General features: G+C 37.3%; 3 protein-coding genes across 4 annotated transcripts; 2 read left to right on the top strand and 1 right to left on the bottom strand.

The window, feature by feature from the left end:
• Positions 1-1,310: 1,310 nt before the first annotated feature.
• si:dkey-183c6.7 (urea transporter 2) lies at positions 1,311-16,711 on the top strand. Of its 2 annotated transcripts, XM_055051173.1 has the most exons (8): positions 1,311-1,587; positions 1,933-2,122; positions 2,558-2,686; positions 3,089-3,278; positions 6,415-6,562; positions 15,630-15,764; positions 16,223-16,272; positions 16,412-16,679. In XM_055051173.1, the coding sequence occupies exons 1-8, from the start codon at positions 1,461-1,463 to the stop codon at positions 16,592-16,594; spliced, it is 1,152 nt and encodes a 383-aa protein (XP_054907148.1). In that variant the 5' UTR covers positions 1,311-1,460; the 3' UTR covers positions 16,595-16,679. The 2 variants fall into 2 exon arrangements, with proteins under 2 accessions (XP_054907148.1, XP_054907147.1); XM_055051172.1 differs by having other exon boundaries at positions 16,223-16,711.
• Positions 16,712-17,758: 1,047 nt separating this feature from the next.
• Positions 17,759-36,491, bottom strand: si:dkey-183c6.8 (protein O-GlcNAcase). Its single transcript, XM_055051171.1, has 17 exons — positions 36,283-36,491; positions 33,437-33,488; positions 31,817-31,914; positions 31,527-31,657; positions 31,270-31,441; positions 31,098-31,196; positions 27,912-28,181; positions 26,870-26,956; positions 26,282-26,748; positions 26,025-26,199; positions 25,105-25,161; positions 24,537-24,622; positions 24,253-24,357; positions 23,642-23,733; positions 23,122-23,311; positions 21,953-22,112; positions 17,759-21,279 (listed from the first exon to the last, which is right to left on the bottom strand). Exons 1-17 carry the CDS (start codon positions 36,320-36,322, stop codon positions 21,143-21,145), a joined length of 2,418 nt encoding a protein of 805 aa, XP_054907146.1. The 5' UTR covers positions 36,323-36,491; the 3' UTR covers positions 17,759-21,142.
• Positions 36,492-38,954: 2,463 nt separating this feature from the next.
• On the top strand, positions 38,955-71,663 carry LOC129373197 (tenascin-X-like). The gene is made up of 28 exons (XM_055050971.1): positions 38,955-38,988; positions 39,699-39,869; positions 40,011-40,241; positions 40,460-40,559; positions 40,658-40,896; positions 41,442-41,699; positions 41,903-42,160; positions 44,696-44,953; positions 45,139-45,206; positions 45,261-45,396; positions 46,067-46,324; positions 46,487-46,569; positions 47,052-47,187; positions 47,859-47,935; positions 48,497-48,536; positions 49,547-49,804; positions 49,990-50,247; positions 50,812-51,069; positions 52,080-52,337; positions 52,928-53,185; positions 53,348-53,605; positions 63,431-63,688; positions 68,912-69,169; positions 69,354-69,614; positions 69,761-70,018; positions 70,235-70,492; positions 71,328-71,585; positions 71,650-71,663. Exons 1-28 carry the CDS (start codon positions 38,955-38,957, stop codon positions 71,661-71,663), a joined length of 5,460 nt encoding a protein of 1,819 aa, XP_054906946.1.
• The last annotated feature ends 426 nt before the right edge of the window (positions 71,664-72,089 follow it).

Here is a 72,089-nt window from a genome sequence, read left to right as displayed (position 1 = left end):
CACAGACTCTGAGATGTCTCAGGGAGAATATATAGCCAGAGGGAAGGAGGGCATGTTTACCGAGGCAAATAAAACATAAACGAAACGGGGCAAAACAGAAGAGCGATTAGCTGTCAGAGCATTTTGGAATGTCACAAAGGTTTCCATCAATAAAGACAAGGTTTTTAGATCCTGACTCTGATGGAGGGATTGTACCTGACATGCTGTTATTGTCTTTACTTTCTTCACTTTGGCTTTTCATAGCAGTTCATCTCAGATAAAAATAGTGTGCCCTTTAGCTATTCAATCCCCTGATAGGGACGTGCAAAAAGGCCTAAAATAAATGTACCTTTTTTTGCAAAAGGATTATCTCACAAAGACAAAATAGAAAAATCCAACTTTGTGATCAGCATCACAAAGTATTTCTAAAGAAATTACCTTTTTTAAAGAAATAATTAGTAAGCCAGGTCAAATATCAGAAATTTTCTGATATTTTCTTGTTTTTTTCCTTGAATTTGTTTAGCCTACATCAGGTTGTGAGGCAATCAAGGCAGGATAAGAAGATCCATAAGGCTCATTGTCAGAGAATGTTTTCTCACCATTTGGGTGGAAACACAAACATCTAAACTGCAAGAAGAATTATATATCACTTCACAAAACTCAACTAATCTCAAATGGATTTCTGCAAGATTAGAATTCGCTGTCCAGTGTCCTCAATACTCACCAGATCCCAATCTAAGTCAGCAAACTGGGGGATGTGGTTGAGCAGGGGGTTTGCATCATGGATGTGCAGCTGAAAAACCTGCAGCATCTGCTCAATGCTTTCATGGCAATACAGACTAAAATGTTAGAGGAATGCTCTGAAACCTTGAAAACTACAAAACTATGCTTGTTGACACCAGTTTTGCCTTGTGCTAGCTAGAAAGAAGAAGGTACAAAAAATTCATGCCCGACTCTGTCAGTATTATTTCCGTTTAAGCAGCAAAGATACCCGTGTTAAAGATTAAGACTTCAGCCGCTAATGGGTTTTATGAATGAAAGGAAGACAAACATTCATCAACATGGTGCAATAAAAGGTGGATGAGTAGCTCAAATGGACAAACAGCAGGTGAGGAACTGTCTCTGTGGGCCTGAAGCAGAAGAGAGAGCAAACAGGGTGACTGTGAAATACAACATCAGGGCAGGAACAGGCTTTGGGACTAATGCTACTTTCTGTGATCATGCACACAGCTGACAGTGTTGAACTTTGTTCAACTCTGGCACATGAGGCTGGGTGAATACATCACCCACTGGTTTATAAGTCACTCCTTCGCGGAGAGAGAAGAGGCAGAGGAGGAAGAGAAGCGATGAAGCAGAAGGAAGAAGAGAAAGACAGAGCAGAAGAACAAAAACAGGATGGAGGAGAACATATAGGAGAAGGTTTTCTGGATTAGGAGAACATTTATCTATTGTTTGGAGTTGGGAGGCCCTGCAGCTGTAAAATGTGGATAGAAACCAAAACAGAGGTAGAGGAGGCCAGCAGGAGTCGGGCCAGCTTCAGTCGGCGAGTGCTGGATGGTCTGATGTTGTGCACAGGAGAGATGGAGCACTTGGATAAGTATATCCAGGGTAGGGAAAGAAAAAGCAAATTTGGACTTTTGTGCTACTTTGAAAAACATTATTCACCAAGTTTTAGAATAATGATGAAACTTGTGTGCAAAACTTGAGTAACCTCGGCTAGAAATGCTTACGGTGCTAGTAAAATATGCAGATATAATCACAGCAGAACTCCCACAGCGAGGACGCCTGCACTCTGCGTCTAACACAACATATCATTAAAATCCTTTTCCAGTCACTTTACTTAACATCCTGAACTAACAAGAAAACAACACAACAGAGGAATAAGTTTGTCAGCGGCAGTTTGCCCTTTTTGTTACAACACGTTTGAATATTTGTCTTTTGTTTTCTGACCAGAAAAGTGGTTAGTGCTGCAGCTGGCTGTGTGGGGGCTGAGAGGGGTGGCCAGAGTGATTCTGGCCAACAACCCACTGAGCGGCGCTCTGATCCTGGCTGCCCTGTACTGGGCTTCCCCCTGGCAGGGCCTGCTGGGAACTCTGGGTGTACTGGCCTCAACGCTCACAGCTGTGATCATTGGACAGGACAGGTGGAGTTTACACTGCTATAGCGATCCAAACTCACATGAAAACGGCTTATGGTGATTTGAAAATTATTGCAAGGAATCAGTGGTTCAGGTCAATATGTTTGGTAAAGTTCATTGAATTATGTCTGAATGTAGTTTTAAGTTCATGCTTTTTATCTTAAAGCTGTACTACAATTTATGCCTCCCACTGTGAAATATGCTAATGGCTATCCTTGTTCTCCAGCTTCAAAAACAAACCCTTCTCACCGGGATGTCAAGGTGTTTAGAAATGAGAGGCAGAACACATTTACCTTCACTCTGAAGTTGCTGCTCATTAAAACAGAGAAGTTTGTTTTATGAGGATCCATAAAGAGTTGACCATAATTATGTGTAATGAGTTCCTAAATGATCATTTTTCATTAAGCCACGTTGCACTTGAGCTCCTGTGTTTGTGTGCAGTGACGACGTGGCAGGAGGTCTTCACGGCTTCAACGGCATGTTGGTGGCTCTTCTGATGGGAGTGTTCAGCTCAGCTGGAGACTGGTACTGGTGGCTGCTGCTGCCTGTCTGTCTGGCCTCAGCTACATGGTATGAATCTCATATATGGTGTTTGTGCAGAAGCCCAGAGTGGTAGACGGGGTCGCCCCAAAACGAGCCCCAAAACGATAAAAATCAATAACAATTTAAAGCATAGAGGGTGGGATCTGTCATTTTTGCAAAGACTGAAAAAGCATCAGTGACTGTGTTTTAAATTTATTTATTGTGTTTACTTTTAACTAATCTTCTACGTTTATTAAGTATGATTGTATATATTTGAAACATTCTTTTCGGGCAAAATGTTTTCCATCCAGAGAACACACCCCACTGATATACTTCTTCTTTACTTCAATAAATACAAGTTAGCAGACATTTTCAGCATATTGCTTTTTAAAGTGTTTTTATTCATTTTAAAAGCTTATAGTTCTTTCCATTCTTCTTTCATTTTCCCAGTGTCTTTCTGTTCAGTGGGCTCACAACGTTACTGGACCACTGGGACTTGCCTGCTGCCGTGTTTCCCTTCAACACCATTATCGTCCTTTACCTCCTGTGCACTGGAACGAACAACCCTTATTTTCCTCACAACCCAGTAATACCCCCAGGGGCAGTAGATCCTAATGACACAGCGCTTATAGCAGTCGAGGTGAGGACAAAACCAACCAGTATGGACTGCATGTCCACCCAGTTTACGTTCAAAAATAACAAAAATGTTCAAGACAATCTTTAGAAAGGGGAACATAAAAATACAACCCGACAGCACCACACATTTGTAAAAAGACTAAAGGCATTTGTGAGCAATTAATTTTTTTTTTCTCAATTGATAGTCACGAATATTGAAGTGAAGCACGTTATGTGGTACCTGGTATATATATATATATTTTTTTTGAAAGGCGAGGTCTTCATCAGTTTACAGAAAAAAAAAATGTTTTATGCAACGTAAATGTGCAACAGCAGAGCACGTCTACTGAGCCGCAGTCTTCCAAACTCTGTATCCTTAACAAACACTGACTGAAAGCCAGCATGAACTCAGAGACAAAATATAACCAAAGCTTTGACTCTACTTGGTCAAAAAGATCAGTTTCCCTGGCTTAACACCATGGAAACGCTTTGAATTTAAAAACATAATTTTTATGCTCTAACTTTTAGATTAAGAGCTACCTTTTTGCAAAATTGGCATATTGATCTTTTGACCCTCTTGATTTGTTTGGCCCTCCGTCATCGGATGCAGAACAGAATGAAAATACCTCCTGAAAAGTGTTTTTTATTTGTTAGAGTAACAGCAGTTTGAGCGTTAGTGGTTGTTTTAATAATAATATACTTCTATAATTCATATTTATTTACATATTACAAACACAACACTTGTACTTGTGAATTAAAATTAGAAGATATTACTCAAATTTGTTTGAGTCGTCATCTTCAAGCTTTTCAAGGATTTCTCTAAAGTCACGTGTCTCAATCATAATGTCAGAGAAGTGATCGAACAGTTTTAAACACTTTTTCAAAACGTATTTCTCTGCAACAGCCTCAACGAGTGGAATAGAAATCCTGAGTTAATACGCATTCTTTTATAAAGATGCAAACCTCTGTCAGCTGAAAAGGTCAAAACTGGATTCTGTTTGAACTTTTCATCTTAAGGTGAATGCTTTCCTGGAGCAAGAAGATGTTGAGAAAAAAAAATAAGTGAACTGCCATCATTGATTGTTTTTAATATGAGATATTTTGCTTCGACGTTACAAGTGGTAGAGTAGTTTACCCCAAACAGATCTGAGATGCTCCAGTTTGTCTGAGTGATCTTGTTGTGAGCACAGTTTCAAATTTAAGTTTGTGTTGCAGTGACGCTTCGTCTCAAGCTTTTTTCTTCTTAATTCAGACTCTAATTGACAAGGTTTCTTGCTAAATCAACAACCTTCCAGTAACAGATACCTGTAGGGAAACTCTTATGTTTATGTTCAACAAAGAGAAATTCAACAACTGGAGGCATCAAACAAATCTGGAAACTACTGGGCAATAAACTTTAACCAGGAAGGATGAAGATCAGGTAAATGAAAACCTAGGATGGTTGCATACTATAAGACTTATAAAGAACATGTATTAATGTGTAACTAAAAGTTGTGTCAGGGAATGAATGGAAAGATGGACAGAGGCAGAAAATATAACAATGCCAATGTAACAAGAAAATATGCAAATTTAAACAAAGCCGAACCACAAAACACAAAAAGAAAAAAACAGAGAAACCATAAATCCCAACAAAAAATCCGTCAAATAACAAATACTGACCTGAACAAAACTGAACTGGAACAACACGACTGAACGCCTCCAGACGTGACTGATAAGTAACTGAGGCAGATCTGATTTCTGAACTGCAATCATAACTGAAGCTCTTGGTTCAAAGATATATTCATCATTAACAGTAATATTTAACATGTTGTTTAAATTAGAGTTTTAGTGTGATAACATCCCAGTTTTCAGGTCTATTTACATGTCAAAGTTTTACTTTGTTCAGTTTCAATAGCAAAAATTGGAGATGTAAGGATTATCCCCGACATGACCAAATGGAAAATACAGTTCTAGTGTCAACTTTCAAAAGAAGAGGTTACTTTTGTAATTTATCTATTTAGAGAGTTTCTACCAAAAGTTCCCTCCTTGTTGGTTTGCCCTTGAGAATATAATTAAGCCGATTTGTAAGTAAGCCTTTAAGTATGAAGCTGTTTTGTTTTGGGAGGAGGATGAACTGTTTGTCTCTGAAGGATGATCTCTAAACTGACGCTGAACTTCGATGCTGAAAAAAATCCTCTCAACTCCACTTGGTGTCCTGAATATCGAAATTTAAACGTGATGTTACTAACAAGCATCACACTAAACCACTTTCCACAAGTTTCAGCTCCAACTTCTCAGATTTTCTTATCTCTTTTTTTCCTTAATGAGTTATTATTCATTTAGCCCTTATCTTCACCAAACTCATTTTAATTTGTTTCATTTGCAAGTCTTTGAGGGCAGATGAGGCATTCCTTCCCATTTAAATATTTCTTATTTCTTGTTAAAAACTAAAATCTTTCTCTTACTTCTTTGATTCTGTTGTCTTTTGCAGTGATGCCATTTTGTTTTTCACATCTTTATCCATTTCTTCAAATGATTTCTCCCTCTTTCCTCATAAAGTAGCTTAATTTATGCTGTAAATTCCCAAACACGTTGAAGTCATAGATTTCCTTTATGGCTCTGGTAAAAAAGACCAATATTTCTCATTTTCCTCTGTTCTGTTCCTCTCTTCCATTCGTTTCATTCCAGCCATCTTCCAGCTCTCCTCCGGTTCTCTCTCTCCCGAGATGGGTTTGGGGGGGGGAGGTGACGTCTGTCCTATTTATATTTAATGCTCTCAGATTCAGTCGCTCTGCTGAGGAAAGCGCTCAGCCTGCTCAGACAGAGTATTAAATCTTACAGGCATATAGATGCGTGCACACACATGCAAGCAAAAGCAGTAGTGAGGCTGCCGTGTAATCAAAGACCATTTATGACTTGTAAATATCAGCGACGTGCAGGTGCAGCCTTCGCGTCACCATGGCAACTCTCCAGCGCTGAGTGACTGCTGGGAAGGCGCCATTTATCATTAAAGGTGCTTAAGCAGGAAGAGGTGGAGGGGAGTAAAGACGATTTACAAAAGAAAAGAGCAGCAGCATATTTGTGTGTGTTTTTTTATAAAAGTCTGTTTTAAAGTTTTCTCATAATGCCAGTTTTAGTCCCCATTTCACTGAGTTTTCCCTAAAATCTTTACACCTGCCCAGGTGATTCGTGGCATTCCTCTCGGTGTGGGTCAGATCTACGCTACCGGGGCCCTTGGACCCTCTCTCCTCATCCTCGGGGCCGTTGTTCTCTACTCCCCGCTGCTGGGCGTCCACGCTGTGCTGGGATCAGCAGTGGGAACATTGGCCGGTCAGTCCTGCTTCGTCTTTGTCATCCATCAATACCAGAATAACCAATATTATGCACAAACAGTACAGACATCAAGCATGTGCAGCTCTGGAAAAATTCAAGAAACCACTTAAAACCATCAGTTTCTCTGATTTTATGTTTTATAGGTAAATGTTTGAGTAAAATTAACATTGTTCTTCTATTCTATGAACTATTGACAACATGTCTCCGAAATTCCAAGCAAAAATTTAGTAATTATTTGCAGAAAATGAGAAATGGTCAAAATGACAAAAGATATACAGTGCTTTCAGACTACAAATGATGCAAAGAAAAATAAGTTCATATTCATTCAGAAACAACAATACTAATGTTTGAACTCAAGAAGAGTTCAGAAATCAATGTTTGGTAGAAAAACCAGAAGGTTCTCAAAAGGGTTCAGTGCGGTGGGCCTTTCATTTTTACCAGAGCTATATATCAACTTTAGAGAAGGTAAAATAAAAGAAAACCATGTATGTGTGAGGATTTGGTTTTTCCTCTGTGTTAATTTAGTTCCTGTGTCGCCACCCATCAATCCACATAATTCATAACAGAACATACATTCATTTGTACATAAAGCCAATTATGGAAGGGGAGGATTAGACAGATTGGGACTTTGTTTGGTGTATTGCAGGAGTTACTGTTGTTTGACAATTTGAATAAAAGCTAAACTGAAAAGCTTAAAAGTTTTATAAGTCTGTCTGCATTCTGCATAGTCATTATGACCAAAAGAATTTGATCCTAAATTCAATTTCACATTGAAAGCTCAGATGGTTTTGCTGGGATTAGGAGGTTTTCTGAGAGACTCACTGGGAGGAAACCCCACGGCAGGGCCAGATTTTACTGGAGGAACTGTTTACCCCTTCTGTCAATGAGTTGGAAAGGATGACAGTCCAGAGAAACGTCTGGGTTTCCCTCTTGGATCTGTTGTCCTCATGTGGATGCAGTGTTAACTTAGTGGGGTTGAGTCACATCACACTAAAAGCAGCTAATAAACAGTTTGTTTAGTCTGCCTGGTCTAGATACACTTAATTATTTATGTTAGATTCAGTCAAAAGCTTACATTCTGAGTGTAGTTAAAGTGCAAGTTCCTTTAGCTTTTTAAGTAACTCCCAAATTAGACACAGCTTTTATTGGGATGTTTAGATCAAATTTGAAATATTGCAGTTGGGAGTGTGTGGCTGAAACTGATCAGATTCTTCATCCCATTCCTTTTTATGATTCTCCTTCTCTTTGTTATGCAGCTTCTTAAGGCTTGTTTTAGAAATAGGCTGTTGAGTTTATTTTTGACATCTGAGATGTTCCTAAAATTAAAATAAGGTGATTTCATGACGTTGACTTGAAACACAAGAATCAGCAAACATTGGGTCACAGTTGTGACACGACAGCAAGACACTGAAGTTCTGTAGCTACAGAGTTTTCTGCTTGTGACTGTCTGATGGTATAAGCTAAGCTGAGACTTTTTAAGTTAATTTTATCTTCTGGTTTTGTTGGGATGCCGCTCAGTGTTTGATTGTTTCAGAGAACCTTCTGTTTATGTCCGGTTACTATTTTCTTAGTAAGCACATTTGCAAAGTGAAAGCAATTTCATTGTTGCTGTTTGCTTTAGATCCAAACTGAAACACTTGACTTATTTTTGCCTGTTTTACCTTTATTTCTGACTGAAACTGACCTGTTTGTTCCTCTATAGTTGTCTGAAAATAGTTATTGTACTTGTTCATATTTTGTGTTTTATAGCTGAAACTTTAACCAAGTCATTTTAATTAGTAATGACCACAGCACTAAGCGTTTTATTTTATATTGATTTGCTTTTATTCCCTTCTGTGTCAAACTACTTTTTAAGAAAAGTTCATATTTCTTATTTTATATTAGTGGGAATTATGAGGTAGAACTATTCTTGTGACCGACGGTGCAAACCAAGTATTTACATCCAGATGAGGCTTTAAAATTAAAAAATGCAGTGTAGCTGAATAACTAGCTTGCTCATATTCACTATGTGCTGCTTTGCTAAAACATTTCTCCTTTCAACATAAAATATGAGCACAGCAGAAATCGCCTCGTACAAATCAAACCAAAAAGAAGGCTAAAATTTCCATATTTGATAATGAAAAAATCTCCTGCAGGCATTTTTTTATTGATTAATCAGGACCTTAAACAGATTGTAGGATCAGCTTTCTGCAAGGCATAGAATAGTTTAATAAGATTAAAGTCATCTAGGACTTATGAAACCTTTTGGCAACTACACACATTATCTGTACAGAAATATAATTAAAGCTGCTGTGATATAAGAGGCAGGAAAAGTCTTCGTTGCACTTATATTCTGTATCTACATGCATTTACAAATGTCTACGTTTTTATGCGTTTACATTAAATATTCGTATAAGACATGATAAATGATGTAATTCGAGCCATGTTGCCACTGGCCACTAAAACTTCAGCACTGAGTCCTAAAATACTTTGACAAGCTGTGAGTCATACTGCAAAAAAAATAAAAATTAAAAAATAAAAGGAAAAATACAGAAGAGTGGGAGTGAGTTTGTGCACAAATATGCGATCAGCAAACCTGGGGACATTAGACTTCTAACAGTGGTTCGCATGCAAACACATTTCTGTAATAAGCACCAAGAAAGTCATTAAAGAGATTTGACCCTAATGAGGTTGTGTGGGCATCAGAAAGAAAGTAGATGAAGCAGAGCAGTCTGCCTTATTATGGCAGTTTAATGCATGGCAACTAAATGCCTCTAAAGGTCTCTCTCTTGTTGCACATTATTTCTTCCATGCTTCATTATTTCTGACTTTCTCACAGGTTTGAAGTCTGGTTCCATTTTTCCCCATTGGTGTTCATGTGTTTAGTGGAGGATTAAAGAGCTCAGGTCATTCACAGCATTTATTGATGGACAAAAAGTGAAGTTAAAGTGTTTAAAAGTAAAGATTTAATCAGAGACACATCTTTTACTCACATCTGTGCAGGAAAATTTTGAAATACAATATAAATGACATCAAAACCAACATCTGATGTGTCCATATTAGTGAGTTTTCAGACTCAGTCTTGTGACTTTTTGTAAATTTACTTTTAATCTGACAAAAGACACTCATCATTTGAAATTTCTAATAGTTTTTGACTCAGAAATGATTATGTCCATGAACATGTTAGGTAAACAAACTGCTCCAAACACCAACAAGCCTCTGACACTGAATTTGTCCAAAAATAGCATCTTCTGATTTCATTACTGTGTCTTGTGGAACCTGCTTTTTATTTTGAGAAGCGCATGAACTAATTTTAGTTTGTCCATGAATTATTTCCACTCATTTGATTTTTAACATCTAAGTCAATATGTCAGAAAGAAAAAGTCCTTTTTATGTAAATATGCTGTATTTTCATAATTGGGTTTGAGTCCTACTTATGACAGATTTTTCAATCAGTACTTGAATTAATAAATCAAACTTTTTATGTTCTTTATTAATTGCCTAATTAAGATGATTTTGTTTTGCCTGAAAAAAATACAATAAAATCTTTTATTTTCTCTTTACATTTAGATTTAGATTGTCCTTTTTCTTTCATCTTTTTTCATAGTTCGCAGTGTGACATAGGTCTGCGATCTTACGTTTAAACCCAATTCTACTGCTTGACAGCTCACATGAAAGGAACAGAAAGATTTCACCGTCAGGAGACAGAAACTCATATGTCACAGGCAGATTAATTACAGGTCAAAGGGTTTCAAATATGGGAACAAAAAGATACGGAATAAACCGCAGGCAGGGAGAGATCAGCCGGAGAAAAGACAGCAATGCTTGAGAATTCAGAACGCGGCAGAAGATGAATACACAACACTTGAACAGAGGCGAAAATTTGTTTTTCTGTGCTTTACATCTCACTTCTTTGACACTTCAAAGAATTTTCTCTGTTTTACATTTTTCCTTTTACTTTTAAGTTTCCATCAAGTTTTACCTTTTATTATCCTGTCATCTTAGTGTCCTTGTCACTGACTTTAGTCTGCTGTTGAATAAATTATCTTCCACCAAATACTTGGTGAATGTCTGTCTGTGATTTCCTGAACATTTGATGTGCATCCAAACATGAAGGAATGAAGAGAGTTTATGAAACATCTTCTCCTGTTATGTTTACAAATTATGCGTATGCTATATGATATGCCACTATTTTTTATATTGTGTGTGTCGTTACTTTTTCCACAAAGTTTGGTCTGGATACAATTTGAAAGTCACCACACATCAAATTAATTCAAATCATCATTTGAAAAATATTTTGTGGAATTATGCTCAACAAAAATCCAAAAACTGATAAAAAGAATTCTTTAAGAAGCCAAATATTTGTCACATTGTATATATCGGAATTATTTGGCTTCAAAGTCAGAGGTTGTCATTAAACCTAGGTAGTTGTACAAAGACAATAATAACCACAATTCTCTTGGCAGTGACACCTGGGAGCCAATTAGGCAACTTATATAAGTAGCACTTTTCTAATAAAGGTTTTGTGTAAAAGCAAGAGAGGAAAAAACAGTGTTAGTACCTCTGAGCTCAAAGGAAAGAGACAAGCATTAAACTCAACAGGGACAGAGTTCGAGGCCATATTTAGAGCTGCCACTCAAACACGGTGGTGTATGCTGTTCCCACAAGGGGTTTCCAGAGGACAAGAGCAGGGGCCGAATGTAGGCCATAGCCTGCACCTCACCTGCTACGACCACTTAATAGGAAAACAAGCAACCAAATGTGTTGTGTTGGGACTAGAATCTGAAAGAGGAGAAATGATGAGAGCTGGATTTCAGATTAAGATTTTCTCCATTTCTGGCAAGACATGGGGATGTTCAGCAGCTGCACTGGTAATTAATGGAGGAAAGTCAAATTAATATCATGTTTGAATTATATTAATTTGTTGGTAAGCTGGCACGCTTGTGGACAAAACAAATGTCTTCTATGATGGGCTTTGTGAAATATATTTATTCATTTAATCCTATACTGTTAGGCGTTCCCGCATTCTTTCGTCGCAATAAACAACTTAACAGTTTAAACTTCAACTCAACTGAATGGTACACAAGAATAACGATGTCAAAGTGAAATAAGTAAATAAATATCAAAACAGGTTTTGCATCAGATGTTAAAGCCCTGACCTTAACCCTGTTGAAATTTCTTTGACTCTTCTTTCAAGCAGTTACGTGCCAGGAAACAGAAATAACCAAGATGCATATACAAATATTCACTTTCCAGAAAAGCAATACAAACAACTGAATAAACAAAAAGGGTCAACAGACTGTTTCCTCTCAGCAGCCCTGGATATGTACATCTGTGATTTATTTTAGTTGTTTATTTTGATCCCGTTACACTGTCCTCTAGTCAGTGGATGGAGACAGGTGGAGTGAAAGTGAATAAAAAAGAAAAGAGTAGACATTGGCATTTGATACGATTGAAGCAGTCTGACTCATCCTGTACAACAAACACACAAATACACACCTAATAACAGTCAAAACTGTGAAAATTACAGCATCCTTTGCAGCTCTCTTCCCATATTTCTCCATAATGATGCCATTTTGCTGGTTTGGAATATAAACAAGAGCAAGAATTGAAGGGGTCAAACAGTGAATGGAAAGCAAATGATGAGGATTAAGACAGGACTGCAGAGGAGTCTGGATGTGAAGAAATGAACAAACAGCTGTAGGAGAGCTTATCATGGCAGAGTGGACCTAGCAGACATCACGAGGAGGCAACACGGGGGTGTGGTCTGTCTGCTTCTGAACATGACTGCTAAACTGCAGCTCCTATTACCGCTTAATGAGTAAATCGATCACAGTGCTGGTTGAATGTTGTTTTCTATCACAGGGCAGCTACCAAACTCCATATTTCTCTGAAAAATCCTGCAGCTTCCACACAGGCAGGATGTGAAGTAGTCCCGACTATTTTTCTCCCTTATCTGTCCTCAGCATGCCTGGCTGGGCATTTCAGAGTTGTAATGGCTTTTAAAAGGCTTTTTCATCACACAAGATTTACAACTGGAAACACCAATGAGTATATAATTAAAAAAAGAGAAAGCTACCAACAGAGGAAACATAGTGGTCGGGGTATTAAATGGTCCTTCCTTTAGATAGTCTGACAGTTTGAATTATTTATGATCTCATGGTTACTCAGGAGGTTAAAAATGCAGTTCCTGCAGGCAGCAAGCAGCGGCTAGAGACGTGAGAAGCATGAAGCCAAAATTTAAAATGTTTTTCATTAACTCAAAAAAGAAAGAAAGAAACAAACAAACAAACTAAAAACAGCCAGCATCTTGATAGGCAGATTGTGTCCATTACCTTTTACAATACATTGGTTTTGTCTGGGAGAGCCAACATAAAACCAATCATCAACAACTTCTATCTCAGAACTTTTATGTCCACCATAAAACTAAAACTTAAAGGATTTTTCCCCCCTTCTGTGGCTCAAAGACTCTCAGATCAGCAGCCTCCTTTAAAATCCAGCTAAAAACTTATCTTTTTAAATCTGCTTTTGTTTAAATTTGCTTTGTTGAAGCGCTTCATTTTGATCTATAAACTTAGTTACAAGGATATTCTGAGTCAGCTGGAGTTTAATTTGTAGATGAGCCTCTGTTCTGGTGTTCAGCTGAAATATATCAGTAATAATTGGAGAGGCGGTTAGTGACATTTCTCACATTCATCGTCCTCACTTGATAAATCTTAATGACTGCAGCGTTTGGTTGACATTTCCACGGTGCCGTGATGAGATTCCTGTTTGTTGCTAACAACACTGTGATGGATCGCCATGAAAGTTAGTACTGGCATGTATAACCCCTCAGGATGTGGCCGTTTTATTCACTTTATCACTTTGCAGCCCACATTTGTTGAAAATGCAATTTGTCCTACTATGTGATTAATGGACCATTGCTGATTAGGCAGCTTTTAAACTGAGAGGGTGTAGATTTCAGATTTGTGTTTTTCTATCTTTCAGGATTTGTACTGATTGATCACTTACTTAGGTACCTATTGTTAATCCTGGGTTTTATACAGTTTTGCCTTCACTATTGCCTTAATTATTTGGCAAATAGATTCAATAAGTTGTCAGAAATGTTCCTCTGAGATTTTATCCATGAAGGCTTTGTACAGTTGCAGGAGATTTGTTGTCTGCATATCCAGTGATGTGAATCTCCCAAAGGTGCCAACGTTCTCTACTATAGATTAAGGTTTGATGAGACTAAGCTGCTGGAGTACAGTGAACTCATCATCATCCTTATAAAGAATGTTTGAAAAAATCTGTCCTTCATAGCATTGTGCATTATGCTCCTAAATAGGGCTATTAGAAGATGGGTCATAAACATGGTCATTAAGGGAAACAATATAGCGGTAATACATTGCCACCAAAAAGTATTTGCAAATGCAAAGTATGTTTTGCATTAGCAAAGTATTGACCAATCGGTAATCAAAGTGTGCCAAGAAAACATCTATCACACCGTCAGGCCGCCTCCAACAAACTGAAAAGTTGAGCCTAATGGAAACTTGCTTTGATGCTGCTAAAGCTAAATTTGATCATATCCTCTAAATGTCAAATCTGTAATTAAGATTCCCAAGGACAAAGAAACACTTTTCAACCTGTTTTTATCCAATTTTGGTAAGTCTGTACAATTTGAGTTTTCTGGCCTTGGCACTTGATCTGGTCTTTTGTGTGTTCAGAATTAGTATTCCACAGACTTTGGGTATTGTAAATGGTTTTGTTTCAGCCTAACTATTGCTCTGTTGGATTTAAGAAGATTAACACCCATCAGTATTACAAGAGGACTGTCAATTATTCAGACAGTGCAACAAGAACAACACCAACTTTTGCCTTAGCTGACAGGATAAAACACATAAAAAAGTTGTTACATTTAATCTATTAAAACTGTTAGGGGTGGTAATTCTGTTGTTTTGCAAGCATCAACAAGAAATTGGCAGCAACATTAAGAAAGAGGAACATGAGAAACTAAAAAAACAAACTCCTTAAGGAGAAAATGGAGAATCAGTTGTACCAGGGAGAATCTGTGTAATTGGAGTAAAATTTGGGGGCGTGGCTATAGCAGATTTTGGGAAACGACCTCTGTGGCATCTAGAAGAGTGCAGTCCTAGGAAAAGCTTCAAACCCTCCAGATTCTAGGCCTCACGTTGAGAAACTCAAAATGGAATCGCTTGCATGGATAATTTTACTGCTCTGTTTTTGAAGTTTTTGCCAACCTGATAAGATAATCAAATTATGCAGACATTTATGATTGTTCAGTTTGTCGTTCCAGATTTGATCAGCATGGTGGCTAATCTAAAGGTGAAACATATTAACCTGCGTAGCTGAACTCCGCCGCCCTATTCTTCCTCACGACAGTGTGATTTTATTATCTCCCTCTGTGTGGGGGTGAGAGTAACACTGCAGCTGCTGATGCTGGAGGCCATGGGACAAAATGTCAGAGCATCTGGCTGAGCTGAGATCTACTTGGGCCAGAATGACTCCGGTGTAATCAGTTTATAGTTTGACTGCTGTGGGTATGAGTCATAGGTAAGGTTTACCAGCATCACCAGAAACCTGCAGCAGCCCCCAATCGACTGGGTGATGCAAGCATGACTAAAGTGAAATAACAATGAAATATTTTAATGACTTTCGCTTAAAGAAAAGGCTTTTTTCCCTTTATATGATTAAAAGCTGAATACAGATGACCTAGCTAATTAGCAGCAGTTTTCTAAGTGATTCATCATGTCCTTCTAACACAGCAAAGCAAGGCCAATTAGTTAAACGATGTATTCTGAAGATTTTAGCACTTATAACGTTGGTTCCCATTTTAGGTGTGCTGATACAAAAATGAAAAATTTCCATATTAGGTTACATGCAAATTAAGGGTTGCTCAAAGGGGTAGTAGCACAAAAGTATGTGTTTAGCCCCACCACGTGGACAAGAATGGTACTGCTGTTTCAAGAAGTCCTGATTGTTTATCTGGCTATTTTTATGGGTTTATGTAATCACATTTTGTGTGTGTGTGTGTGTGTGTGTGTGTGTGTGTGTGTGTGTGTGTGTGTGTGTTGATGTGTCACAGGTTTATCCATGGCAGTGCGTCATGACTCACTTTACTCCGGCCTGTTGGGCTTCAACGGTGCTTTGGGCTGCATGGCCGTTGGAGGACTCTTTTTCACCTTCAGCTGGAGGACCCACCTCTTTGCCATCGCTAGTGGTGACAAACATTTACAAAGTTCACGCATACAGATTTAAATTGCTTTTAGAAGTATAATGGTAAACCACTCAGACTGACTACCTTTAACATTTTTTTCAATATGAGCATTTTTTTTATTTTCCAACATTGTAAATTGCATTTCCATTCCTTTACATTATTCATGTGCAGTAATTTTTCTGTCATTAATCCAAAGGTTGTTGTCATTAATCAGTGTAGACTGGAAATCCATTTTACCACTTTAGCCATGTTCGCATCTGAGAGGAAAAGAGCACACTGTAGCAGTCAGACATCACAGACAGTAACACTGACCAGCTTGACATGCAGTTAATTACTCCCCATTATGTAAATTGGCCTTAATTGATGCTTTGACTGCTAACAGGAAAAAGAGCCACCAGCTGCTGCTGTGCACTGAATGTGTGGAGAATATTCTCTATGATCTAATCTTTTCTTGTTTGCAGCGTTTCTCTCTGCGTATTCAGACATCGCCCTGAGCAACTTGCTAGGAACTGTAAGAATGCCCACTGCTCTAGGGCTTTCCTTTCTTAATAAATTAGCTACTTTCTTTCTTGGACAATTAAACCTATGTAAAATGTGGCTTACGCTGCTAAAGGTGCCATTCATACGCCACATCCCTTCCCTCTGCTTAGGTGGGTCTCCCAGCATGCAGTTGGGCAGCTACTCTAACAGCCACACTTATGTTGCTGTTGACTGGAAGCTTAGCAGGATACCGCGTCCCCATTGGTCAAGTCAAAGCCCCCGAATGCAACCTGCGTTTGAGAAGCCAATGGGAAGCTGGAAACACGGAAGAGAGGGAGAGCACGGATGTGTAGCGGAAAGTCACGTGCACTTTACACCAACTGGACCAAACACAAGTAGTTTTATTATTAAAAATGGTTAGCTGTGAGTTTTTATACTGAATTTTATATCGACACATTTTCTTAAACTGCCCATATTATATCGACACATTTTCTTAAACTGCCCATATATTGACAATACAGTGCTGTACAAATGTTTTATACCATATTTACTTTGAGTTTCCAAAGTAAATATGTATTCTTTTTAATATTTCAACGTGGTCTCTGTCTGCAGCTGTTTTTTTTTCATAACATACAAAATAAAATCTTTTTACAGTAGATAAAGGCATGACTGGAACATCATCTTTTTAAGAAAAGGGGGAGGGAAAAACTGACTCAAAATCTGGATTCATCATTCATAGGTTGGTGAATGCAAAGCAGTGCTTTAGAAATAATCTGTCTGGGTTAAAAGTATTTGTTTTGGTCTGTGAAATTAGTTAACCTTTGGCATTCATTAATTTACTTTCAGAAATGGGAAGAATGGTGACAGGCTGCTGTTAACAAAGTTGTCTTTTTTTTCTCATAGATGCCAGCAACTTAAAAATACTTTTTGGGGATCTAAATTTGAAGAAGTTAAACCCTTTTTGTGAAACATAAGCATGTGCATTGCTTATGATTCTCTTGATCTACACTTAATGAGTGAATGGTCATGGTAATTTTTACTGAGTGACTTTAAGTGCTCAAAAAATTATTAGCTGAATTATTCCAAAAAATAGGTCCAACTAACCTGCTGTTGAAGTTCCTACATTAAGTTTATGTGAGTCAATTTTCATCTATGAGTGCATCAAACAGAATGACAATAAGTAAGATTGTTGTTGGGCTAATAAAAAACTCTAGTACAAACTTGGGAGCAATGATGCACACTATGTGACTTACTAATCTCATAGAATGATTAAAAACTGTAAAACAAATAATGTGCATAGTTGTAAGATTGTTGCTGGAATGGTATTTATTCAAAGTAGAGTATGTCAATTTAACACACAAGAAACTTAGGAACAGTATGATGGGACTCGTAGGATGCAGGATACAATATATTCTGTATGTTGTTTTGCGGACTGTTTGGTTGTCTCTTCTTTTGACTCTGTAGGTTTTACGGCGTAATATTTTCCTCATCTTGAGGTAAAGAAGAGGCGTCACAAGTCAGAAGGAAAAATTCATTTAATAAACATGAAAACAAGTTGCATCATTTTTGTTTAAAATGAAACGTCTTGAATGCTTTCAATAAAAACCCAAACTGAAATTCGCAGTAATATTTTTTCAATGTTTTTTTTAACCTGCATAGATGTGCTACACAGCACTCCACTAAAAATGTATTGTAAACACAAAGTTTATGTGTAATGTAACTCTATGCAGACAGTTTGTAGCAGTTTGAAATTTGAAATGATTTAATGAAACGGACAATGCTTAAGCCTGATGTTGAAAGGCAACCGTTATTTTAAATATTCAGACAGACATGATTGTTGTTAGGATTGCATTAAATCAAGTTGTGGTTAATTCTTTTTTTCACAGTGCTTCATGTTGACTGAAACATTTGTTCACATCTGTTGACATATTGCGTTTTCTAGAACTTTCCTAACTTTACACACACATTTTTAAATGACTCTCACAGTAAAGAAAAGAACTGTCCCACCTCCTTACAGGTGCGATTAAAAATCTCGCAACAGACACAACCATCTATTATTTTGTTTTTTTTTGCTTTACATCATGCAATTCGATTTTGGTGCTTTATTTTTGTCTATGCAATCACCACCTTCTTCCATTTATTATTACAAAGCACCTCACGAGAGACTTTTAAGGAAAATTGTACAAAAGTATCTAAGTCTACTGATTGAACATAATTGTAAATAAAAAAAGTTGAAATATAAATGCTTGCACAAGTAGTCGTGTATGTTCACATCTAAATAAAAAAACATTCATTGTTCTACACACTTTCAGTTGAACTGAGTGCGTTTGTGCTTCTTTTTGTGTGATTGCGTGTGTGTCGGGGTGTGAACGATGCGTTTATGCCTCCTTGGGGTTTATAATGAAGGACGGATGACACAGCTGTCGCAGTTTAATTATTCACATGCCCACTCTTGCATCCGCTTCAAGTGAATGTCACTTTTCACTGAGTGGCTATGTTTAAGCATCAGCCACTCATGCTTAAACATAGTGGCTGATGAGGTCTTTATTATTAGACATCATTATTAGTGATGTCTAATAATGGAAGATATCTGTAAAAAAATTAATAAATGTATATATGTCTGTTTTTAGCTTTTATTTTCTGTTTTTCTAATGAGCTTTAGCATGCACACATTTAACATTTCCTCCTATCTTACTACATTTTTACAGCTGCAATGCCCAGTAGAACATCTTTGTTTGTGTTAATGCAGGTGAGCGCCAGCCATTGCAATTCTTTTTGCATGTTTTTGTGTTTTTAGATCTATAACCCTGCTTGGTAGAAAAGCAACACAAGGTTATGTTTTTCATGCATGTAAACATTCATCTTATCTAGAAAAATAGTAAACAAAAGACTTGAGCTTGTCAGATAATTTCAATGGGATTAATATATGTATAAAAACTACTGAAGTAAAAATGATAAAATGAGGAAAAACAGCCATCATTTACAAATCAGAGCACAAAATGAAATGGATAAATTAGCTAAATCCTGCCTTTAGGAATTGTTTGACATGAACTGTGTGGCTGCTGCTACAATTTGCTGAGCATGGACATAAACCAGAAAAACAAATAACCTTTACCTGTACAAAGTGTTAAAACTTGCCTATAGTGTCTTCATTTGCAAATTAACAGCTTAAATATAATTTATTAGATGTAATGACACCAGATGTCCCACATAACTACTAAGATGTTAACAGTCAAGAATAAAACTACAAGGCTTCTTTTTGTTAGAATTTGTCAAAAATAAACATATCACTGATGAAGTGAAACTTGGAATTTCCTAGTTCAAACCATCTCAGACCTCTATTTCCTGTGTAAATAACTATTGGGTTATTTAAAAGTCTGTAATTTTAACAGTACATATACTGTTAAAAGTACATTAAATAGCTTTCTCATTTTTGGGGGCTTATTCTAAGATGGTGGAAGTTTGTTTTACTCTTATGTGGAGTAGCCTTGTAGCTACTCAGTCTGTGGGATCAACGAAGGTGAAGTTTATGTAAATTAGGTGGCTGAAATTACTTTTGAATGTCCAAAACTATTTCTTCAAAGAAATATCAGACACAGGCTTATCCAAATCAGATCAAAAGCAATAATCAAAAGAAAAATGTTCTCGAAAGTCGATTTATTACCGGCACTGTATTTCTGCCGGTTGGTGCTAAGCAGGTTTTAAACAAGCAGGTTTCTCTTTTTTTGGAAAATGTTGTGCTCACTTTCTTTTCAATGAAACCGAGGAAAGCAGTTATGCTCATCCAGGCAGAAAAAGAGGTTGAAACTGCACAGAGTTGAGAAATGCTACAACACATCTGCACCTCAACCTTTCAAAAAATATTATTGGTTTGGTGCTGCATTTCAAAGAATAAACTTACTTTTTATCTAATAAAAATACCTTTAATAAAATTCCTTACATTTTGAGCTATGCCTCCATTTAAAACATTTGTTGCTTTCCCTCATTTAAAGTATTAATCAGCAGCTCTTTAAAGGATTTAAACCCTAACATACATTTCATAGTTGTTAAATGCTGAAGAATCTTGTGGTTCATGCCTGTTTGATCTCTTCATTAAGGTTTTCATTAAGATTTTCTATAATATTTTCACCAGTTTGTGCATTACGTGTGTAAGTCTGTTGTTTTTAATGACACATATATAAAGAATACACCTTCACAACATGCAATGCATTCCATTAATCTGAAGGCAACCAAAAGGCTCCTAAATCCCCTTTCATGCTTCAGTTAAATTGATCATTTTGAGATAAGAAAAAAAAATGAGACAATTACTGGAAATGCAAGCTGTAGTTGGTACCAATAAGTAAAAACACGTCTAAAGTATCTAAAGATCTAATTAGGCTGAAGTAAGGCTGCCTATGTGGCATTTTTCTCTGTGACCTTACAGATTCTAACCTTTTTTGAATTAAATAAAGTCCATCTTATTTTCTTGCATCAGTTTTATGGTGGAACATCTTATTTATGTTGGCAGATTTTAAACCAAAGAACTTAAATAAAATAAAATGTTGACAGTTTGCAAAATATTTCTGAATGGGGCTTCTTACATGAAACATGTCCTAGTCAAAGTAAGAGAACAACGTTTTTGAACAAGCACAATAACAGAATCGTAGGAAACCTTCTCTTTACATTATCATTCAAAATGTTTATATGTTTAGGAGGGTGATGCTTCAAGCTGATGACATTTATGGCAAAATTTTGTTAAAAACAAGCATCAGGACTCACTACAACTCCTGATGAAAAAAATAACCTTTGTCATAACTAACCATGCACTTTGATAAATTGATGAACTAATTAATGTTGATGTTTCTCAAAGGAGTTGAAATGCGTGACCAGGTGATGGCTAGTGTGAGTGTTTGTCGTGTTTTTCAGAGCAGTCGCCCGAGCACCACGCCCTCTCTGCTCCTGGCTTCTCCTCTGAGGATCTCCAGGAAGCCCAGTTTGGTTAAGAACTCCAGCCTCTGATGATCTGTGGGCTGCACCTCACAGAAGACACCCTGAGAACCTGGACGCAAACACACAGGAAGCATCCATCAGCCTTTTCTCTGCACATAAAATTAACTGCATTATAGACAAAAAAAAAAAAAAAAAAACACCACAGTGAAACATTCTTCTGAATATGTTTGTCAAACAAAACTGAATGCAATCTGTAATGCACTGGAGACATATTCACATTGTACAAGCTGTTTCATGTTCTGCAATGTTACAATAAATTTTTTAAAATATATTATTACTAGAATTTTAAGTGATGCACAACACCAATTGGTGGAAAAGAATAAACACTTGTTAATATTGCAAGAAAAGTATGAAAAGTGAGGTGTTTGTGCCAAAATTGGTGCCAGTGAACCAATTTTGATACCTGGACGTGCAAAGTTGATTGAAACATATGGAAATGCATCTGTATTTGTTGGTGGCTCAACAAAGCATCTTGACTCGGGTGGATTGAACAAAAATTCACACTACAGTTCACAATTATGCTATTCTTTGCTTTAGTCTATTGCAGTAAGCTACAGCAAAATACAGTAAAGTCTGTATTTGTCGATAACTTTGACTTCTATGAATGCTTTTGCAATGCGCTGTTACTTAAAACTTTAAAAGAAGTGAATAGATTTAAAGAGGTTTGCATTTTTGCGTTTTACCAAACATCAGAGAGGAACTGGATGTGACTGTTATCGTACCGTTGGCCTTGAGCGCAGTGAGCAGGGCGGTGAGCAGGGTTCGGCTGACGCTGACGTCCACCAGCTCGGGCAGCGCGTCCAGTCGCAGCTGAGAGGGGAAGTGGAAGAGGAGCGAGTCCGGGTACTCACCCTGGTCCTCCTCCATCAATCTCACCAAGTCCTGCACAGAAGACAGCAGACACACAGATTAGCTTTTATTCTAAATGATGGAAATATGTTGAGCAGTCACAACATCTGTTGAAGAGGATAAGGACCACTGAAAAAGTTATTCTTAATTTTTTCTTCAGAATTTTGACTCTCATCAGAATATCTGAGACGAGATTAAAATCAAAATTCATCAGTAAACATCTTACAAAAGTAAAACAGCTTTGTTAGTTGAATTTCATTTGGTCATTGTCTTTCTGCTTTACAAATCTGTGAAACACTTCATTTTGAAATTCATCCAGTTTGTGGATTCCCCCCCTTTTCCTGTTTCTGTTCACATGCAGCACTGAACCTAAACAGGCGGAAGTAAAAACAGTTTGGAAGCTGTTACCGCTGACTTACACTGGAATGCAATAAAACAGGTTATAAGAGCCTTTCCAACTCCTTCTGACACCTAACAATAAATCATTAGGCAGACGAAAAACTTGTTCTGTCTTCAAACATGAGTAAGCTGTAAAAATGGCAGTCGTCCAAAAGTTTGACTGTTGGCAAGCAGAAAAAAAAAAAAAAAAAAAAATCAACCACAGATTGTCTCGGTCTGACTGTGTCTGTTGCTCACCAGAGTCGTGGTTTGATTCGTTGCCAGAGATTGTTTGTTTTCTGTTGTTGTAACTTTGTGTTAAGCAACAACTTTCAACAAATATACCTTCTAAAAGGTGCTTTGCTTTACCATATTGACAGATGACTGTCCTGCTCTGCTAAAACTTGCATTCTGCTCCCCAGTGTGAGCAGCATGGCCAGCTTATGCTTGAACATGCTAATATGAGGCATCACAAATGCCAAAAATGAATGTGTTTTTGTGAATCTTCATAGTGAGTAATTAATCTTTGACAGGATGGGTCCAGATGGTGCAACAGCAGGTACCAATAACAAACCATTTGTGTGCATGAATCTGCAGGTTATGTGTTCTGTTTGTTAAAATGAAACAAACAAGTAGCTCCTCTGCCCAGTTTTAACATATTCACCTGTGTGTTTGAGTGTGTGCTGCTCCCTTTGGGTGGGTATTTATCTCTCATGGCAGGAATCCAGCTGGCCTGGCATCGCTTCGCGAAGGAGCGGACGTCTAGGATGCCCAGCACGCAGCCACAGATGCCGAGCTCATCTTCCAGGATGAAGCTGTACTCGGGGCTCAGCGCCAGACATGGGCCAAGACATCTAGGAAGTGATAAAAGGTATTTTTTATAAAAATGCATTAACTCTCTTTATGCTGCACACCAGTTCAGTTCAAGACATTTAATAGGCTTTAAATGTGGACCAAAAAAAAAGAGAAAAACATGAAAATGCTTTGTTATTTTCTAGAGATCAGAGTGGAATGGGTAAAAAGACAACTGCAGTGCACTAGTTACAACCAAGATACACAGAATAGAATCTGTATATCGCACAACACAGAAAATCTGGGTACTTAAAGTAAATGTAAACAAGTAAAGAAAGGTAAACTAAAAAAGGAGAATAATAAACTTTAAGATTCATAACAGGCTGACAAACCTGTCTCCAATGACGTCTGGATGAGCCATGGTGGACTCCTGGCCCCCCTGAGTCCTCAGGTGAAGCTGGCGGACCATTCGGTACAGCTCCACCTACGGGCACATATCCCTCAAAATATAATCACAACGCTTTTCTTTGCAACCTGGTAAATGTTTCAAAGAGCACTGAAAGAGCTGGAGTATGCAAGTCTGTTCACATGCTTTTTTTTGTGTATTTCCAACAAAGTAGAAATAAGTTGAGAAGTCTGCAAATAATTTTGTAATGTGTTAAATTTCCTCTGTTTTAAGCCTATTGCTCTTGTTTTCACAAAAAAAATATTTACAAATCACTTTGTTTGTTTCAGTCATCGTGTCTTTGGGTAAGACATTTCACCTGCCAAGGTCCTGCAACTTTTAGATGCATCTCTGCTTCAACACACCTGAGTTTAAAAAAACAGGTCATTAGCAGAACATGACTGTGAACTAAGGAAGTATGTAAGTAATTTTAATCAGGTGTTCTGGACCAGAGACACATCTAAAAGTTGCAAAACCAAAGTTAAGTTTCAAAAACATATTTATTACATTAATCGAGTTTTACTTTCTTAGTAGTAAAAACAATAACTCATCACCTACCTTGTCTTTGCCGTGATAGGGCCTGACGTTGTAGAGACGAGAGGTAGGAAAGAGAGGAGGGGGGTGAGCGAAAAGTTCACTGCTGCTGCCTATCGGGAGGAGCATCTGTTCACACGACGACACGACGACACAGGAAGATGCAATTTTATAATTTGTAGATTTGTTCTAAAGAAGTATGTTTTTTCAGTTGGAAGGGTTTAGGACTGAACTTGAAAAAGATGAATCCTGAATGAGTAAGAAATAAGAAGTTGAATAAGACATTAGACAAAAATCAATAAAGCTACCTGCACCTCCCCAGACACCCCCCCTTTGAACACCCATGGCTCTGAGTCCACTCCCTGCAGCTCTGCTCCTGTGGATTTCCCACACCCTGGAAAAAACAAGAGAAAAACGATCCTCATTCAACAGAACAGGTTAGGGCTCTGAAATACATCAAGGTTTGTCAGTAAGTGCTGCAGTCATTGGAAAACGTAAATAAACATTATGATTTAACAGATTGTTTTAGCATTAGTGAGAGTCATCTTTTGAATGACTTTGTGACTCGTTTTATTATTTTGACTCGGTTTGATCTGGAATTGAATTTACTGGCTTATCCTTTCCTGTCCTAAGTGTTTCACATTTCTTCTCCAACATTTGCTTCTCAAAGGTCGTTGCTAATATCTTCACACCTTGACATATTGAAACCACCAAATTGGAATCCATATTTCTGAAAATTTTAAAGCAAACGTGATGTATTGGTTCTCAGTGAGCCATAATCTGCACATATCCATCTGTGTTTTTTGGAAGAATGACTGCTGACTGTCTAACTTGCACCAGCTGCACAGTGAGAGAGAAACATTTCTGCCTACTCACAGTGAAAACAGTTCCTCCAGGAGGCGAGGTTTGAGCCGTCATTCAGCACTCGCCCATCTGAGGGAAACAAAAAGAAAATGTCATTCAGGTATGACTATAACTCTGTGTGGAGTGAAAGAATGCTGTCAGTTTACAGAAGGTGTTTTAGCTTGTAAAATGCAAGCTGCACAATGGCTTTACAAAAGAGCACGACAGGCATAGTAATCTGGTACTGTGTGGTAATAGCTCAATGACAAGTCATTGTGTTTTAAATTATTACTGTGAACATTCACATAGCTATAGACGGGCAAAGATGAGCCTAAAGTTTTAGCGGAATTTACAATACAGTAATAAAATCATTATTAAATGCATAATTAATGCAGGATAAATATAGCACAAAATCTATAAAATGGAAAGCCTTTCTGAGTTTATTTTAATTGTGCATTTATTTGTTTATTTAGCAGATCAGTCCTACATATCAGCATGAGAGAGAGCAGAGCTAACGGTGCATAACTCATGGTGACGAGAAGCAGTAACAGTTCAACCTCTGCTATAATATATGAATTACTTCTATTACTACTGAAATAGTGTAATAGAAGAGAAACTTTCATTTTTCAATCTGAAACAACTTACAAAAATATGTAATTTATTTATTTTAGTTAAACTCATAATAATCAATGGTTTTATACATAAAGAATATTATGTGGCATATTTTTATTGAATAGAGGTAAATTTGGTGTAAGAATAAAAAAAAAATCATCAAGGAATGTAGTTTGAGGCTTCATGATTGCATGACGGTGGTAACTACACGCAATGTCTGCTGCTCTGTTTTATTAGTTTTATTATTATAACTAATTTTCCCATCGTAAGATGAAAAGCATTATCCTTTTCATTTCTCTCCTGTTCTAAGCTTGTATTTATATCCCTCCAGGTGAACTCACCCAGCCAGCATATGAAGGCTTTTGCCACCAGAGCTGTGTTCCTCAGGTCCCACACATAAGGGTAAAGGTCATAGAGCACAGCCCTGTTAGCCCCGCCCACTACGCTGCAGTGGAGCTGAGCTATGTCTTCGCACAGAGACAGGAATCTGGAGGCCCGCCCACGCCACTCATCAACCTGAGGACAAAATAAAGCATTCAGATGTTTAACTGTGATGACCTCCATGTCGGAAATCATTTTTGACGAAAGGAAGAAAAACCTTCTGGGGCTGCGTCTTCTTGCTGTTTGCGCCGACCAGGTGGCAGTTTGATTTTAGCCAGGTTAGGTCCTGCAGCAGCTTCTGCGCCGAGGGGCCGTGCTCATGGGGGAGGTAATGGAGACCAACGAGCAGCCGCACCTGGGCCTCGCTCAGTAAGCCCTTCCCACCACACAGCCCGCGACCCGGCGCCCGCTGTGCCCGGCCCCCACTAGGGGGCGCTGCCGACCTCGATCCTGGAAGTTGATGACTTGATTGGTGTGACCTCTTTTTTTCCCCTTCTTGCCCCTCTCTCTCCGCTTTCCCCATAGGAGGGGATGAGGGTGGAGAGCTGGAATTGAGTGGGAAGACTGGGAGTTTGGCCACAGCATGTGTGGCTCTGAAGGTGGAGGGACAGTCGGACCTGTCAGAGGTTTTGGTACGCGATGATGAGACAGAGGCCCGTTGTTCTGCTCTTGCGCTCTGCCGACCTGAAATATTGGTTCAAACTACAGCGTGAGAACTTTCAGAGTTCAGATTTGGTAAAATGTGAAAGCATTACTAGAGTGGTGCATAAGCATCAGCAGGTGCTTTGGTTTATATAATCTTTACCTGCTTGCAGAGGCTGATTAAGTTCTTCCATCCAGTCATGAAGTGCAGCAGTTAAAGCTCTGTCTGGACAGTATTCACACTCCTCGTCTGAAATATAGAATATAACTTTTCTCTTATGTTTATAATTTGTTGACTTCAATAGTCTTAATGTCACATTCTTTAACACATTGAGTTACAAATGTATGCTATTAACTGAATGAACAAAGTTAACTTGAGCTTGCTTTAACATTGTGTGCATAGTCACCTTTATTTATGGAATACATTGTGCTGGGAGCAGCCAAACTCTAAAACTTACAGCCATAGATTATCAGCGAACCTTCATGTAAGAATTTCATTTTCATTTAGTATTACGACTCAAGGTGTTTATCATTTTCATACCTTTTAAAGGAATTGATTGCACCGGAATCCACCTTATTTTCTCCACACAAAGGGACCTTACTCTCTCCTCATTTTTTCTCATTATCATGCTGCACAGCTACCCTGCACCGCCTCCACACACCCCGCAGAGAGCAGAACTTCACACACTTCAGTGCTTCTCGGCTGCCTTTGTTTTTTTATGATTCCTGCTGTTCCCTTTCTCACTTCCTAGCTTTTTTATTGTCAATTTAAATTGTGTAATAAAACTTCACAGTTGCAGTAGGATTCTGAATAACAAATTATACTAAATAGACTTACCGCCATCTCATATCTCGAAACCTTATTTTCGTTTAAACATTTCAATGAAATCGAAGAAGATAAAAACTCAAATATAGATATAGAGAGAGTGCTGCGATGTCATTGTTTAAAAAAAGACTCGGCTTGCGTGGCCATTATTAAATTTGGTTTAAAAAATAATCATTTCTGGTTTCTCAGGATGCAGAATGCATGAAGATACAGAGTCTAAATGACTAAACTCTCCTGCAGTTACACCTAACATTATGCCCATATGCAAATGACCCCAGGAATATTAGAATATTAGACAATTAGACATTTCCACAAGAAGTGACTGTTTATTAATGCGGTCTTAATATTGACTTATGAACAAAATGAAATCTGCCCTCACCTTTTACATAATCTTTTTCAGCTCTGTGCCAGCTTCCCAGAGTGTGCAGTGGGATGTAATTGGCTTCAAATTCGCAGTTAGGATTGAGCAGCAGACCCCTCAGGTGGTTTCTTAGCTGAGGGTCACGACCCTTGAAAGGCCCCAGGAAGAGACGTCGGGTATCATAGTCGTTGGCATGCAGGTTGTCCCAGATCAGCGGGGACCGCTGCAGGACAGACTCCAACTCGGCAAGGGACTCTAAGGACAGTTTCCTGGAAATAACTTTGCTGCCTGTGGGACACAGTGATGGAGGAAAACATCTGAGGAATAAACATTTGATTAATTTATTTCTCTAAATCAATGTTAAGAGAGTCCTGTTAAAATTGTGAATTTTTAGATAAACAGATAAAAAACATCTGAACACAAAAAGACCTCAGCTGGTTCACTTATAGACACAACAGAAGTTAGTGATGTTGGTGCAGAAGTTGATCTATTTAGCAAATGTTCAGTCAAAAATTAACCCAGTTTGCTGGGTTACTTGCATACCTAAAAGGTGAGACTCACTGGAGTGCTTTAGCTTTAGAAAATTTTGAGAGAAAGCTTATTTACTTAAAACAACGAGAGTTCAGCTGCAAAGTACCTGCTGCAAGTTGTGCTATTAGTGTTCAACATTCACATTTTCTCTAAAATATTAGTCAAGTTAATTGAGATATGTGACATTTTATGCACACATACTATGTAAGAATTTTGTTATTCAAATCCAAATGTGAAAATATTTAATTTAAACAAAAACATCATTTATTTGACCATATATAGGCTAAGGGGAGATTTTTCATTATCACTCTGGAGGAAAATTATGTATTTTTGTCATTTTTGTTGCTATACACACATCTTTGAAAGGCTCATTAATACATGTTATATCTCCTATTATTTTTATGCTGGCAAACAGCTTTGAGGCTCTTTCCAGAACACTAATTTTGTTAAACTGTCTGAATTACTTGAGGGACTAAAATAAAATACAAGCTGGTTAAAAATATCTCTCTTCAACTGATCTCTGACCAGACAAAGTGTCTCGTCTTTCCCCCGGAGTCGACGGTTTCATCTGATTGGGCAATAAATTGGACATTTGAACTCCACTGTAACCCAATATGCTGAGTTAAACCCATAATCAACTCGGGGTTGTATCTGTCCATAAATGACTCTGGACTGGGTCACAAGAAAAACCTAAATTAGGTTATTCTTTGTGTTTTAGGAGACTGATTTGCCAAAATGTTTCTTGAATAAATCTGTTGTGGGATAAAAGCCGTTTCCTCAAGGGAAACCGGAGGTAATTGCTTGTTCACAAAACAGCAACTTTGCATATTTTCTTCAACAGCTCTGATGTCAGCTGGGTGTCTTTTAGCTGAAAGTCCTCCACGAAGCATTTCTCTTCCATTACAGCTGTAGTTCACAGCCTCTGCTAATTTTCAAGAGTTTAAAATCAAAAGAGTTTACAGATTCTAATGAACGATATCATGATAAACAATACTAGATCTGTTTAACAGTTAGAGAGGGAGCACCTTTATCCTTGAAGTTGCATGACATAACTTCCTCATGCCTTTGGCAACGATTGAACAATTCAAACAAACGTCAATCAGAAGACACGCCTGAATACATAGCAGTTTTATCAGCAACATGCCTGTAGACTCAGTAAACAAATCAAGTCAGGTGTTTTCTTGAACATAAATAATAGTGATAATACAATAACAATGTGATATTTTAGCAGTCCTTTTTAGCTCCTGATGTTGAAACACAGAGAGAAACACCAAAACTGAAGAAGTGATGTAGAAGCGAGTGGGCAATCGATCCTTTGCTTCTATTGTACTTTCATATGAGCGTGGGAGGATGTGCACCTAAACGGTTTTCATGGTTTGTGGAGGAGGCTGAGTGGGTTTGTGCAAAATCTAATTTGCATGCATGTGTGCTGAGATGTGCTTTTATTAGCACATTTATTAGGCAAGATGCATTTCGAATAAAGAACACATATCCCTGATATTTCTAAATCAGGGACGCCCAAACCTTTTCAGACCAAGATCTACTTTTTCTCTCACCAGCCGGCTGAGATCTACCTCATGACACGAAGACATAAAAATTGTAAATTACACTCTATTGACTTATTTTATATGTGAATATACGTATATCACTTATAGCAGAAATATTAAGGTAATAGAAAACCTGATGCAGTTTCTTCCTCAGTGAGGTTCTGACACTGGGAGCAGGTTACTGGTTTCTCAGGCAGAAGCTGGTTGCAAACCTGAGGCCAGCAGGTGTCAGTCAGTTCTGGTAGATCTGAACTTTGGTTTGATGACTTCAATATGAGAAAGTACAGACTGATAAGAGGAACCAAAGAGCTCTCCAGAGGTGAAGGCAAATCTTCTGAATTTGGGATATAATTAATTATATTTTACAAAATTATCACAGTAGAAGCCATTTGTTTGTTAAAACTTAATCAAATATATTTGTCCCATTTACTGTTTGTTGTGAGTGACGTATATTCACAAACAAACGAGGTAATCAGTCCAAGTTTGTCGTTTGTTGAACGTTCAGTGGCTGTAAAGCGTCACAGCAACGGTAAGCAAAGGTAAAACAACCCGAACTCAAAACCACTCCGACCTTTTTACTCTCCTCTCTCCTTGACGTTAAGCACACCCGTTGCTGTGGCAGCCGCCTGCGCCCCGCAAGCCGAGCAGAGATTATGTTAAAAACATAACATTCAGTCAGTTACAACATCAGGTTTCCAGGCTTGATATTTATTTCTCGATTATTAACAAGCCTCTCATGAACACAGCGGTGGTTGATTAGCTAATTTAAACTCCTGCTGTGCCAGTCAGTCGGTCTTTGAGTCGCCTTTCTTTTGTTAATGGAAAAGAAACGCACTGAGTTGCGCAACGCCTTGTTGAAACAATAATTACTAATTTGTTGATATTTAAAAAACATATTTTTCTTGATTGAAGCTACAAACTTTTAGGATCTTAGTAAATATTTTTGATAAGCCTGTCAGAAGAGAAAGTGCTGATCGCAGCGTCCTGGAGGCCTTCGGTTTATCACCTACTGTCGAGATCGACTCAGAACCTTCCCGCGATCGATGTATTGAGCACCCGTTCTAAATTCTAGAAGGTAGACAGATTATACAGCTTTTAAGAGCTTTTTTATTGATTTTTGTCTTACCTGTCCATATCACTGTTATGTTAGGTAGTAGGTCCTCTCCAACTGTTTGCAGGTAGGGAGATTTTGACACACTCGGGGAGCACAGCGAACCGCAATACTCTAAGTATAAAAGAAAGAGAAAATAATGGTTCGTTCAATAAAACATAGAGTTTCATGCAGACTTCAGTTTTACCTGTAGGGCAGAAAAGGAAGACAGGTGGCTCCCCCAAGAAGCGATAAATCTCATTCGTTATCGTGACCTGAGCGTGGGCAAATGAAGTGAAGGCCTCGCTGTCGGCCTGGCACATGGAGTGATCGATGTCGTCAAAGAGGATGGCAAACGCCTGGCACCCCAGGTCTGATACCTGGCAGAGAGAAACAAAGGAGGATCAGTAAGGGGGACGCAACACGCAGGTGTGCTTCTGACATATTTCAGAGAGCGCAACGTGCCTGTTTCAGCTTCCGTTTGAGCAGCGCCAAGTCACAGGAAGAAGAGAAGACGATATCCTGACCAGGGGAGAGAGCGTAAACAAACCTCAGACCCCTGGACTGAGCTTCCACTATAAGAGTACGCAGCTGAGCTGTGAAAAGAAGAGGAACAAGTTATAAGTACGATGGCCTCAATTTATCAGGATAAATTGGTAGAGAAGGAACTATGTGTGATTAGTCTTAAAAATAATTAACTGTAAAGTAACTATTATATGAGCACCATCATGGAAGGATACAGTGAATGTACAAACCTTCCTCTTCGGGAGAATAGACTTCCCTCCACAGCAATCTGTGCTTCAGATCATCTTTGGGGCCGTACAGGTAGGTGTTCAACCCCCACAGCTGCATCCTGAGGGAGATGGAGGAAGGTGAAATATGTTTCTCAGTGATGCACAAAAGAAAGACAAAAGAGAAGACATATCAATCATTTTAAGAGGTTGACAAATATCAGTCGTTTACAAAGACGCACCGACGAGGATTTTATTTCTGGTTATGCCCTGAAATGAACAAAAGACTCAATGTTTGGAACTGAGAAGGAGGACAGTAGGAGCAGAAAAAGACAGAACTGCAAAAATTGTAATAAAAACAGATTAACTGTCTCTGTTGTGAGATCCCAAGACTGCATCATTTATAGGAAACAAGCTCCTAAATTATAAATAGAGAATAGTACTAGAAATAAAACTGAATCTGCATCAGTGCCCATTCATACACTTTGACATGTTTGTGATCCTGCTCATTCATGGAAGGGAAGTGATCTCATCCTTCACTTCCTGGACAGATGGCACGTACAGTAAGTCGCCTCCACAAAGTGCCAACCTACATACCAACATGCAATGGGACTAACACGCATATTGGGTATAAATCTGCAGCACGACTCTGCCAAAGCTATGAACTACAAAGCAACTCTTTCTGCACCCACATGAGAACCCCAAATAAAAAGTCTCTATTAATAAAATTTGGAACCCACACACTCAGCTGTTGGTGTAGCATCTTCATAACAAAGTGACTGTTTAGCAAGGTTGTGCAAACTACAGACACATTTTAATTTTAAAATCTGTCAGGCAGAATTCTCAAGACTTAATCCCAGCTGCTTGCTGTGTGCTATAAGGACAAAACTGCAAACAGAATCAAACAATGGACTAATTATTTTTGCTTAGGAAAGCAGAGGTACCCTCTCCAGGCTATTATTAGATTCTGAGCTATAAAACTGTGTCCAAGCTTTCAGTAAGGATTTAAGATTTAATCTTAAAGGTAGGACCAGTGAGGCATGAAGAATTAATTGGTTCCCTTCAAACTACACAGAATACACGAGAGAGCATGAAAACCCCTCATCTTTAATTAGTGCATAGATTCACAGCATCTTTGAGGCACTTCTCTCCTCGTTGTTTACTTATGTGGTTGTTTCTCCTTACATGAATAGATTACCGATGCTTTTTTTCTAAATAACACTTTGCGTTTGTGTTGCGTAGGGAGCTGAGTCATGCACCGCTTCGTTCTCTTTGTGAGGAAACTGCTAACGAAAAAATTTTTTGCAACTCAATAGGGAGTGCAGTTACTTTCTTTGGCTGTGACTCAAATTAAATTGAAGGGCTAAACCTGTCTGGTTCCCCATTGTGTGTCGGACGAGGGACGTAGCAAAAAATAGCAGCCATTTAGTGCTGGAGTTCGACCCTTGTGGTTTGGAGCAAAATGTATTATTAGCATGGCCCAGTCAAAGTCCAAACTGAAATTCGTACATGAACACAGTACAGACAAATAGGTCATGATCTGGATTAAATACATGCTGTCACACAGAGGGTTGAAACGCAGCAGTTTGAAATGTCTTGAGAAAATATTCAACAGGCCACAAGTAGACTGAGGAATGTTCTTACCACTGGAAGAGAACTTTCCTCTGATCCATAGACCAGGGTCGACCATAGAAACCTAAAGAAAAACAAATATATAATGAGTACAGACACACAAAAACCATTGCTGTGTTTACCTGCTCATTGTTAACATTAGAAATTAGTTATGTTAGCCCATGTTTTCTATTGGAAACTAACTCATTTTGCTGGGTGAACCAACCATGTTGCATTAACTTAACCCAGGCCTGCATTGCTCCATATTTGACTAAGTACTGGGTGACCACAATAACTAAAATCGGCTCAAATCGGGTTGTTTTTAATCCACTGTTTCATTTTCATATTTTACAGCGTTGTCATCCGCAATTGACTGATTCCACCATTGACATGAACTGAAGATCACTCAGAAATGAGGACATTATATAAGTTAGACATAAAAAGCCCAATTACAATTTGGCACATAAGAACAAAAGTCTTAATTTGTGGATCTCTAGTGACCAGAAAGTAAAACTGAAGTGTCTGGCCATATTGTCCAAGATTAGGCAGAATCTTTCAAGCCTGATAACTCCATCAAAATATCCAAACTTTTGCTGCCATCATATACTCTAGGGAAATTTTGAAATAAGATCTACCAGTCTTAGGTATAAATGGGTGTTCCAAAAGTACAGTCACCTTAAGTAGACAGCAAGTTGAATATACAAATTCAACTTAAGAACAAGATCAATGTTCTGCAGTGACCATCACAAAGTCCTGATCTCAGTATTAAGAAAAATATGCAGGCAGGGTTAAAAAGGTTAATGAAATCTAGGCGGCCTATAAATTTAACTCACAAGTTCTCTCAGACAGAATGGGCCACAATTTTAGGAAACCAAAGTCATCTCCTAAATTTCCCAAATAAACAAAGAGCAGCTCAGTTTTTTTAATACTCGCTACTGGCTGCTACAATGCAAAGCGTAAAGTAAGGCAAACGATCTGAGATCTTCCAGCGCCCGCTTGGCCGTATCCCCACTGCATTTGGATTAGGCCTAATTTATCTACATGCACACACTCCATCACATTTTCTATTAATAGAAATGGGAGCATCCCCAGTGTCCCTACCAGTCTTGTATGTTATTGAATAAGTCTGCAATGTGTGTATGAGGGCAAGTACAGTAAGTGGGTCAGAGTGACAAGTGAATAAAATGCAGTCCAGACCATTTCCTTCTGCAAGCCATTTTGGAATTTCTTCATTATTGCTTTGGTGTGCGTATGTGTGATCTTTGATATTTCTAGACGTAAGTGGAGTCTTCGCTTCAAAGCCAGACCAATAACAACCTCATGAGAAACCTTCTAGACAGTTTGGGGAAATCTAGGAAGTAAAGAATAAAGAATAAAGCTGCTGGACTGCAGTGGAACGAATAAGATTTAAGAAGATGTCTGTTGTGAATACTGAACTCGATGGATAAAATGATACAGTTTGTAGCTGGAATGATAGATACTTAAAAGTAAAAGAAAAACTTAACTATTTAATAAACAGAATACTAAAAAGATTTAGTTACTCACTGATGATTTTATTTGGTGTCCTGCATATCACATTAAAATTTAGATAATTTTTTTTACTACTCATGCAGAACAATAAATAGGATTTAAATGAGCTGTTGTGCAAAGTTGAATTACTTTTGGTTTACCCTTTCATTGTTTCTCTTGTTTAATGTTTTGTGTTTTGTTTACAACATGTAACTTTCAAACACAATGTTTACTGTATCAGTGGGACATTGTAGTTAAAAATGGCAGAAATGTTGCAATAATTTTACTCAAGCTCATGCAACACAGTTCAAACACTTTGTTTGAACAAAGTGTTTAATGAAAACTTTAATGAAAAGTTTAATGAAAACTCACTCACCTTAACATACTAGATGCCTAAAACAACATTTTTGGTTAATCTTGCTCCTCATTTCCTGAGCAGTTACTCAAGCCATTGTGTTTTTTTAAAGTTATCTCCTCTTATCCGTCCAGACGTAGCTGAACGCTGTGAATCCCCTGCCGTCTCTCAGTTTGCTTATATCTTATATACCTGGATTATTCAAATATTTTTGCTTTAGCACCTCAAATAAGTCAAAACAGTACAAAGCTTTCTATTTGTCTCTAAAAATGGAGGAAATGTGCAACATCATAATTAACCAGAATTTATTTGTAAATGACTCTACATGCTGCTGTTTTGCGATAATTGCAATCTGTGGCACAACAAACAAGAATAATTGTAATTACTTTTTTTTTCTGAATTATTATCACAATTCTCCTCTTCATTAAAACTGTACTCAACAGATTTAAGAAATCTGTTGAGTCGTGTGTCCTCTTCACCTTCTTTGTTATCATCATTATCATCATCCTCATCATGATAATTAACTGCCCACCATAACAGCAGCCTTCCTCCTCCTATCTCCCCCACAACATCTCTGTCATCATCTGTTATTGTCGTGTCATTCAAACTTCATCTCATTCTCTTATCACCAGTCTATTCATTTCCAGCTTCATCACATCATTTGCATTCCTCCCATCATTTCTGTTCCATTTATCAGCATTTCTGTCTTTATTTCCAGCACAGTTCAAACAGATCTGATGCTTTCCGCTGCCTGCCTTTTTGATCTCCACTTCACTTGGCTGATGGCACCATCATTTGCCACAGACCTTTTCATCCAAGCTTATTCTTCCTTCATAAATATATTTATCAACACTCCCACGCCCATTTTACAGTAGCTGCAAACGATCGTTAGTTTTTTTTTTAACTGTAGTCCAGGTCACACTATTCTCTATTCAGAATCAATACGCTCAGCACAGGAGTAACATAAAAATCACATTATTTATAGGAGGTCACAGATGAAGTCGGCCGCTCTCACCTTCCACCACCCCACAAAGGAACTGCTTCTCCTCCTCCATCCTGGCCGCGCCGTTGTCTCCCTCCGCTTCCTGTCGGCCTCTTAACGAGCGACGGAAGATGTTTTCCCCGTCGATCAGCTCAGAGTCCGGGAATATTCTTCATGCTTACCATCGATATGCTTCCTCTTCTTCCTGTCGCTCTCCTTCCTCTCTTCCTCCCTCCTCCTCCTCCTCCTACACCGCCGGATGCTCCCGCGCTGCGTTCAGGTGCACACGGGAAGCGGCAGCTCTAACTCTCTGACGCGCCAGTGGGTTCCTTTTTGACCCGGTGAGGTCATCTCTTTTGCAAAATCTTTGTCATGAAAAGTTTTCATCACTTCATATTCCAGGTATTCCTCAAAAAAATAAAACAAAATGTTACTGATATTATACAATTCAACAATTTTAATTAACCTTTTATAGATTTTAAGGAATAGCATCAGAAGAGGTCTTGAGCAAAATTCTGTTCCCCCCTGTGTCGGGACGCGCACTGCTGATATAAAGGTATGGGACCTAGCTGGCTGACAGCAGGGCACAAAAATTAAGACTTCCTGCAAAGATGTGAGCGTAGACTTTGTGGTAAACCCCCTTCTAATTTAAAACATGACAGATTACTGGATTAAGCAAATTTCTAGTATATGACATGCTATCACACATAACAAGTTTTGAGCATTTGGAAAAAGTTGCTCCTTATTTCCCAAAATGATGGGGGGAGGAGAGGAGAGAATGGATAGTTCAGGTGCCTGAAATAATCTGTTCCCCCTCCATAAAATGGGGACAAATTAATTTACGTGCAGCTCTTTAACTGTGTTTATTCCTCTCATCATAAACAATAAATCATGTAAGTTTGAAAACATTTGCTATTTATTTGACAAAGTTTTGAATTGGGAACCATATATTGTAGCTGCCTGAAATAACATTTTGTAACATACATAAGCTGCAAGGTACATATAAATAAAGTATTGAGATGCTCTGCATGATTAAATGTATGGCAGGTGGGTGTGGCATTCATGGAGGAGTTACTTTTTGCCAGCTGTCAGCACACCTGACAGTACAAGAATGAGGATGAGCATAATTTTAAAATGAAAGCCATCACGTAACAAAGCAGAGAAGTTTTGTTAAGTGAACTTCTAGAGTTCGTAGAAGTTCACTTTGCTTTTTTAAGGCTGTTTTGATCAACATTCTGTTGTCAGCATTGTAGCTTGTGAGACTGATAGCCCTGCTAAGGACTCGCAACATTCAGAATAGCGAGGTTATGCCCTCTGGTGGCTAAAACTGATAACTACAAGAACGATAAAGATGGAAAAATGTAGGAACACGGTTCCTGTGATGTCTTTCATAATTAAAAACCAGAAAGTAGCCTATAGTTTTTTTTTTCTTGGAGCGGCTTAACTACAAAGCATGGAGGAAAAACAATATCTTCAGTCTGACTAATGCAAAAAATAAATTGCTGCCTTAATTAGAATTTATTATTTATTGTGCCTTTAGACTTATGTTGATGTTTCTATCTCTACTTGTGTTAGTTTTATGATTTTTCTCATTGTTTGATTACGTTTTCAGCTCGGCTTCCTCCTCAGCTCAGGTGTTTTCCATTTACTCATCTGTCCTTTGCTTGTGGTTTTCCTCCAGCTGTTCCTCATTCTTTTGATTACGCCAATGCAGAGTAATCCTTTTGTTCTTTTTGTCAGATTTCCATTCAAGTTACCAATGTGTTCGCTGTAATTTGTTAATCTCTTTTAAGGAGTTTTGGCTTTGTCCAACATGTACACAATGCCTAATAAGAAAGCCAATTCAGAAATTCACACAAAAAACAAACAAACCAAACACCCTTCAGTAAAGGTTTATTGAGAATCGCTAAGTGAGATTTCACATTTTATTGGGACTGTAGGTTTGAGCTGGAGTGTCAGGAGACCTTTCTACTGTTTATGAATTTATTATAATTGTTTACTTAAAAAATGGATCTATAGACATAAGTCTACCTTGTAAATGTGCTAGATTTATCCTTTAACCTGGTGTAATAAAATTTATCTTCAAATGAATATGATTTCTGAGCATTTTTTAAGATATTGATCCACTGATTGTCAAATTCATCATTGGTTTTGTTAGCATATTAACAAGAAGCTTTGCAGCTTGGAATACAACTGAACTTTATTCAGTTGTGTAAATGATAGTACAATGTGCCTGAAGTGACAACAAGGATAACAATTTAAATTTTCACAAGAGTTGAGTTCAAACACATCCTCATTCCTGCCTATGACTGCAGAACGAGGAACAATCTTTACAAAAAGTTCCTAGGATCCACAAAACTAATCAGACGTGTTTCTTTGTTACTCGGCTCTCTAACAGTTGTAAAAACGCAGTGCGCCTGAAGTTTGTGTTCATGAGTGTCTTTGGTTCATTGCAGCACACGTCTCCTCATTGTTTGGGTGTGTAGCATTTTCTGTTGGGACAATTTTAGTAGCAAAAAAGTTAATACTTTTTAAAATGAACAAGATTCATTTAAAAATCTTAATGTTGAGTATCTAGATTTTTTTAATTCTTTTTTTTTTTTGCTGGCTTGACTGAGATGTGAAACGACTTCATAAGATGAATTCAGTGGCTGACCATTAAAAAAAACTCAACTTGATTATTGGTCTTTTTAAACGTTTGACCCATGGATTTGAGCTTGATCTACCTGGGACTCACAGGTTTGTACCTTTTTGTTTTCATTTTCTGCTTTATGCTGTATTTTGTTGCATTTTCATTTGAAATCATCAGCATTCCTACAAATAGGGAGATTGTACAAGGAAAGCATAAAAATAAATAAAACCAAAATTTTCTCTTCTAAATACTTTCTGTAAGAAACTCAAAATAAAGGATTGTTCATGAAAAAGTAAATGTAAAAAAAAACTTTACTTATTTTTAAGTGGTATACTCAGAGTTGATCAAATTCTCAGAGCTAATTAGTTTTTTGTAAAATTTCAATCATTTGTAAAACCACAACTAATGACAAGAATTTAATTGTACATTGAAAAGTAAAGTATGATTGAGAAAATAAGTGCAGTAAATCATCTCAGGATGTAAAACTAGCTCCCTAGTTTTCTTTATTTCTATTGGTGGTTTCAGTGATCTGAAAACAACAACAACAAAAAACTGTGATAACTATTGTAACTCTTCAGAGTACCCAAAGTTTAAAGCAGATATTTTTCTAGGATGGAACATATTCATACTAATCCATACAGTTCACAATCTGTCAGCTAACTCAATCAGTAGCTTTTCTTTACCAAATTTACCTAAATGCATTGCCTTGCTGCCACGTAATTGGCTGAATCACTGTTTGTGTTAAGTGCATTGAATAAAATGGCCAGTGAATGCATTCATATATCAGCTATGCATTACTCAATATGTTTTATTTTAGGTGCACTCCTCAGCATTGCCTTTGCCCAAACTCGTCAGTACTACTTTGTAGGCTCTGCACAAACCTGGACAAATGCCCAGAGTGTCTGCAGACAGGACTACACCGATCTGGCCACCATTGAAAACTTGGCCGACGTTGATGCTGTTCTTAGGACAAATACTGGCTATTCAGGTAGATTCTTAACACTCACTGCAGACTTAAACATTTCAGACACAGACCTTATCCTGGATATGTATATAAATAAATAAAATTCTCCTTCAGATGAATCTTCACAGCTGCTCACTGACAACTTGAAACTTTGTTCTTCAACAGGCAATGCTTGGATAGGTCTCTATGATGAGTTGTACAACAGCTGGAAATGGTCCCTGAATGACAGCAGCTTCTATGGAGCTGGAGAGTATACATTTAGGAACTGGATATCTGGCTCACCCAATGACTTGGGGGGACAGCAGCACTGTGTTAGGTTTTTAAGTGACAGCGTGCATTTGGGTGGATGGGATGACCGTCAGTGCTCGGACCTAAGGCGTTTTTTGTGTTACACCGGTAAGATTTTCTTTCAGTTTACACTATATTTTGTGATATAAAAGGTCCTGAACACTGAAATGTTGGTCATGGGGAAAAGGAGGAAATATTGTTTCTATCTTTGCTCATTTAATTCTGGTTAAAGCCACGTGATGGCATTAGTTTCTCTTTATTCCCTTACTGCTAACTTGACTGGTAAATTTCAAGCATTCCTAATCATCAGTCTGTTTTATTTGCAGGTATAGTCGGTGGCTCGCCGTCTTATTTTGTCAGTACCCAATCACTGAATTGGACCGAAGCTCAGCGATTCTGCAGAGAGAATTATATTGACCTAGCCAGGTAATAAAAGCAAAATATATATCTAAAAAAATAAATATGTACTACTTAGCACTATGAGTTTTCTTTTCCCACTTTTTTTTCTGTAATTTTCTTCACAGTATACGAAATCAAGCAGAAAATAATAACATCAGAACACTACTAGGTGGCATTGAAGTGTGGATTGGGCTTTATCGGGAAAAGCTGTGGTCAGATAGCAGCCCCTCCCTGTTTCAACACTGGGCGACCGGTCAGCCAGACAATGACTACAGTCAGTGTGTTGCTGCTTCATTCAGCGACATGGGAAAATGGTTGGATGAAGACTGCACCCAGAGTTTTCCATTCATCTGTTACAAACCAAGTAACTCTTACTATATATTTGTCTTTAGCATAAGAAGCAAATGTGTTGACTGCTCATATACTAAAACTGTAAACTCATGCTTTACATTCTCTTTGAAACTTTTGGAATTTTTTCTATTTATTTATTTTTTTTTATTTGACGTCAGCACAGGTTGTCTCATTGAGATGCAAGATTGCATTTACAAAACATAAACAAAAACACTAAATTAGACATTGAAATAAATGTAAATTTTAAAAACAGCAGAGACAAATATTTCTGTGTTGTCCATGGAATAAAAAAAATCCACAAAAAAATTATACAGACAAAATATTAAGAGCTTCAGGTAAAGGTGTTTTCAATTTCAAATAAACATGTTTTTAGAGTCTCATAATGATTTTTTTTTATATATATGAAGGGAAAAATAAAGATCTTTGATACAGCTGCAGTTTTCATTCTGCAGAAAAGTCCAATTCTAAGGCATAAAATATATAAGTGAAGTTTGACTTACGTTTCTTTATTTTTTTATTTCATGTAGTCTCTAAGTAAAGATAAACTTTCTCTCTCAGTCCCAGCCAAAGCAGAAGGCTTCAGGTCATCAAGTCAAAATGAGACCAGCATCACTCTGCAGTGGAATAAAATCAACAACAACATCAGCTTTGTTCTCCAGTTTGATGGATCAGAGACAAACATCAGTGCACCAGATAGAGATGGACCAGTGAACCATACAGTCACATCTCTGACTGCTGGAACCAAATATACATTCATTCTCTTCTCTGTGTTGGATAATGTCAGAAGTAGTGGAGTCAGCATTGCAGCAGTTACCAGTAAGAGAAATAAGTTTAATTATTTTTCAAAAGCTGCACCTGTTGTTCTGAGACCTTTATGTTTTACAGTGAAACTAACAGATGTTTTCAGTATACTTTTTCTTTCTTTTTTTTAATATATCTTATGTTCCTTGTCAGATGTACTGTTGTGACATGATGGAGTCACTTGTGATCTTTTCTTTGTTTTTTGTTTTTTTCCAAAGAGCCTCGAAATGCAGAAGGTTTCAGGTCATCCATTCAAGATGAGAGCAGCATCACTCTGCAGTGGAATAAAATCAACAACAACACCAGCTTTGTTCTCCTGTTTAATGGATCAGAGACATTCATCACAGCACCACATGGAGATGGACCAGTGAACCACACAGTCTCGTCTCTCACTGCTGGAACTAAATACACATTCACTCTCTTCTCTGTGTTTGAAAACGTCAGAAGCAGTGGAGTACAACTTACTGCTGTCACTGGTATGATTCTTAACTTAATTTCCACATGGTTTTAATTGAATATTTGTGCAGTTTTGTTTGTTTTCAAATTCCATGTAATATAGCAATATCTTAACTATAGAGAGAGAGTGTATATGTTTTTAGGTTTTAGTGTGAAACTAAGAGAGCAACATCCTAGTTTAAACAAACTTTTCTTTTGCAACAATTTTCAAAGTAGTGAAATTTGCTTAAAAACAACAAAGCAGCCAGAAAATGGGCAACAGGTTTCAACATGTAAACTTCACATCCTTGAATGTGACGTCTACTTAAGACTGCATGCACTAAATTATGTAGATCACTGGTAAGTTATTTTTCATAAAAGTTATATAAATTAAATGAGAAGTTTGTCAATTGTAATTATGATTTTTTTCCCCTGCTCAGAAGAATTTGATCATAAGTTTGCCAATAAATGGCTACAAGAATTAACTATAATAATTATTAAAACTTGTCCAGTGCTTGGTAGCCTATCAACACTATTGATACATTTCCCATAGCTACACATTATGACCAACAGGACCAATTGGAAAATAAAGATGTAATTATCTTTATTTTTGATAATATTTTTGTTTCTAAGTGGTTAAGTGTTTATGTTTATATATTTATACTTATGTAAAGGCAAGGGCATAATGAAGGAACTCTGACGGTAGACAGTAAATTTTTACATGTAATCTTGATTCTTTGCTGACAGAGAGCAACAAAAGTTCTGAACTGCAGTATATTGTACCACGTTGCTAGTTGTTCAACAGGAAGTTAAAAATACTCGTAGAAATACAAGTTCTTCAGAATGCATTGCACGCAAACTTTTCCATCATTAAGTTTCTCCACCCATCGAAAGCTTGAACTGCACTTCCCTGTTCTTCTGTGTCTGTAATGGTTTTGATACGGTGCTCTATCCAAATTCATGATTGCTCTGAGGAGAAAGCTTAAATAAAGGTTTATGAAAGACAATAATAATGAATATGATGAGAACTGGATTAAAAAATTCTGGGCATTATTACATGGTGGTTCAGTTCTGTGGATAAGCGTGAAGGACTTTCACAGAAGAATATGAGAATGACTCTCATGGAGCTGAGGAAAATAAGCAATTTCAAGATGTAAAAATAATGTATCCCTCTAGGAATCTAAAAGTCCCAAAGTTTCCACAATGTAATTGCCTCGTTATATTAGCTCCATGACAAAGTTTAAAACAAAAACCTGAGCAGTTATTCATCATTTTCCACTCTTCAACTGACTGTAGATGGCAAACTGCCAGCAGTTTCCTTAGAGTGCCAAAGTTTATCTGATGTTAAAGCAAAACTAAAACACACCTCGAATAACTTTTATTAGTGAAATAGCTTTTGATGTATGGACATAATCAGTTATTGATTACTGTGTTTTGCCTCTTGGATTATGCCTTTGCTTCTACACAAATAATAGTCACATCATCTAAGAGTATCGACAATAATCTCTTTAAAATAATTTATTTTCTATCCTAACAAAAACAACAACTTTATACTGTTTTATAAAGAAATGGCTGGTATTCATTTCAGTAAAAGAAGCTCTGGTTATTTGTTTATAATTAATGTGGTTTGTCAGAAATCTAAATTGTTTAATGAATTCAGATTTATGATGAGATCGTCTATGCACAGATATAGTCTGTCAACTTCAATTTGTGCACTAATTTAAAATACTACATTAGAATAATTTAAAGCTTTAAGTGGTTATTTAAAGCTTAATTGGAACATTTATCTCACTGTGTCTATTTTCACCTACCAACACCTACTGCTTTTTTGTTTTGCATTTTTGAGAGCTTTATTATGCAACAACAAATACTAGTGCATTAAGTTATACATACTGGATTTGCAGAGGTGATTCCTTGTTAAGAGAATTATCCTCTTCATATGTTTGTTTCAATAATGAAATTTGCTGTTCAAAGTTAATTATTTGGTTTCACTAGCTATAAAGACACATTTTGTTTTGTTGCCTTGCTTGTTTTTGTTAAATTATTAATATGTTTTATAGATTTTCTAGGGCTCTAAATGTGTTTCCCCCCCCCAATTCCTCCAGTGTCTCTTCCTTTATGTTAAAAGTTTTCCAACCATTTCATTATGACAAATAGTGAAAGAGGTTCACCAAACAAAATTACCTTTAAACTTTATTAAAGCAAAGGATATTAATGAGCATAAATTAGGTAATTTGTTTCAATAAATATTGTTGATAGAATGATTTATCATATTTATATTATAAAAATGGTATTCTGGCTTTGTACTGACAGATGTGACTTAAGATCTGAACCTTTGAGAAAGTGTTACATGGAATAATTGTATAAAAAGCAGAAAGTTCAAGACGGGTTTTGTGTCATGTTGATGACATTCATGTCAGTCCTATTCACAATTAGTCAAATAAAGTGTTACCGTATTATTTCTTCTATACAAGGTCAGTGACTATATGTTGAAACATTGCTAAATCTCATCGTCGTTCTCAGACCAACATCCAATGAACTGAAGACATAATTTATCTCGTATTCATTTCTTGCAGCTCCCCAAAACGCACAAGGCTTCACATCACAGACACAGGATAAGACTAGCATCACTCTGCAGTGGGAAATTGTCAATAACAATGTCAGCTTCATCCTCCTACATAATGAAACACAGTTGACTATAGCAGCACCTGCTGGACAACAACCATTACTACTGACAGTTTCATCTCTCACTGCTGGAACTAGATACACATTCACTCTCTTCTCTGTGTTTGAGAACATCAGAAGCAGCGGATTCAGCATTGCTGCAGTGACTGGTGAGATTTATTTTTATCCAAATTTTAAACAAACCCTTTAGTAACTGATGGTAGAGAAATGAACCTTAAACCTTGGAGAAACAATTAATCAAATAACTTCAGATGTTAAAACAGTAATATTATTTCTGTAGACACAATCAGTGACTTTATGATGAATCATTTCTAAATCTCACTGTTTTTCTCAGCTCCTGAAAATGCTGAGGGCTTCAGAGCATCAGAACAAAATGAGACCAGCATCACTCTGCAGTGGAATAAAGGCAACAACAACACCAGCTTTGTTCTCCAGTTTAATGGATCAGAGACAAACATCACAGCACCAGATGGAGATGGACCAGTGAACTACACTGTATCGTCTCTCGCTGCTGGAACTAGATACACATTTACTCTCTTCTCTGTGTTTGAGAACGTCAGAAGCAGTGGAGTACAAGTTCAAGCTGCTTCTGGTAAGGACAAAAACAAACTGTTAAAAATGTTTACTTCATTTCATGGCCGCTTTAAATTTTGAAGGACAAAATATTACCAACAAATCTTTTGAGAAATTGCTGAACTTGCTCCATCCGATGTAATTAGAGCAAACAGTGATCAAGCAAAACATTGAATAAGCAGGGTTTAAATATTATTCATATGCAAGAAGTCACTGGTTTCCGAATAAATTTGTATTTCTCTACATCCCAAGACAACAACTACATCTAGATGAAGAGATACCTAAAAATGCATTTATGTAAACATAATATTTGTTGTTTGAGAGGAATCATTAAGTTCAATTTTAGAAAATTCTTTGTTATAATTGTGTTTACATCATCTTGAAGATGACACTGAAAAATTAAAAATATCTCTATTCATTCAGACAACAAACATCAACATAAACTCCTCTCTCAACTTTATCTTATGGTTCAGTTATTGAACAAAACAGAATGGTTTTTATTCTACATTTGTTTTATTATGTAAAATTTTGATAAAATATAGTTTTTTTATTTTTAAAAGTTAGAATCACATATTTATATTGTGGGATACATTGTACCATTATCACAATATTTTTCATAGATGCTATCATTTGGAGGATAAAGCTTGTGAAGAAATTTGACTTTTTTTCCCCTGATATTTATTTTTCAGCTCCTATAAATGCAAAAAGTTTGAGAGCATCAGGACAAAATGAGACCAGCATCACTCTGCAGTGGAATAAAATCAACAACAGCACCAACTTTGTTCTCCAGTTTAATGGATCAGAGACAAACATCACAGCACCAGATGGAGATGGACCAGTGAACCACACAGTCTCTTTTCTCACTGCTGGAACTAAATACACATTCACTCTCTTCTCTGTGTTTGAGAACGTCAGAAGCAGTGGAGTACAACTTACAGCTGTCACTGGTATGATTTAAATACATTAATTCATTCACAACTAAGGTCAACAATTTTTCTATGTCATGACATTGTTCATGACATCAATTAACGATGATTTTGAGAAAGTCATTCCACTAACGAAGTGCAATGAACTGAAGACATAATTTATCTCGTATTCATTTCTTGCAGCTCCCCAAAACGCACAAGGCTTCACACCACTGACACAGGATGAGACCAGCATCACTCTCCAGTGGGAAATTGTCAATAACAATGTCAGCTTCATCCTCCTACATAATGAAACACAGTTGACTATAGCAGCACCTGCTGGACAACAACCAGTACTACTGACAGTTTCATCTCTCACTGCTGGAACTAGATATACATTCACTCTCTTCTCTGTGTTTGAGAACATCAGAAGCAGTGGAGTCAGCATTGCTGCAGTGACTGGTGAGATTTACTTTTATCCAAATTTTAAACAAACCCTTTAGTAACTGATGGTAGAGAAATTAATCTTAAACCTTGGAGAAACAATTAATCAAATAACTTCAGATGTTAAAACAGTAATTTTATTTCTGTAGACACAATCAGTGACTTTATGATGAATCATTTCTAAATCTCACTGTTTTTCTCAGCTCCTGAAAATGCTGAGGGCTTCAGAGCATCAGAACAAAATGAGACCAGCATCACTCTGCAGTGGAATAAAGGCAACAACAACACCAGCTTTGTTCTCCAGTTTAATGGATCAGAGACAAACATCACAGCACCAGATGGAGATGGACCAGTGAACTACACTGTATCGTCTCTCGCTGCTGGAACTAGATACACATTTACTCTCTTCTCTGTGTTTGAGAACGTCAGAAGCAGTGGAGTACAAGTTCAAGCTGCTTCTGGTAAGGACAAAAACAAACTGTTAAAAATGTTTACTTCATTTCATGGCCGCTTTAAATTTTTGAAGGACAAAATATTACCAACAAATCTTTTGAGAAATTGCTGAACTTGCTCCATCCGATGTAATTAGAGCAAACAGTGATCAAGCAAAACATTGAATAAGCAGGGTTTAAATATTATTCATATGCAAGAAGTCACTGGTTTCCGAATAAATTTGTATTTCTCTACATCCCAAGACAACAACTACATCTAGATGAAGAGATACCTAAAAATGCATTTATGTAAACATAATATTTGTTGTTTGAGAGGAATCATTAAGTTCAATTTTAGAAAATTCTTTGTTATAATTGTGTTTACATCATCTTGAAGATGACACTGAAAAATTAAAAATATCTCTATTCATTCAGACAACAAACATCAACATAAACTCCTCTCTCAACTTTATCTTATGGTTCAGTTATTGAACAAAACAGAATGGTTTTTATTCTACATTTGTTTTATTATGTAAAATTTTGATAAAATATAGTTTTTTTATTTTTAAAAGTTAGAATCACATATTTATATTGTGGGATACATTGTACCATTATCACAATATTTTTCATAGATGCTATCATTTGGAGGATAAAGCTTGTGAAGAAATTTGACTTTTTTTCCCCTGATATTTATTTTTCAGCTCCTATAAATGCAAAAAGTTTGAGAGCATCAGGACAAAATGAGACCAGCATCACTCTGCAGTGGAATAAAATCAACAACAGCACCAACTTTGTTCTCCAGTTTAATGGATCAGAGACAAACATCACAGCACCAGATGGAGATGGACCAGTGAACCACACAGTCTCTTTTCTCACTGCTGGAACTAAATACACATTCACTCTCTTCTCTGTGTTTGAGAACGTCAGAAGCAGTGGAGTACAACTTACAGCTGTCACTGGTATGATTTAAATACATTAATTCATTCACAACTAAGGTCAACAATTTTTCTATGTCATGACATTTTTCATGACATCAATTAACGATGATTTTGAGAAAGTCATTCCACTAACGAAGTGCAATGAACTGAAGACATAATTTATCTCGTATTCATTTCTTGCAGCTCCCCAAAACGCACAAGGCTTCACACCACTGACACAGGATGAGACCAGCATCACTCTCCAGTGGGAAATTGTCAATAACAATGTCAGCTTCATCCTCCTACATAATGAAACACAGTTGACTATAGCAGCACCTGCTGGACAACAACCAGTACTACTGACAGTTTCATCTCTCACTGCTGGAACTAGATATACATTCACTCTCTTCTCTGTGTTTGAGAACATCAGAAGCAGTGGAGTCAGCATTGCTGCAGTGACTGGTGAGATTTACTTTTATCCAAATTTTAAACAAACCCTTTAGTAACTGATGGTAGAGAAATTAATCTTAAACCTTGGAGAAACAATTAATCAAATAACTTCAGATGTTAAAACAGTAATTTTATTTCTGTAGACACAATCAGTGACTTTATGATGAATCATTTCTAAATCTCACTGTTTTTCTCAGCTCCTGAAAATGCTGAGGGCTTCAGAGCATCAGAACAAAATGAGACCAGCATCACTCTGCAGTGGAATAAAGGCGACAACAACACCAGCTTTGTTCTCCAGTTTAATGGATCAGAGACATTCATCACAGCACCAGATGGAGATGGACCAGTGAACCATACAGTCACATCTCTGACTGCTGGAACCACATATACATTCATACTCTACCGTGTGTTTATGAATGTTAGAAGCAGTGCTGTAAACATCACTGTTGCTACTGGTAAGATAACTGTTAGCTTAACATTTAACAAATGTTTGTTCTACATCTACTTTCTTATACTTCAAGAAATTGATGTAAAAATAACCCTTCAGCTTATCAAATAGTTATAGAATTGACATGAGGTACATTTTTATGTTTTTGTCACAGCTCCTATAAATGTTGGAGTCTTTAGAGCATCAGAACAAAATGAGACCAGCATCACTCTGCAGTGGAATAAAATCAACAACAGCACCAGCTACGTTCTCCAGTTTAATGGATCAGAGACATTCATCACAGCACCAGATGGAGATGGACCAGTGAACCACACAGTCTCTTTTCTCACTGCTGGAACTAAATACACATTCACTCTCTTCTTTGTGTTTGAGAACGTCAGAAGCAGTGGAGTACAACTTACAGCTGTCACTGGTATGATTTAAAAACATTAATTCATTCACAACTAAGGTCAACAATTTTTCAATGTCATGACATTTTTCATTACATCAATTACCGATGATTTTGAGAAAGTCATTCCACTAACAAAGTACAATGAATTGAAGACATAATTTATCTCGTATTCATTTCTTGCAGCTCCCCAAAACGCACAAGGCTTCACATCACTGAGACAGGATGAGACCAGCATCACTCTCCAGTGGGAAATTGTCAATAACAATGTTAGCTTCATCCTCCTACATAATGAAACACAGTTGACTATAGCAGCACCTGCTGGACAACAACCAGTACTACTGACAGTTTCATCTCTCACTGCTGGATCTAGATATACATTCACTCTCTTCTCTGTGTTTGAGAACATCAGAAGCAGTGGAGTCAGCATTGCTGCAGTGACTGGTGAGATTTATTTTTATCCAAATTTTAAACAAACCCTTTAGTAACTGATGGTAGAGAAATTAACCTTAAACCTTGGAGAAACAATTAATCAAATAACTTCAGATGTTAAAACAGTAATTTTATTTCTGTAGACACAATCAGTGACTTTATGATGAATCATTTCTAAATCTCACTGTTTTTCTCAGCTCCTGAAAATGCTGAGGGCTTCAGAGCATCAGAACAAAATGAGACCAGCATCACTCTGCAGTGGAATAAAGGCGACAACAACACCAGCTTTGTTCTCCAGTTTAATGGATCAGAGACAAACATCACAGCACCAGATGGAGATGGCCCAGTGAACCACACAGTCACATCTCTGACTGCTGGAACCACATATACATTCATACTCTACCGTGTGTTTATGAATGTTAGAAGCAGTGCTGTAAACATCACTGTTGCTACTGGTAAGATAACTGTTAGCTTAACATTTAACAAATGTTTGTTCTACATCTACTTTCTTATACTTCAAGAAATTGATGTAAAAATAACCCTTTAGCTTATCAAATAGTTATAGAATTGACATGAGGTACATTTTTATGTTTTTGTCACAGCTCCTATAAATGTTGGAGTCTTTAGAGCATCAGAACAAAATGAGACCAGCATCACTCTGCAGTGGAATAAAATCAACAACAGCACCAGCTACGTTCTCCAGTTTAATGGATCAGAGACATTCATCACAGCACCAGATGGAGATGGACCAGTGAACCACACAGTCTCTTTTCTCACTCCTGGAACTAAATACACATTCACTCTCTTCTCTGTGTTTGAGAACGTCAGAAGCAGTGGAGTACAACTTACAGCTGTCACTGGTATGATTTAAATACATTAATTCATTCACAACTAAGGTCAACAATTTTTCTATGTCATGACATTTTTCATGACATCAATTAAAGATTTTGAGAAAGTCATTCCACTACCAAAGTACAATGAACTGAAGACATAATTTATCTCGTATTCATTTCTTGCAGCTCCCCAAAACGCACAAGGCTTCACATCACTGAGACAGGATGAGACCAGCATCACTCTCCAGTGGGAAATTGTCAATAACAATGTCAGCTTCATCCTCCTACATAATGAAACACAGTTGACTATAGCAGCACCTGCTGGACAACAACCAGTACTACTGACAGTTTCATCTCTCACTGCTGGAACTAGATATACATTCACTCTCTTCTCTGTGTTTGAGAACATCAGAAGCAGTGGAGTCAGCATTGCTGCAGTGACTGGTGAGATTTATTTTTATCCAAATTTTAAACAAACCCTTTAGTAACTGATGGTAGAGAAATGAACCTTAAACCTTGGAGAAACAATTAATCAAATAACTTCAGATGTTAAAACAGTAATTTTATTTCTGTAGGCACAATCAGTGACTTTATGATGAAACATTTCTAAATCTCACTGTTTTTCTCAGCTCCTGAAAATGCTGAGGGCTTCAGAGCATCAGAACAAAATGAGACCAGCATCACTCTGCAGTGGAATAAAGGCGACAACAACACCAGCTTTGTTCTCCAGTTTAATGGATCAGAGACAAACATCACAGCACCAGATGGAGATGGACCAGTGAACCATACAGTCACATCTCTGACTGCTGGAACCAGATATACATTCATACTCTACCGTGTGTTTATGAATGTTAGAAGCAGTGCTGTAAACATCACTGTTGCTACTGGTAAGATAACTGTTAGCTTAACATTTAACAAATGTTTGTTCTACATCTACTTTCTTATACTTCAAGAAATTGATGTAAAAATAACCCTTCAGCTTATCAAATAGTTATAGAATTGACATGAGGTACATTTTTATGTTTTTGTCACAGCTCCTATAAATGTTGGAGGCTTTAGAGCATCAGGACAAAATGAGACCAGCATCACTCTGCAGTGGAATAAAATCAACAACAGCACCAGCTACGTTCTCCAGTTTAATGGATCAGAGACATTCATCACAGCACCAGATGGAGATGGACCAGTGAACCACACAGTCTCTTTTCTCACTCCTGGAACTAAATACACATTCACTCTCTTCTCTGTGTTTGAGAACGTCAGAAGCAGTGGAGTACAACTTACAGCTGTCACTGGTATGATTTAAATACATTAATTCATTCACAACTAAGGTCAACAATTTTTCTATGTCATGACATTTTTCATGACATCAATTAAAAATGATTTTGAGAAAGTCATTCCACTACCAAAGTACAATGAACTGAAGACATAATTTATCTCATATTCATTTCTTGCAGCTCCCCAAAACGCACAAGGCTTCACATCACTGAGACAGGATGAGACCAGCATCACTCTCCAGTGGGAAATTGTCAATAACAATGTCAGCTTCATCCTCCTACATAATGAAACACAGTTGACTATAGCAGCACCTGCTGGACAACAACCACTACTACTGACAGTTTCATCTCTCACTGCTGGAACTAGATACACATTCACTCTCTTCTCTGTGTTTGAGAACATCAGAAGCAGTGGAGTCAGCATTGCTGCAGTGACTGGTGAGATTTATTTTTATCCAAATTTTAAACAAACCCTTTAGTAACTGATGGTAGAGAAATGAACCTTAAACCTTGGAGAAACAATTAATCAAATAACTTCAGATATTAAAACAGTAATTTTATTTCTGTAGACACAATCAGTGACTTTATGATGAATGATTTCTAAATCTCACTGTTTTTCTCAGCTCCTGAAAATGCTGAGGGCTTCAGAGCATCAGAACAAAATGAGACCAGCATCACTCTGCAGTGGAATAAAGGCGACAACAACACCAGCTTTGTTCTCCAGTTTAATGGATCAGAGACAAACATCAGTGCACCAGATGGAGATGGACCAGTGAACCATACAGTCACATCTCTGACTGCTGGAACCAGATATACATTCATACTCTACCGTGTGTTTATGAATGTTAGAAGCAGTGCTGTAAACATCACTGTTGCTACTGGTAAGATAACTGTTAGCTTAACATTTAACAAATGTTTGTTCTACATCTACTTTCTTATACTTCAAGAAATTGATGTAAAAATAACCCTTCAGCTTATCAAATAGTTATAGAATTGACATGAGGTACATTTTTATGTTTTTGTCACAGCTCCTATAAATGTTGGAGTCTTTAGAGCATCAGGACAAAATGAGACCAGCATCACTCTGCAGTGGAATAAAATCAACAACAGCACCAGCTACGTTCTCCAGTTTAATGGATCAGAGACATTCATCACAGCATCAGATGGAGATGGACCAGTGAACCACACAGTCTCTTTTCTCACTGCTGGAACTAAATACACATTCACTCTCTTCTCTGTGTTTGAGAACGTCAGAAGCAGTGGAGTACAACTTACAGCTGTCACTGGTATGATTTAAATACATTAATTCATTCACAACCAAGGTCAACAATTTTTCTATATCATGACATTTTTCATGACATCAATTACCGATGATTTTGAGAAAGTCATTCCACTAACAAAGTACAATGAATTGAAGACATAATTTATCTCGTATTCATTTCTTGCAGCTCCCCAAAACGCACAAGGCTTCACATCACTGAGACAGGATGAGACCAGCATCACTCTCCAGTGGGAAATTGTCAATAACAATGTCAGCTTCATCCTCCTACATAATGAAACACAGTTGACTATAGCAGCACCTGCTGGACAACAACCAGTACTACTGACAGTTTCATCTCTCACTGCTGGAACTAGATATACATTCACTCTCTTCTCTGTGTTTGAGAACATCAGAAGCAGTGGAGTCAGCATTGCTGCAGTGACTGGTGAGATTTATTTTTATCCAAATTTTAAACAAACCCTTTAGTAACTGATGGTAGAGAAATGAACCTTAAACCTTGGAGAAACAATTAATCAAATAACTTCAGATGTTAAAACAGTAATTTTATTTCTGTAGGCACAATCAGTGGACTTTATGAATCATTTCTAAATCTCACTGTTTTTCTCAGCTCCTGAAAATGCTGAGGGCTTCAGAGCATCAGAACAAAATGAGACCAGCATCACTTCTGCAGTGGAATAAAGGCGACAACAACACCAGCTTTGTTCTCCAGTTTAATGATCAGAGACAAACATCACAGCACCAGATGGAGATGGACCAGTGAACCATACAGTCACATCTCTGACTGCGGGAACCACATATATTCATCCTCTACCGTGTGTTTATGAATGTGAAGCAGTGCTGTAAACATCACTGTTGCTACTGGTAAGATAACTGTTAGTCTTAACATTTAACAAATGTTTGTTCTCATCTACTTTCTTATACTTCAAGAAATTGATGTAAAATAACCCTTCCGCTTATCAAATAGTTTATGGAATTGACATGAGGTACATTTTTATGTTTTTTGTCACAGCTCCCTATAAATGTTGGAGTCTTTGAGCATCAAACAAAATGAGACCAGCATCACTCTGCAGTGGAATAAAATCAACAACAGCACCAGCTACGTTCTCCAGTTTTAATGGATCAGAGACATTCATCACAGCACCAGATGGAGATGGACCAGTGAACCACACAGTCTCTTTTCTCACTGCTGGAACTAAATACACATTCACTCTCTTCTCTGTGTTTGAGAACGTCAGAAGCAGTGGAGTACAACTTACAGCTGTCACTGGTATGATTTAAATACATTAATTCATTCACAACTAAGGTCAACAATTTTTCTATGTCATGACATTTTTTCATGACATCAATTAACGCATGATTTGAGAAAGTCATTACACTACCAAAGTACAAGAACTGAAGACATAATTTATCTCGTATTCATTTCTTGCAGCTCCCCAAAACGCACAAGGCTTCACATCACTGAGACAGATGAGACCAGCATCACTCTCCAGTGGGAAATTGTCAATACAATGTCAGCTTCATCCTCCTACATAATGAAACACAGTTGACTATAGCAGCACCTGCTGGACAACAACCATTACTACTGACAGTTTCATCTCTCACTGCTGGAACTAGATATACATTCACTCTCTTCTCTGTGTTTGAGAACATCAGAAGCCAGTGGAGTCAGCATTGCTGCAGTGACTGGTGAGATTATTTATCCCAAATTTTAAACAAACCCTTTAGTAACTGATGGTAGAGAAATGAACCTTAAACCTTGGAGAAACAATTAATCAAATAACTTCAGATGTTAAAACAGTAATTTTATTTCTGTAGACACAATCAGTGACTTTATGATGAATCATTTCTAAATCTCACTGTTTTTCTCCGCTCCTGAAAATGCTGAGGGCTCAGAGCATCAGAACAAAATGAGACCAGCATCACTCTGCCAGTGGAATAAGGCGACAACAACACCAGCTTTGTTCTCCAGTTTAATGGATCAGAGACAAACATCACAGCACCAGATGGAGATGGACCAGTGAACCATACAGTCACATCTCTGACTGCCTGGAACCAGATATACATTCATACTCTATACGTGTGTTTATGAATGTTAGAAGCAGTGCTGTAAACATCACTGTTGCTACTGGTAAGATAACTGTTAGTTAACATTTAACAAATGTTTGTTCTACATCTACTTTCTTATGACTTCAAGAAATGATGTAAAATAACCTTTAGCTTATCAAATAGTTATAGATTGACATGAGGTACATTTTTATGTTTTTGTCACAGCTCCTATAAATGTTGGAGTCTTTAGAGCATCCAGAACAAAATGAGACCAGCATCACTCTGCAGTGGAATAAAATCAACAACAGCACCAGCTACGTTCTCCAGTTTAATGGATCAGAGACATTCATCACAGCACCCAGATGGAGATGGACGCAGTGAACCACACAGTCTCTTTTCTCACTGCTGAACTAAATACACATTCACTCTCTTCTCTGTGTTTGAGAACGTCAGAAGCAGTGGAGTACAACTTACAGCTGTCACTGTCATGATTTAAATACATTATTCATTCACAACTAAGGTCAACAATTTTTCTATGTCATGACATTTTTCATGACATAATTACAGATGATTTTGAGAAAGTCATTACACTACCAAAGTACAATGAACTGAAGACATAATTTATCTCGTATTCATTTCTTGCAGCTCCCCAAAACGCACAAGGCTTCACATCACTGAGACAGGATGAGACCAGCATCACTCTCCAGTGGGAATTGTCAATAACAATGTCAGCTTCATCCTCCTACATAATGAAACACAGTTGACTATAGCAGCACTGCTGGACAACAACCATTACTACTGACAGTTTCATCTCCACTGCTGGAACTAGATACATTCACTCTCTTCTCTGTGTTTGAGAACATCAGAAGCAGTGGAGTCAGCATTGCTGCAGTGACTGGTGAGATTTATTTTATCCAAATTTTAAACAAACCCTTTAGTAACTGATGTAGAGAAATGAACCTTAAACCTTGGAGAAACAATTAATCAAATAACTTCAGATGTTAAAACAGTAATTTTATTTCTGTAGACAATCAGTGACTTTATGATGAATCATTTCTAAATCTCACTGTTTTCTCTAGCTCCTGAAAATGCTGAGGGCTTCAGAGCATCAGAACAAAATGAGACCAGCATCACTCTGCAGTGGAATAAGGCGACAACAACAACCAGCTTTGTTCTCCAGTTTAATGGATCAGAGACAAACATCACAGCACCAGATGGAGATGGACCAGTGGAAACCATACAGTCACATCTCTGACTGCTGGAACCACATATACATTCATACTCTACCGTGTGTTTAATGAATGTTAGAAAGCAGTGCTGTAAACATCACTGTTGCTACTGGTAAGATAACTGTTAGCTTAACATTTAACAATGTTTGTTCTACATCTACTTTCTTATACTTCAAGAAATTGATGTAAAAATAACCTTTAAGCTTATCAAATAGTTATAGAATTGACATGAGTACATTTTTATGTTTTTGTCACAGCTCCTATAATGTTGAGTCTTTAGAGCATCAGAACAAAATGAGACCAGCATCACTCTGCAGTGGAATAAAATCAACAACAGCACCAGCTACGTTCTCCAGTTTAATGGATCAGAGACATTCATCACAGCTCCAGATGGAGATGGACAGTGAACCACACAGTCTCTTTCTCACTGCTGCAACTAAATACACATTCACTCTCTTCTCTGTGTTTGAGAACGTCAGAAGCAGTGGAGTACAACTTACAGCTGTCACTGTATGATTTAAATACATTAATTCATTCACAACTAGGTCAACAATTTTTTCTATGTCATGACATTTTCATGACATCAATTAAAGATGATTTGAGAAAGTCATTACACTACCAAATACAATGAACTGAAGACATAATTTATCTCGTATTCATTTCTTGCAGCTCCCCAAAACGCACAAGGCTTCACATCACTGAGACAGGATGAGACCAGCATCACTCTCCATGGGAAATTGTCAATAACAATGTCAGCTTCATCCTCCTACATAATGAAACACAGTTGACTATAGCAGCACCTGCTGGACAACAACCATTACTACTGACAGTTTCATCTCTCACTGCTGGAACTAGATATCATTCACTCTCTTCTCTGTGTTGAGAACATCAGAAGCAGTGGAGTCAGCATTGCTGCAGTGACTGGTGAGATTTATTTTTATCCAAATTTTCAAACAAACCCTTTAGTACTGATGGCAGAGAAATGAACCTTAAACCTTGGAGAAACAATTAATCAAATAACTTCAGATGTTAAAACAGTAATTTTATTTCTGTAGACACAATCAGTGACTTTATGATGAATCATTTCTAAATCTCACTGTTTTTCTCAGCTCCTGAAAATGCTGAAGGGCTTCAGAGCATCAGAACAAATGAGACCAGCATCACTCTGCAGTGGAATAAAGGCGACAACAAACCAGCTTTGTTCTCCAGTTTAATGGATCAGAGACAAACATCACAGCACCAGATGGAGATGGACCAGTGAACCATACAGTCACATCTCTGACTGCTGGAACCAGATATACATTCATACTCTACCGTGTGTTTATGAATGTTAGAAGCAGTGCTGTAAACATCACTGCTTGCTACTGTAAGATAACTGTTAGCTTAACATTTAACAAATGTTTGTTCTACATCTACTTTCTTATACTTCAAGAAATTGATGTAAAAATAACCCTTTAGCTTATCAAATAGTTATAGAATTGACATGAGGTACATTTTTATGTTTTTGTCACAGCTCCTATAAATGTTGAGTCTTTAGAGCATCAGACAAAAATGAGACCAGCATCACTCTGCAGTGGAATAAAATCAACAACAGCACAGCTACATTCTCCAGTTTAATGGATCAGAGACATTCATCACAGCACCAGATGCAGATGGACCAGTGAACCACACAGTCTCTTTTCTCACTGCTGGAACTAAATACACATTCACTCTCTTCTCTGTGTTGAGAACGTCAGAAGCAGTGGAGTACAACTTACAGCTGTCACTGGTATGATTTAAATACATTAATTCATTCACAACCAAGGTCAACAATTTTTCTATGTCATGACATTTTCATGACATCAATTAAAGATGATTTTGAGAAAGTCATTCCACTACCAAAGTACAATGAACTGAAGACATAATTTATCTCATATTCATTTCTTGCAGCTCCCCAAAACGCACAAGGCTTCACATCACTGAGACAGGATGAGACCAGCATCACTCTGCAGTGGGAAATTGTCAATAACATGTCAGCTTCATCCTCCTACATAATGAAACACAGTTGACTATAGCAGCACCTGCTGGACAACAACCGTTACTACTGACAGTTTCATCTCTCACTGCTGGAACTAGATATACTTCACTCTCTTCTCTGTGTTTGAGAACGTCAGAAGCAGTGGAGTCAGCATTGCTGCAGTGACTGGTGAGATTTATTTTTATCCAAATTTTAAACAAACCCTTTAGTAACTGATGGTAGAGAAATGACCTTAAACCTTGGAGAAACAATTAATCAAATAACTTCAGATGTTAAAACAGTAATTTTATTTCTGTAGACACAATCAGTGACTTTATGATGAATCATTTCTAAATCTCACTGTTTTTCTCAGCTCCTGAAAATGCTGAGGGCTTCAGAGCATCAGAACAAAATGAGACCAGCATCACTCTGCAGTGGAATAAAGGCGACAACAACACCAGCTTTGTTCTCCAGTTTAATGGATCAGAGACAAACATCACAGCACCAGATGGAGATGGACCAGTGAACCATACAGTCACATCTCTGACTGCTGGAACCAGATATACATTCATACTCTACCGTGTGTTTATGAATGTTAGAAGCAGTGCTGTAAACTCACTGTTGCTACTGGTAAGATAACTGTTAGCTTAACATTTAACAAATGTTTGTTCTACATCTACTTTCTTACTTCAAGATATTGATGTAAAATAACCCTTTAGCTTATCAAATAGTTATGGAATTGACATGAGGTACATTTTTATGTTTTTGTCACAGCTCCTATAAATGTTGGAGTCTTAGAGCATCAGAACAAAATGAGACCAGCATCACTCTGCAGTGGAATAAAATCAACAACAGCACCAGCTACGTTCTCCAGTTTAATGGATCAGAGACATTCATCACAGCATCAGATGGAGATGGACCAGTGAACCACACAGTCTCTTTTCTCACTGCTGGAACTAAATACACATTCACTCTCTTCTCTGTGTTGAGAACGTCAGAAGCAGTGGAGTACAACTTACAGCTGTCACTGGTATGATTTAAATACATTAATTCATTCACAACTAAGGTCAGCAATTTTTCTATGTCATGACATTTTTCATGACATCAATTACAGATGATTTTGAGAAAGTCATTACACTACCAAAGTACAATGAACTGAAATCATAATTTATCTCGTATTCATTTCTTGCAGCTCCCCAAAACGCACAAGCTTCACATCACTGAGACAGGATGAGACCAGCATCACTCTCCAGTGGAAATTGTCAATAACAATGTCAGCTTCATCCTCCTACATAATGAAACACAGTTGACTATAGCACACCTGCTGGACAACAACCATACTACTGACAGTTTCATCTCTCACTGCTGGAACTAGATACACATTCACTCTCTTCTCTGTGTTTGAGAACATCAGAAGCAGTGGAGTCAGCATTGCTGCAGTGACTGGTGAGATTTATTTTTATCCAAATTTAAACAAACCCTTTAGTAACTGATGGTAGAGAAAAACCTTAACCTTGGAGAAACAATTAATCAAATAACTTCAGATGTTAAAACAGTAATTTTATTTCTGTAGACACAATCAGTGACTTTATGATGAATCATTTCTAAATCTCACTGTTTTTCTCAGCTCCTGAAAATGCTGAGGGCTTCAGAGCATCAGAACAAAATGAGACCAGCATCACTCTGCAGTGGAATAAAGGCGACAACAACACCAGCTTTGTTCTCCAGTTTAATGGATCAGAGACAAACATCACAGCACCAGATGGAGATGGACCAGTGAACCATACAGTCACATCTCTGACTGCGGGAACCACATATACATTCATACTCTACCGTGTGTTTATGAATGTTAGAAGCAGTGCTGTAAACATCACTGTTGCTACTGGTAAGATAACTGTTAGCTTAACATTTAACAAATGTTTTGTTCTACATCTACTTTCTTATACTTCAAGAAATTGATGTAAAAATAACCCTTTAGCTTATCAAATAGTTATAGAATTGACATGAGGTACATTTTTATGTTTTTGTCACAGCTCCTATAAATGTTGGAGCTTGAGAGCATCAGAACAAAATGAGACCAGCATCACTCTGCAGTGGAATAAAATCAACAACAGCACCAGCTACGTTCTCCAGTTTAATGGATCAGAGACATTCATCACAGCACCAGATGGAGATGGACCAGTGAACCACACAGTCTCTTTTCTCACTGCTGGAACTAAATACACATTCACTCTCTTCTCTGTGTTTGAGAACGTCAGAAGCAGTGGAGTACAACTTACAGCTGTCACTGGTATGATTTAAATACATTAATTCATTCACAACCAAGGTCAACAATTTTCTATGTCATGACATTTTTCATGACATCAATTACGATGATTTTGAGAAAGTCATTACACTACCAAAGTACAATGAACTGAGACATAATTTATCTCGTATTCATTTCTTGCAGCTCCCCAAAACGCACAAGGCTTCACATCACTGAGACAGGATGAGACCAGCATCACTCTCCAGTGGAAATTGTCAATAACATGTCAGCTTCATCCTCCTACATAATGAAACACAGTTGACTATAGCAGCACCTGCTGGACAACAACCATACTACTGACAGTTTCATCTCTCACTGCTGGAACTAGATATACATTCACTCTCTTCTCTGTTTTGAGAACATCAGAAGCAGTGGAGTCAGCATGCTGCAGTGACTGGTGAGATTTATTTTTATCCAAATTTTAAACAAACCCTTTAGTAACTGATGGTAGAGAAATGAACCTTAAACCTTGGAGAAACAATTAATCAAATAACTTCAGATGTTAAAACAGTAATTTTATTTCTGTAGACACAATCAGTGACTTTATGATGAATCATTTCTAAATCTCACTGTTTTTCTCAGCTCCTGAAAATGCTGAGGGCTTCAGAGCATCAGAACAAAATGAGACCAGCATCACTCTGCAGTGGAATAAAGGCGACAACAACACCAGCTTTGTTCTCCAGTTTAATGGATCAGAGACAAACATCACAGCACCAGATGGAGATGGACCAGTGAACCATACAGTCACATCTCTGACTGCTGGAACCACATATACATTCATACTCTACCGTGTGTTTATGAATGTTAGAAGCAGTGCTGTAAACATCACTGTTGCTACTGGTAAGATAACTGTTAGCTTAACATTTAACAAATGTTTGTTCTACATCTACTTTCTTATACTTCAAGAAATTGATGTAAAAATAACCCTTCAGCTTATCAAATAGTTATGGAATTGACATGAGGTACATTTTTATGTTTTTGTCACAGCTCCTATAAATGTTGGAGTCTTTAGAGCATCAGAACAAAATGAGACCAGCATCACTCTGCAGTGGAATAAAATCAACAACAGCACCAGCTACGTTCTCCAGTTTAATGGATCAGAGACATTCATCACAGCACCAGATGGAGATGGACCAGTGAACCACACAGTCTCTTTTCTCACTGCTGGAACTAAATACACATTCACTCTCTTCTCTGTGTTTGAGAACGTCAGAAGCAGTGGAGTACAACTTACAGCTGTCACTGGTATGATTTAAATACATTAATTCATTCACAACTAAGGTCAACAATTTTTCTATGTCATGACATTTTTCATGACATCAATTAAAGATGATTTTGAGAAAGTCATTCCACTACCAAAGTACAATGAACTGAAGACATAATTTATCTCGTATTCATTTCTTGCAGCTCCCCAAAACGCACAAGGCTTCACATCACTGAGACAGGATGAGACCAGCATCACTCTCCAGTGGGAAATTGTCAATAACAATGTCAGGTTCATCCTCCTACATAATGAAACACAGTTGACTATAGCAGCACCTGCTGGACAACAACCATTACTACTGACAGTTTCATCTCTCACTGCTGGAACTAGATATACATTCACTCTCTTCTCTGTGTTTGAGAACATCAGAAGCAGTGAGTCAGCATTGCTGCAGTGACTGGTGAGATTTATTTTTATCCAAATTTTAAACAAACCCTTTAGTAACTGATGAAAGAGAAATGAACCTTAAACCTTGGAGAAACAATTAATCAAATAACTTCAGATGTTAAAACAGTAATTTTATTTCTGTAGACACAATCAGTGACTTTATGATGAATCATTTCTAAATCTCACTGTTTTTCTCAGCTCCTGAAATGCTGAGGGCTTCAGAGCATCAGAACAAAATGAGACCAGCATCACTCTGCAGTGGAATAAAGGCGACAACAACACCAGCTTTGTTCTCCAGTTTAATGGATCAGAGACAAACATCACAGCACCAGATGGAGATGGACCAGTGAACCATACAGTCACATCTCTGACTGCTGGAACCAGATATACATTCATACTCTACCGTGTGTTTATGAATGTTAGAAGCAGTGCTGTAAACATCACTGTTGCTACTGGTAAGATAACTGTTAGCTTAACATTTAACAAATGTTTGTTCTACATCTACTTTCTTATACTTCAAGAAATTGATGTAAAAATAACCCTTTAGCTTATCAAATAGTTATAGAATTGACATGAGGTACATTTTTATGTTTTTGTCACAGCTCCTATAAATGTTGGAGGCTTGAGAGCATCAGAACAAAATGAGACCAGCATCACTCTGCAGTGGAATAAAATCAACAACAGCACCAGCTACGTTCTCCAGTTTAATGGATCAGAGACATTCATCACAGCTCCAGATGGAGATGGACCAGTGAACCACACAGTCTCTTTTCTCACTGCTGGAACTAAATACACATTCACTCTCTTCTCTGTGTTTGAGAACGTCAGAAGCAGTGGAGTACAACTTACAGCTGTCACTGGTATGATTTAAATACATTAATTCATTCACAACTAAGGTCAACAATTTTTCTATGTCATGACATTTTTCATGACATCAATTAAAGATGATTTTGAGAAAGTCATTCCACTACCAAAGTACAATGAACTGAAGACATAATTTATCTCATATTCATTTCTTGCAGCTCCCCAAAACGCACAAGGCTTCACATCACTGAGACAGGATGAGACCAGCATCACTCTGCAGTGGGAAATTGTCAATAACAATGTCAGCTTCATCCTCCTACATAATGAAACACAGTTGACTATAGCAGCGCCTGCTGGACAACAACCGTTACTACTGACAGTTTCATCTCTCACTGCTGGAACTAAATACACATTCACTCTCTTCTCTGTGTTTGAGAACGTCAGAAGCAGTGGAGTCAGCATTGCTGCAGTGACTGGTGAGATTATTTTTATCCAAATTTTAAACAAACCCTTTAGTAACTGATGGTAGAGAAATGAACCTTAAACCTTGGAGAAACAATTAATCAAATAACTTCAGATGTTAAAACAGTAATTTTATTTCTGTAGACACAATCAGTGACTTTATGATGAATCATTTCTAAATCTCACTGTTTTTCTCAGCTCCTGAAAATGCTGAGGGCTTCAGAGCATCAGAACAAAATGAGACCAGCATCACTCTGCAGTGGAATAAAGGCGACAACAACACCAGCTTTGTTCTCCAGTTTAATGGATCAGAGACAAACATCACAGCACCAGATGGAGATGGACCAGTGAACCATACAGTCACATCTCTGACTGCTGGAACCAGATATACATTCATACTCTACCGTGTGTTTATGAATGTTAGAAGCAGTGCTGTAAACATCACTGTTGCTACTGGTAAGATAACTGTTAGCTTAACATTTAACAAATGTTTGTTCTACATCTACTTTCTTATACTTCAAGAAATTGATGTAAAAATAACCCTTTAGCTTATCAAATAGTTATAGAATTGACATGAGGTACATTTTATGTTTTTGTCACAGCTCCTATAAATGTTGGAGGCTTGAGAGCATCAGAACAAAATGAGACCAGCATCACTCTGCAGTGGAATAAAATCAACAACAGCACCAGCTACGTTCTCCAGTTTAATGGATCAGAGACATTCATCACAGCACCAGATGGAGATGGACCAGTGAACCACACAGTCTCTTTTCTCACTGCTGGAACTAAATACACATTCACTCTCTTCTCTGTGTTTGAGAACGTCAGAAGCAGTGGAGTACAACTTACAGCTGTCACTGGTATGATTTAAATACATTAATTCATTCACAACTAAGGTCAACAATTTTTCTATGTCATGACATTTTCATGACATCAATTAATGATGATTTTGAGAAAGTCATTACACTACCAAAGTACAATGAACTGAAGACATAATTTATCTCGTATTCATTTCTTGCAGCTCCCCAAAACGCACAAGGCTTCACATCACTGAGACAGGATGAGACCAGCATCACTCTCCAGTGGGAAATTGTCAATAACAATGTCAGCTTCATCCTCCTACATAATGAAACACAGTTGACTATAGCAGCACCTGCTGGACAACCAGTACTACTGACAGTTTCATCTCTCACTGCTGGAACTAGATACACATTCACTCTTCTCTGTGTTTGAGAACATCAGAAGCAGTGGAGTCAGCATTGCTGCAGTGACTGGTGAGATTTATTTTTATCCAAATTTTAAACAAACCCTTTAGTACTGATGGTAGAGAAATGAACCTTAAACCTTGGAGAAACAATTAATCAAATAACTTCAGATGTTAAAACAGTAATTTTATTTCTGTAGACACAATCAGTGACTTTATGATGAATCATTTCTAAATCTCACTGTTTTTCTCAGCTCCTGAAAATGCTGAGGGCTTCAGAGCATCAGAACAAAATGAGACCAGCATCACTCTGCAGTGGAATAAAGGCGACAACAACACCAGCTTTGTTCTCCAGTTTAATGGATCAGAGACAAACATCACAGCACCAGATGGAGATGGACCAGTGAACCATACAGTCACATCTCTGACTGCTGGAACCACATATACATTCATACTCTACCGTGTGTTTATGAATGTTAGAAGCAGTGCTGTAAACATCACTGTTGCTACTGGTAAGATAACTGTTAGCTTAACATTTAACAAATGTTTGTTCTACATCTACTTTCTTATACTTCAAGAAATTGATGTAAAAATAACCCTTCAGCTTATCAAATAGTTATGGAATTGACATGAGGTACATTTTTATGTTTTTTGTCACAGCTCCTATAAATGTTGGAGTCTTTAGAGCATCAGAACAAAATGAGACCAGCATCACTCTGCAGTGGAATAAAATCAACAACAGCACCAGCTACGTTCTCCAGTTTAATGGATCAGAGACATTCATCACAGCACCAGATGGAGATGGACCAGTGAACCACACAGTCTCTTTTCTCACTGCTGGAACTAAATACACATTCACTCTCTTCTCTGTGTTTGAGAACGTCAGAAGCAGTGGAGTACAACTTACAGCTGTCACTGGTATGATTTAAATACATTAATTCATTCAACAACTAAGGTCAACAATTTTTCTATGTCATGACATTTTTCATGACATCAATTAAAGATGATTTTGAGAAAGTCATTACACTACCAAAGTACAATAAACTGAAGACATAATTTATCTCGTATTCATTTCTTGCAGCTCCCCAAAACGCACAAGGCTTCACATCACTGAGACAGGATGAGACCAGCATCACTCTCCAGTGGGAAATTGTCAATAACAATGTCAGCTTCATCCTCCTACATAATGAAACACAGTTGACTATAGCAGCACCTGCTGGACAACAACCATTACTACTGACAGTTTCATCTCTCACTGCTGGAACTAGATATACATTCACTCTCTTCTCTGTGTTTGAGAACATCAGAAGCAGTGGAGTCAGCATTGCTGCAGTGACTGGTGAGATTTATTTTTATCCAAATTTTAAACAAACCCTTTAGTAACTGATGAAAGAGAAATGAACCTTAAACCTTGGAGAAACAATTAATCAAATAACTTCAGATGTTAAAACAGTAATTTTATTTCTGTAGACACAATCAGTGACTTTATGATGAATCATTTCTAAATCTCACTGTTTTTCTCAGCTCCTGAAAATGCTGAGGGCTTCAGAGCATCAGAACAAAATGAGACCAGCATCACTCTGCAGTGGAATAAAGGCGACAACAACACCAGCTTTGTTCTCCAGTTTAATGGATCAGAGACAAACATCACAGCACCAGATGGAGATGGACCAGTGAACCATACAGTCACATCTCTGACTGCTGGAACCAGATATACATTCATACTCTACCGTGTGTTTATGAATGTTAGAAGCAGTGCTGTAAACATCACTGTTGCTACTGGTAAGATAACTGTTAGCTTAACATTTAACAAATGTTTGTTCTACATCTACTTTCTTATACTTCAAGAAATTGATGTAAAAATAACCCTTTAGCTTATCAAATAGTTATAGAATTGACATGAGGTACATTTTTATGTTTTTGTCACAGCTCCTATAAATGTTGGAGTCTTTAGAGCATCAGAACAAAATGAGACCAGCATCACTCTGCAGTGGAATAAAATCAACAACAGCACCAGCTACGTTCTCCAGTTTAATGGATCAGAGACATTCATCACAGCACCAGATGGAGATGGACCAGTGAACCACACAGTCTCTTTTCTCACTGCTGTAACTAAATACACATTCACTCTCTTCTCTGTGTTTGAGAACGTCAGAAGCAGTGGAGTACAACTTACAGCTGTCACTGGTATGATTTAAATACATTAATTCATTCACAACTAAGGTCAACAATTTTTCTATGTCATGACATTTTTCATGACATGAATTAAAGATGATTTTGAGAAAGTCATTCCACTACCAAAGTACAATAAACTGAAGACATAATTTATCTCGTATTCATTTCTTGCAGCTCCCCAAAACGCACAAGGCTTCACATCACTGAGACAGGATGAGACCAGCATCACTCTCCAGTGGGAAATTGTCAATAACAATGTCAGCTTCATCCTCCTACATAATGAAACACAGTTAACTATAGCAGCACCTGCTGGACAACAACCAGTACTACTGACAGTTTCATCTCTCACTGCTGGAACTAGATATACATTCACTCTCTTCTCTGTGTTTGAGAACATCAGAAGCAGGGAGTCAGCATTGCTGCAGTGACTGGTGAGATTTATTTTCATCCAAATTTTAAACAAACCCTTTAGTAACTGATGAAAGAGAAATGAACCTTAAACCTTGGAGAAACAATTAATCAAATAACTTCAGATGTTAAAACAGTAATTTTATTTCTGTAGACACAATCAGTGACTTTATGATGAATCATTTCTAAATATCACTGTTTTTCTCAGCTCCTGAAAATGCTGAGGGCTTCAGAGCATCAGAACAAAATGAGACCAGCATCACTCTGCAGTGGAATAAAGGCGACAACAACACCAGCTTTGTTCTCCAGTTTAATGGATCAGAGACAAACATCACAGCACCAGATGGAGATGGACCAGTGAACCATACAGTCACATCTCTGACTGCTGGAACCACATATACATTCATACTCTACCGTGTGTTTATGAATGTTAGAAGCAGTGCTGTAAACATCACTTTGCTACTGGTAAGATAACTGTTAGCTTAACATTTAACAATTGTTTGTTCTACATCTACTTTCTTACACTTCAATAAATTGATGTAAAAATAACCCTTCAGCTTATCAAATAGTTATAGAATTGACATGAGGTACATTTTTATGTTTTTGTCACAGCTCCTATAAATGTTGGAGTCTTTAGAGCATCAGAACAAAATGAGACCAGCATCACTCTGCAGTGGAATAAAATCAACAACAGCACCAGCTACGTTCTCCAGTTTAATGGATCAGAGACATTCATCACAGCACCAGATGGAGATGGACAGTGAACCACACAGTCTCTTTTCTCACTGCTGTAACTAAATACACATTCACTCTCTTCTCTGTGTTTGAGAACGTCAGAAGCAGTGGAGTACAACTTACAGCTGTCACTGGTATGATTTAAATACATTAATTCATTCACAACTAAGGTCAACAATTTTTCTATGTCATGACATTTTTCATGACATCAATTAAAAATGATTTTGAGAAAGTCATTACACTACCAAAGTACAATGAACTGAAGACATAATTTATCTCGTATTCATTTCTTGCAGCTCCCCAAAACGCACAAGGCTTCACATCACTGAGACAGGATGAGACCAGCATCACTCTCCAGTGGGAAATTGTCAATAACAATGTCAGCTTCATCCTCCTACATATGAAACACAGTTGACTATAGCAGCACCTGCTGGACAACAACCGTTACTACTGACAGTTTCATCTCTCACTGCTGGAACTAGATACACATTCACTCTCTTCTCTGTGTTTGAGAACGTCAGAAGCAGTGGAGTACAACTTACAGCTGTCACTGGTATGATTTAAATACATTAATTCATTCACAACTAAGGTCAACAATTTTTCTATGTCATGACATTTTTCATGACATCAATTAAAGATGATTTTGAGAAAGTCATTACACTACCAAAGTACAATGAACTGAAGACATAATTTATCTCGTATTCATTTCTTGCAGCTCCCCAAAACGCACAAGGCTTCACATCACTGAGACAGGATGAGACCAGCATCACTCTCCAGTGGGAAATTGTCAATAACAATGTTAGCTTCATCCTCCTACATAATGAAACACAGTTGACTATAGCAGCACCTGCTGGACAACAACCGTTACTACTGACAGTTTCATCTCTCACTGCTGGAACTAGATATACATTCACTCTCTTCTCTGTGTTTGAGAACATCAGAAGCAGTGGAGTCAGCATTGCTGCAGTGACTGGTGAGATTTATTTTCATCAAAGGTTCAAACAAGAGTTTATTTAGTAACTGATGTTGGAGAAATGTTACATAATTCTTGGTGAGACAGTTTATCAGAAAAACGTCAGCTGTAAAAACAGCAATATTATTTGTCACTATCAGTGACTTTATGATGAATCATTTCTAAATATCACTGTTTTTCTCAGCTCCTGAAAATGCTGAGGGCTTCAGAGCATCAGAACAAAATGAGACCAGCATCACTCTGCAGTGGAATAAAGGCAACAACAACAACACCAGCTTTGTTCTCCAGTTTAAAGGCACAGAGACAAACATCACAGCACCAGATGGAGATGGACCAGTGAACCATACAGTCACATCTCTGACTGCGGGAACCACATATACATTCATACTCTACCGTGTGTTTATGAATGTTAGAAGCAGTGCTGTAAACATCACTGTTGCTACTGGTAAGATAACTGTTAGCTTAACATTTAACAAATTTTTGTTCTACATCTACTTTCTTATACTTCAATAAATTGATGTAAAAATAACCCTTTAGCTTATCAAATGGTTATGAATTGACATGAGGTACATTTTTATGTTTTTGTCACAGCTCCTATAAATATTGGAGGCTTGAGAGCATCAGAACAAGATGAGACCAGCATCACTCTGCAGTGGAATAAAATCAACAACAGCACCAGCTACGTTCTCCAGTTTAATGGATCAGAGACATTCATCACAGCACCAGATGGAGATGGACCAGTGAACTACAAAGTCTCTTTTCTCAATTCTAGGACCAAATATACATTCACTCTCTTCTCTTTGTTTGAGAACGTCAGAAGCAGTGGAGTACAATTTCAAACTGTTACTGGTAAAGATTTTAATATGATCCTTATGTAAATTTTATGAAGTATTTCGGTAAAGATCTGCAAATGGTGTCGTAAATTTTATAAAATATTTGAATTTGTTTTTAACTAAATTATTTCCTGTTTAACATTTTAGTTTATGTTATTTTGTCATTGTTTTAAAATGCCATCTTTTGCGGGATTAAATTGTGTTAAAAATTAATTGATCTCTTTTGTCTCAGCACCTAAAAATGCAGAAGGCTTCAGGTCATCAGATCAAGATGAGAGCAGCATCACTCTGCAGTGGAATAAAATCAACAACAGCACCAACTTTCTTGTCCAGGTTAACAGCATACAGACATTCATCACAGCACCAGATGGAGATGGACCAGTGAACCACACAGTCTCTTTTCTCACTGCTGGAACCAAATATACATTCACTCTTTTCTCTGTGTTTGAGAACATCAGAAGCAGTGGAGTACAACTTACAGCTTTCACTGGTATGAATATAATGTTCATTCATTTATTAACAACCAAGACAAGCATTTTTTCCTCCAAAATCCTGAAAATCCAATTGAACAATTAAGGATTCAAACCTCCTAACATCACACTGAACAATAAATTCAAATCTCAATTTAGTGGGAGAAAAATATTTCTTCTATATTGGAATACGTTGTCTAATGCCACATGCAATGAGGAAGCTGTGATGCATAACAAAAGTTTTTATAAGGGTAGAAAATAAATTAATAGAATTGGAATTTTTTAAATTTCAAATAAATTGTGAGAGCAAAAAGGCATCAAGCAGAATGTTGATTGACAAGGGTTTTAATTCATTTAATGTGAAGGAACTCAATGTTCAATATAAATATACAAGTAACAGCAAATCATTGAGACAGTCATCACTCAATTTGAAAAGACAAGCAAGTCTTGTATGGAAACATATAATTTGGCCAGTTGAACCAGTCTTTATTCTGAGTATGTATTTATATCATTTTTCAAACAGGAAGATATACTTCAATCTGTTGCACATTTAATGGTCCAAAAAAAACTTTCTTCCTTCAAACAGTAAACCTTAAAATCAACTAATCCATAAATTTTATTTTATGCCTTTGCATTTGAACATAAATGTTTGTTTTACTAGATTAGAATTTTCATATTAAAATTCGATCGAATATTATTACTTGCCTTGGAAATATTCGTAATAGAATTATCATTTGCCTTATGACTGTGGAACTCTAATCATCATCATCACCATAATATTATTTATGAAAGTAAACTTTTGGAGGGTAAAGGTTTTGAATAAATTATTTGAGTTTTATCCTTTCTTTGTTTTAGCACCTAAAAATGCAAAAGGCTTCAGAGCATCAGAGCAAGATGAGACCAGCATCACCCTGCGGTGGAATAAAGTTGGTAACAACACCAGCTTTGTTCTCCAGTTTAACGGCACAGAGACAAACATCAGTGCACCAGATGGAGATGGACCAGTGAACCATACAGTCACATCTCTGACTGCTCGTACAAACTACACATTCACTCTTTTCTCCGTGTTTGAAAATGTCAGAAGCAGTGGAGTCAGCATTCTTGCATCTACTGGTAAGATACTCTTATCTGTTTTTCACATCAATTCAAATTTTTTAATACTTACATTTCACTGTAGAACTTTTTGAATGATTAGTAAATCTAGAAGAGAAAGTCTTATTTTGTAACACCTGCAATTATAATGTTTTTATCTTGTTCTTTTCTTGAAGTCACAAGAAAATTAAATCACTCCTATATGTTTTTCTTTTCATGTCAACAAAACCAACTTGAAACTCCATCGACTGACAAACAGGTCCAAGTGAGTAAATAAACATTTTTTTATTATCTCCCATCCCCTTATTTGGACATTTTTTGTCATATAAAAATATTGAAGTTTGAATTTTTCTCAAAAACAAGTATCACATTATTTTTTTATCAATCTGCAATTTAATAGATTTCTGTTATGTTAGTGAGTTCTAAATATCTAATTTTTGTTATCAACAGGCTATGTTTTGAGATTGAGTCTGAGGTTGAAGCTTTTCAGACCAATGACAGAGACAGAAAGGGAAGATGCTTTGA

This window comes from Poeciliopsis prolifica, unplaced genomic scaffold (genome assembly GCF_027474105.1).
Source record: "Poeciliopsis prolifica strain line A6 unplaced genomic scaffold, Auburn_PproV2 SCAFFOLD032, whole genome shotgun sequence".
NCBI classification, from domain to species: Eukaryota; Metazoa; Chordata; class Actinopteri; order Cyprinodontiformes; family Poeciliidae; genus Poeciliopsis; species Poeciliopsis prolifica.
Note: the sequence above shows the minus strand (reverse complement) of the source record. Positions and strands in the feature narration are given on the sequence as shown.

Bases quoted from the DNA above. Each gene is read 5' to 3' on its own strand.
- si:dkey-183c6.7 (XM_055051172.1), top strand. From the start codon at position 1,461: ATGTGGATAGAAACCAAAACAGAGGTAGAGGAGGCCAGCAGGAGTCGG. The intron at 3,279-6,414 runs GTGAGGACAAAA...ACACCTGCCCAG, and splicing joins CAGCGCTTATAGCAGTCGAG to GTGATTCGTGGCATTCCTCT. The intron at 15,765-16,222 runs GTGACAAACATT...TCTTGTTTGCAG, and splicing joins CCTCTTTGCCATCGCTAGTG to CGTTTCTCTCTGCGTATTCA.
- si:dkey-183c6.8 (XM_055051171.1), bottom strand. From the start codon at position 36,322: ATGGAGGAGGAGAAGCAGTTCCTTTGTGGGGTGGTGGAAG. The intron at 31,442-31,526 runs GCACGTTGCGCT...TCTCTCTGCCAG, and splicing joins TCAAACGGAAGCTGAAACAG to GTATCAGACCTGGGGTGCCA. The intron at 28,182-31,097 runs GTAAGACAAAAA...TGTGTCCCACAG, and splicing joins CATAACAGTGATATGGACAG to GCAGCAAAGTTATTTCCAGG.
- LOC129373197 (XM_055050971.1), top strand. From the start codon at position 38,955: ATGGATTTGAGCTTGATCTACCTGGGACTCACAG. The intron at 38,989-39,698 runs GTTTGTACCTTT...GTTTTATTTTAG, and splicing joins GATCTACCTGGGACTCACAG to GTGCACTCCTCAGCATTGCC. The intron at 46,325-46,486 runs GTATGATTTAAA...CATTTCTTGCAG, and splicing joins ACAACTTACAGCTGTCACTG to CTCCCCAAAACGCACAAGGC.